Source organism: Octopus sinensis, linkage group LG8, assembly GCF_006345805.1.
Source record: "Octopus sinensis linkage group LG8, ASM634580v1, whole genome shotgun sequence".
NCBI lineage: Eukaryota > Metazoa > Mollusca > Cephalopoda > Octopoda > Octopodidae > Octopus > Octopus sinensis.
In genome coordinates, this window is record NC_043004.1 from 50,705,248 (window position 1) to 50,777,336 (window position 72,089).

Here is a 72,089-nt window from a genome sequence, read left to right on the forward strand (position 1 = left end):
TTAATTCCTTTAAATTCATTCATTTATGTGTTCTAAAATGATTGTAGAAACCCTTAAAAGAAAGTTGAAGGTATGAGATTTGGAGTACAGCTGCGTTCAGCGTTCATGAATCTTCGATATCAGTTTTCTTCTCTCCTTAGACATTTCCTTCTATCAGCTTCCTCTTTTGAAGTAATCGCATCCAGCGTGTTATTTGCTCTCCATGGGACGACAATCAGCTTCATCAGTGGGACACCAGAAAACATCGATATTAAAAACATTATAATTACGACATACTTTAACGTGTGTGTATGGCTGAAACTCCAGAAGCTGCGGTTTCGTCCGGAAAAATTCCTTTATAGACGTAATTGCATTAAAGAACACAACCTACTTCAGAGCTTGACGAAACGAAATCGCTGAAGTATAGTGTGTCCTTTAAAACTACGTTTATTGAGGAAATATCCCGGACGAAAACCGCAGCTGCTGGCGTTTGAACTACACAAAAATTTAAGTATGATGTACTGATAACACTGATAACACGATTCTTGTCCTTTGATAGCAACTGCATTTACTCTTTGCTTAGCTTACCCCTAGAAAGTTTCAAAAGTGGCTAATATTCCCTTAAATCTTTGCTTTTGTTACATTCTTTGTTACCCCCAAAGAATGCCTCTCAACACATGGCTATAATGTTCCCCCCACTATTCCTGGTCATGATCAGAGAAGCACATAATGTCAGCCGCTATGGGACATGCTCAAGTTGCTGAGGTCAAGTAGAGTTTTTGCTAAAACGATATTTCTGCTTCGGCTACTCAGCGCTGATTTTGTCTGAAATATAATGGAAAATAGGTCAGTTTCAAAACATTGCTGTCGAGGTCACAAAAGCATGGTTTGAAAAGAATAGTAGTAGTTTCCTTTGATTTCTAGATAAAAGAAAATAGGAAATAACACTTACTGGTCAAAGCGCCCCACCACTAACACCAAAAAAAGTTTTTGTTACACAGTGTAATGCTTTATTATAGATCAACTTCTATTGCATAATTTGAATTTATCAATATTAAAGACTTAGAATAATTACTTTGGTTAATCCTTGTATTGCTACCTCGGAGTATAAACTGGACGCGTCCCTTCGTGCCATTTCACCTACGCAGACATCTTCATCATCATTGTTCGACCGTGGTCGAGACAATGGAATTTACCATGCTACGCCAGACTTCACGGTCCATCATGGCATTACGGAGGTCCTGTAGCTGGATGCCTGTATCCCTGGAGATTACGTCAGGGTAGGAGAGTGTGCGTCCTCTGGTATTGCGAGTAGATGGCTTCCAGAGAAGAGTAGAAATTACCTCTTTTTCAGCTCTACAACAATGTCCTGCAAACTGGACTCTCCTACCTTTCACAAGAGATGACACAGGTGGTAGTTTCCCATATATTTGCATTTTGGTTGGATGGCGCTTTCACGAGAGATTTTGAGCTCTCATAAGGAAGCGAGTGTAGGTTCCATCCAACCGCCTCTCAACCGCAGACATCTTAGGCAATCGAAGATCTAGCGTTCATTGAAGCTGTTAATGTAAGATTTAAGTCTCAATGCTGTTGTGTTTGGTATAATCAAGAATTTTGTTATTCGTAAACATGGCCGGGAAATGTGCAAGAATGATTGTAGCTTTGTCTGTGGAACCGTTCCAAACTTACGTCTTTTTTGGTAACACTGTTAGGCTTCAACCACTATGTATGTACGTATGTACGTATGTATATATGTATGTATGTATTTATGTACACACATATACACGCACACACACATATACACACACATATATATACACACATACATGTATCTATATCTATATATATATATATATATATATATAATATATATATATATATATACATATATACATGCATACATACATACATACATACATACATACATATATACATAACTACATGCATACATACACATATGTATGTTTTTGTATGCATGTATTTACCGCACACATACACACGCACGTACGCAATATATATATATATATATATATATATATATATATATATATATATATGAATATATACATACACACACACACACACACACACATACTCTTTTACTCTTTTACTTGTTTCAGTCATTTGACTGCGGCCATGCTGGAGCACCGCCTTTAATCGAGCAACTCGACCCCGGGACTTATTCTTTTGTAAGCCCAGTACTTATTCTATCGGTCTCTTTTGCCGAACCGCTAAGTAACGGGGACGTAAACACACCAGCATCGGTTTTCAAGCAATGCTAGGGGGACAAACACAGACACACAAACATACACGCACACACATATATATATATACATATATGCGACGGGCTTCTTTCAGTTTCCGTCTACCAAATCCACTCACAAGGCATTGGTCGGCCCGGGGCTATAGTAGAAGACACTTGCCCAAGATGCCACGCAGTGGAACTAAACCCGGAACCATGTAGCTGATTAGCAAGCTACTTATCACACAGCCACTCCTGCGCCTATATATATATATATATATATATATGCGTATATCAATCCTAGTATATGACTGGTATTTATTTTACTAATACAGGAATAATAAAGTCAATGTCAGCGCCGTCAGGATTTAAACTCGGAATGTGAGGTGAAACTAAATAGCTATCAGTACGATTCCATTCAGTGCTCGACTAATTCTAAAGTTGGAACAGATCCAGAAGTTTGTCATTTGAACTGAATATAGCATATAACCGATATTTATAAATTTCTAAATCCTTGACGGGGTTAGTGGCAAAATGCATGTGAATGTTCCGTATGCTAGAAATGGCAGCTAGTGTCTTTCAAATTACAGCTAACTATTTTTTAATTTTGTTTTTCTAATTTTGGCTCAAAGCCTGCAATTTTTAGGTGGGTGAAGTCGATTACATCTAGTACTAATTTATCGGCCCCAAAAGTATGAAAGCGGCATTCGAAATCGAAACGCAAATAACAGAAAAAAATATTATCAATCATTTTGTCAGATGTGCTAAAATGTAATAATAGCTTCAAATTTTGGCACAAGGTCAGCACTTTTGCTGGAAAGAGGCTGGTTGATTACATCAACCCGAGTGCTCAACTGATAATTATTTTATCGAGCACGAAAAGATGAAAGGTAAAATTAACTTGGCGGAATTTGAACACAGAAGGTAAAGAACCGGAAGAAATATTGCTAATCTTTTTGTTCATCTTCATTAACGATTCTGCTACCCCGCCACCTGATTGCAGCCTATCATCCTGAAAACGAAAGAAAACGGCAGATAAGGGTTTGTTTTGTGTGTGTGTATATATATAGATATATATATATATATATTGTATATATATATATATATGTATATATATATATATATATATATATATATATATATATATATTATATATATATATATATATATGTATATATATTTATGTATATATATATATATATATATATAATATATATATATATATATATATATATATATATATATATATACACATATATATATATACACGTTTCGATTCCAAATGCCGCTTTCATACTTTTGGGGCCGATAAATTAGTACTAGCTGAGCACTGGAGTCGATGTAATCGACTTCACCCCACCTAAAATTTTGTTTATTTTTAGTAGTTTTGACCGCATTGGTCCCTCTTAGCGTGTTGGTATCTACGAATAGTAGTACCCTCAATATAATATAAATGAATATTTTCAAAGAGGAAGAATTTACGGATTTTTTCTCTTACGAGGTTTTTCACGCTGACTACTGATAATTTCTTTTAAAGATTTTATCCTCAATTGTTAAAAAAAAAAAATATATATATATATATATATATATATATATATATATATATATAATATATATATATATATATACACAGATGCAGCACGAAGTTTTGTCAGTGAACAGGTCGCAGTCTCAAAGCGACGAAAATATTTTGACAAATTAAATTTAAATGTTGAAGTGAATCTAACGGTTTTTGTGTGTTTCTTAAATGGCTTATAAACACCTTCCATGCTGCAATTGTTTTCGTTTCAGCACACGATTTCAGATCAAGTCACTCGCTATGCAAGTACATCTCCGTAATATATATATATATAATATATATATATATATATATATATATATATCTATATATATATTATATATATAGTTAATCCAAACATGAAACCACAAAGAGAAAACACAACAACGCGAGGACGTGGAACAAGTATAGTGTTATTGGACGCTCAAGAAAGGAAAGAAAGAAGGGGGATTTAACGTGTCGAGCGGAGCTCTTCGTCAGAAACATAGGAAAAAGAAAGATCCAAGGAAGGGAAGACGGGGGAAAAAATCACCAACGATACACACGCGGTCAAATATATATATATATATATATATATATATATATATATATCACTTCTAACTTTATTGAATTTTGTGCATTTAAACAAGATGATCCACATTTTTTATATTATTGAATGTTATGAATATTTAAATTATATTTGATATTATTGAAACTTGTAAACATTGAAACTTTTAAACATGTTTTCCTAATTCATAATTTAAAATGTTTACCATTGACAAACAAAAAATAGCGTTGAAACTAGTTTGGTATGTGTGTAAATATATTTATTTAAAAACAATTACAAGTTCTTCAAATTTAGGTGTATTTTCAACAACAAATTTTCCTAAATTTTTTCCTGCGTGGAAATACACCTCCTGTTTTGTTACACACACACACACACACACACACACACACACACGAGGGGATGCTGAAAAGTTCCAGGCTCTAGGGTGTCGCGAAAGGACTGGCTGGAGGCTCAACCTTCCGAGATCTCGTACAGGGCCTAGAAAAGCTGAAGGACTGTTAACAATAAGTGTGTGAATCTGAGAGAGGGATACATTGTATAAAATCATAACCAACTGATCCTTCTGTATTTCCTTTTACTCAAAGCCAGGAACTTTTCAGCAACCCCTCGTATATAAGGCAAAAATTCACCTTTTAGATGGGAAAGTGTTTTATTGGGATTTCGTACCAGACAAGCGATGTGAACAATAAGCAATGTTCTGTTAAATTTCGTTTAGCTATTATGAGTGGACATGGTTATAGTCATAGGAGACGGCTGACATTGAAATTTCTCACCGTCCAACAAACATATAAGCAGGAAGTTGACATTACGTACACGTTTACGGTCGGCCCCCAGATACAAGGACATAAACGCCAGATAAGGGTTCTGAGATTCTGAAGTCATAAACGCCGCCATTCGAGCAATAGTTCAGGGAAGATTTAACACTGAGCGAATGCTGTTGTTGTTGCTGCTGCTGCTGCTGTTGCTGATGTTGATGTTGTTGTTGTTGTTGTTGTTGTTTTCTATGTTGTTATTGATTAACTCCAAGGCCAAGCTTAGCTGCGGAAACGTTTGACAACAACAACATCAAAATAGGATTTCAGCCATGACCGGCGGTGAGGGTGTTGTTATTCTTATGGTTGTTGTTGGTGGTAGCAGCGGCGGTGGTGGTGGTGATGGTAGTGCTAACGGTGGTGTTGGAGTTGGTAATGGTGACGGCGGCTGTGATTTGAGATAGATTTGGTTGCTATTTCTAGCAGGTCAAACGAATACCCACAGGATCCAAGCTCGCACGTTTATGTCGATCAAATCCTATTAATTGTTATTATTTTTACGAATATATATGTACGTATATTCTTTTAAGCTTTTCGTTGTTTTACTATTTGAATTGCGGCCATGCTGGGGCATCGCCTTCAAAGATTTTAGGCAATCTAATCAGCTCTTGTACTTATATTAAGCCTCATATTCCACCAGTTCTGTTTTGCCGAACTGCTAAGTTACGGTGTCGTAAACAAATCTACACCGATTGTCAAGCAGTGACAAACATATATAAAACACGCACGCACTCACACATAAACGCGCGAACACACACACACACACACACACACACACACACATACACTCTCTCTCTCGCTCTCGCTCTCTCGCTCTCTCCCCCTCTCTCTCTTTCTCTCTCCCCCTCTCTCTCTCTGCTGACACGCTAAATTACAGAACGTAAACAAAACGTTCCAACCGCGGCCACAGCGTCAGGACATGGCTGCTATTTCTGTTTGACTGTAGAAACTAACACGTTCAACAAATATTATTATAGTTGCTTGTAATCTCACAAATGATAAATAAAAATATGATAAAAACCAAATTAGTTTGATGAAGAAATGATGACGTCAGTAGTTTTTGCATTTATATATCTTTAGATAAGGTAATATCTAAGACTCGACCTGGAGAAAAGTTAGCACGCCGGGCGAAATGCGTAGCCGTATTTCGTCTGCCGTTACGTTCTGAGTTCAAATTCCGACGAGGTCCACTTTGCCTTTCATCTTTTCGGAGTCGGTTAAATAAGTACCAGTTACGCACTGCGGTCGATATAATTGACTTAATCCGTTTGTCTGTCCTTGTTTGTCCTCTCTGTGTTTAGTCCCATGTGAGTAGTAAAGAAATAGGTATTTCGTCTGCCGCTACGTTCTGAGTTCAAATTCCGCCGAGGTCAACTTTGTCTTTCAACATTTCGGGGTCGATAAATTAAGTAGCAGTTGCGTACTGGGGTCGATCTAATCAACTGGACCTCTCCTAAAAAAAACTTTTGGGGCATTCTGCTGAAAATAGAAAAGGATATTTAAGACTTAACGATATTATGCTGCTCAACGAAACGAAAACTTGTTGCTCTACAAGTATTAAAGAAAACAGTTGTGTGTGTTTGGGTGGGTGTGTGTGTGTGTGTGTGTGTGTAGGGGTGTGGGTATGTTCAAGGAAAAAGCGGAGCACTTCCGACTCATTGTCTTCTTGTCATACAAAGCTACTGTAATTTGACATAGTTTTGGCACTATTTTATCTACACACACACACACACACACACACACACAACACTGTTGATTTGAGCGCAAATATGAATCTTTCTCTCTCTCCCACTCTCTCTGTATATATATATATCTATATATATATACATACATACATATATATATATATATATATATATATATAATATATATATATATATATATACATGTGTGCGTTGTGTATGTATACATACACATGCACACACATACATACACACATACGCCCCCCCCCCAAGAAAAGAAGTGCACCCTTCTAAATAATGTTATTACGCCCTTTTCTCCTAGAATTATATTCCTTTCTGACCTTGTGCCCTTCCCTCGAAAAATTCCTGGGACCGCGCCTGTACATACATACATACATACATACATACATACATACATACATACATACATATTCATGTACAATATATATATATAAATATACGCATACGTGTATGTATATATGTATATATGTATATATATAAGTTTGTGGTGTTGAATGTTACGGTTGGTTGAACAGGATGTTCTCTGCTATTGCTGATAAGAAAGGAAACACTGGATTTTGTAGGGATTTACGTTTAATCTACTTTTATGGAGACACTTTTAGGATGCCTTAAGTTGAGGTCGGGTATATTTTGTAATACTGTCGCGTGAATGATTGGAGGATAGGGGTGTGACGTCATTGCTGAATGAAGCAGCTTGTCTAACTCTGAAGATCTAAGAAGGTCAGGTCCTGTAGGCAGAGTTTGATAAGAGTGGGAGAGAGTACGGTTCCCTGTGATGCTCCTTTCGGGAAATTACAAAATATGGAAGTCTTCTTGTACGCTACATCGACTTAGCAGCCCAACTGGTAATTTTCCAAGCCATTATTTTGTCTTGTGTCTCAAAGTGGTGTTGAATATTTTGTACAAATGGATAATGGCGAACAGAGTCGAAAGCTTTCCTGATAATGGTTCTAAATTTTGGAACAAGGCTATCAGTTTCGAGGAAGGGGCAAGCCGATTATATGGATCCCAGTGTTCTATGGGTACTTATTTAATCGATCGCGAAAGGATGAAAGACAAAGTCGACATCGGCGGATTTTGAACTCAACGTACTGACGGACGAAATACCTATTTCTTTACTACCCACAAGAGGCTAAACACAGATGGGGACAAACAAGGACAAACAAACGGATTAAGTCGATTACATCGACCCCAGTGCGTAACTGCTACTTAATTTATCGACCCCGAAAGGATGAAAGGCAAAGTGGACCTCGGCGGTATTTGAACTCAGAACGTAACAGCAGACGAAATACGGCTACGCATTGCCAACTCACCGCCTTAAGTTTACTCATATTAATGTTACGTATAGGATATTTCTATATTTTCTTCTTTTATCAATTACTTGATCCAATCATTGGGCTGCGGTCATGCAGGGGCACCGCCTTGGAGGGTTTAGTCGAACAAATCAACACTAGTATTTTTGTATCAGGTTCTTATTGTATCGGTCTCTTTTGTCGAGCCTCTAAGGTACGGTGTCTGTCTTTTGTGGCTTCAACTATCTTGTTGAACCAAGCACCAATTGTAATACCCATCATTGTTTCATTCTACCTTCCCTGATATTGATTATCCAAGAACTGTATGTCCTAATGGAATCATTCACCATGCTCGTCTAACACGGCTAGAAGAGTCGGTAGGAAGAGTGGACTTAGAGCCGCTCAAGTGACGTTTGTATCCCAGACTTCTTTAACCTTCCAGACATTCTTCGATAGGAACTTTGTAATTCTCAGTTTTGTTGTTATCCATAAACCAAAGATGTAACCTCTATTTGTTGATTCAAAAGTTGGACGAGTTGGAATCAGAAGTTGTTTGTCGTGTACAGGGCCAGATTTATGAATGACTCAATATGGGCCCGGGGACCCCAAACTCGGGATTCCTAAACTCAAAGATTGGAGTTAAAAATTAAAAAATCGCAACAGTCAAATGAATAATCTGTAACTTATTTATTTGTTTAATTTTTTTAATCCAATAGAATTCTTTTTAAATTATTGAACCTTCTTTTAGGCTTAAAAAACTATTTATTTTAACTGAATCCCTCTGAATCTACCAGGGTCGTTTTAAGTTTTGGGGCCTCTTCAAACTATTTGGGATCCCTAGATTTAATGGGTCCCTCTTTAGTATTATAGTTTTGTATCAGCAAATTCATAGGTGTTTACCGAAACTTATTGGCATAAGAACCTCGTCTAAATCCAGCCTTGTTCATGTGGCACTGGTACAACTGAAGATGGGATCTTTAGATAAATAAGTTTCTTCGCATTTTCGTATCTTGTGATCCTTTTATAAGTAGACACGTCCGCCATACAGAAATAGCTGTTGTTTAAATAGTTTGTTGGTTCATAGGTTTCTTCTGTACATTATTAACAAAAGATACTCAGGGGAGAAACAGCGTGTCTGCCTATGCCGACGACGTCACCGTGTTGGTGTCGAGCCACAAGCACATTGACCTGATTGGCGAGACGCTAAACGAGTACGAAGCGGTGACATGAGCAAAGATTAACGCGGAAAAGTCTGTGGGCTTGCAACTGGGCACCTGGAGAGGCAAGCCCATGCCGTCCAACAGCGTCGTAGGGCGCTGGACAGACGGACCCGTTAAACTGTTCGGGGTCTGGTTCGGTCCGGACCTCCAGGTGGATAAAAGCTGGGAAGAAGTGACGAGCAGGGTGGCCAAACTCACCCAGAAATGGGCCGAGGGGAAGCTGTCCCTGAAAGGTCGAGCGAAGGTGGTAAATGCATACATCGCATCCATCATCTATTACCGCATGACCGTCGTCCCTTGTCCCGACCGCTGGTCGGCCAAGCTGGTACGTCTGCTCTTCGACTTTTTGTGGAAGGGTCAGGTACCACTGGTCAGGCGATCCATCTGCTGTCAACGGCCGCTGAACGGAGGCCTTGGCATGCCGTGGTTACTGATGCGCAGACATGCGCTCAGGCTGCGACATCTCAAGCGTTTTCCTAGACGGTGAACAGGTGTGGTCGTCGTTTGTCAGACGCGAATTACCGCAGCTCGTCTCTTTGACAGAGCTGCAAACCTGGATCAAACGTAGACCGAGAAAGGGCGCTTGGCACCTCGAGTGCCGTCAAGCTCTCTCCGCCCTCCGCCAAGCGAGCAATGCGATCGGTAGTAGTTCAACTCTAGCGTTCTATAGAAGGTTAGTAGAAGAAAAGTGCTACAACGTTCTCGGGGAAACTCTAGGCGTTGATGATAACGAACTGAGCGGTCTGTTTGGAAGAACTTTCGGGCCGGGGCCAATGGATAATTTCCAAAGGTCCCTCACCTGGCAGTGCTACCGAGGAGCTCTGTCTGTTCGAGATAAACTCTACCGACACGGAAGTGCCGTCAGCCGGGCCTGTCCGAGGTGTTGCCAGGACGACGAAACCGTTCTGCACGCACTCGTCCAGTGCCCGAGTATTGCTGAACTATGGGCTTATGTCGAACAGCTACTGTCACGTATAGGACGGATCCGGCTATCAGCTGAATCTATACTGAAGATTGCCCCGCCGACCGCCTTCAACAAGGAGGGCAAGGCCGTTTTCCTGTGCCTAGTGGCTGTGGCGAAAGAGGTTGTATGGTGGACCCGTTTGAAAGGGCTAAAGTCAGACACTTTCCTCTTTGGTCAAGGCCTCATCAACTTTTTCAAGTTTCACTTGAAAGGAAGATGAGAGGAGAGTGCTGTCTGATAACAAGTTTTCTGAAAGGTGGGTGAATTGTGCAAGAATGGCCAGTATAAATGGACCAATTATGAGGTTTCACCTGTAACTGAAAAAGGTATTATAAAAGGAGAAAGGGGCTCTCTACCCACCTTTTTTTGACCAGGCTCCCGTGGCTTTATGGGTTTTCCACCAGGAACCTTTTGTAACGCCTCCCTCTATTGGGAGTTTTTCGTTGTTATATTATTTGATTGTTACACTGTTTTTACACGATTTTTTCACAAACGGACAAAACCCTGTTTTGTCCCTTTATGTTTTCTAATCATATTTGTCAGCCCTTGTGGCCAAAAAAAAGAATTAATTATTATTATTATTATTATTATTATTATTATTATTATTATTATTATTATTATTATTGTGGTTGTTGATGCTGTTGTTTACGTACTCTTTTTACATTAGTAGAACTGGTGTCCCCATCTTGATCGTTGCGGCCGTTGTACGGTGGGAAGTGTACAGAATAAATTCCTCATACCCAAAATATAGAATTGTGTTGTTGTTATTGTTGTTAATAATAATAATAATAATAATAAATAATAATAATAATAATATAATAATAATAATAATAATATAATAATAATAATAATAATAATAAATAATAATAATATAATATAATAATAATAATAATAATAATATAATAATAATAATAATAATAATATAATAATAATAATAATAATAATAATAACAACAATAATAATAATAATAATAACAATAATAAAGATTTCAAATTTTTGCCACAAGGGCATCTTGAGGGAGGGGATTAAGTTGATTACATCGACCCCAGTGCGTAACTGGTACTTAATTTATCGACTGTGCAGTGGGAACTCTCTCAAATAGCGTATTTTTAATCATTTGTCCTTCAGAGTCCCGGAAAGGCGATACGTGGCATCGCTGGCCAGCCATATCTAGCAATTACGAGACGAAGAGATTCCATACTCGATATCATGGAACATACTCGAGAAACCAGGCCCTTGTATAAACATGGCGAAATGGTTCAAGTTATGCATTGCCGTACGCACGAGGTTTCTTAAAGACTCGCTCGTGCCAGGAGACATCTTGAACACCTGGACGGAGATTTTTGGACCATGCTTGCATTTTAGAAAATTGCAGCTAAAAATTGATAGCCAAAAACGAAGGGAAACAATCGTTTACCTTCGCGGCCCTTTGGTGACCGCAAGATGGTAGAGCAGGCGGAGATCGATGGACAATGGCAAAAGGAGATAATCACCTAGGGTCTTATCCTTAAAAACGAGGCTTTTCCCCTCCATATTTTAAAGAGGTCTCAGACCAGCAGTGTTTGGGGCGTGAAGGTACGCCGTAGGGCTAAACCCCTTATGAGCGAGAAACCCAGGGTAAGCCCATAAACCGACCTACCTCACTACAATATATATATATATAATGTCTAAAAGTTCATGAACCATCTATTGATCCCCTCCATTTTCTTATTGCTATATATATATATATATATATATATATTAAGGTATGTAGAAAAATACAACATGGACAAGAACGTATAACTCATAGAAGACGATACAATAACATGGACAGGACATTCGAACCCCTCAGTCTTCAGTCAAGAACCGGATCATCGTAGTAATTTCGGCTGATTAATCTTGAGATTACTAGATCACGGCCAGCCTCAAGAAAACTAAGCTGGAAATATATATATATATATAATATATATATATATATATAATATATATATATATGATTCATAATTAAGGTGCAGAAATGGCCTATTCCGAATGAACAAGGTAATGTAATCCGATGGTTGAAAGAATTCCGCAAATTAGGTACTCCAAAGTCAGCCCGGCAGTTCGTGTGAGCGTGTGATAAATCGTAAATTCCCCCCACCCCACCCCAAAAAACGAAGAACAAACAACAACTCGAGGATGTGATACAAGCAAAGTATTAGCAGACGCTCATGGAAGGAAAGAAATCTGGTTTTACGTTTCGTGCAAAGCTCTTCGTCAGAAACAGGAAACGGAGGAAAGTCCAGGAGAAAAGGAAGACGGAGGAAAAAAATCGTGAACGGTCCTCGTGGATCGTTCGTGATTTTTTTCCCTCGGTCTCCTGTTTCTGACGAAGAGCTTTGCTCGAAACGTAAAACCAGCTTTCTTTCCTTCCCTGAGCGTCTGCTAATACTTTGCATGTACCACGTCCTCGTGTTGTTGTTTTTCTTGTTGCGCTTGTTCTTAGGTTTTTATTACTATATATGCATGTGTGTGTGTGTATCAAAAGGATGTGTTATAATACAATTCCACAGCCATACCAACAATTCAACATACCTCCATCATCAGCTGTCCCACGGATATCATTATGGTTTTGACACCTTAGCAGTACCATTCAATCCGTTTGTGTCAACAGCACTAAAATAACTGTTGTTTGGGAACAAACCAAAGAAACCACAACTTTCAAACATATTTACCCAATGTACAACTGTATCAATAAATAAATTCAATAAGTAAATTACAACCACTCCTAAATACGTAACTAAACAGAGACAACTCTATTAAGTCATAAAACATTATAATCCCTACCGTCTTCCGTAGTGTAATATAAATGTAAAGCTTTATAACCACATTATTTTAATCAATCAATATATAGGCAGGATTAATCATTATACTAAACCTACAGCAAGAGACATTTAAACCAATGTACATTGTATCGGTATTAATAGTAAACTGCAATAACTAAATTATAGGCTAAATTGCGATCCATCGTGAGCTCCATATAGATAATAATCCCACCGGTCTTCCATAGATACTACTGTAATGACACTTCAGACCTTATAGAATGATTTCCGAAACAAAACACTACAGAAATTATTCTAATATTTTTATGAGTGAAATACATTATTTCCTCATTCAAGAGTTAATAATAAAACACTACATACTCATGAATACAAGTTATAATATTAAATTACCAGTGACTAATATACACTTACATTTCATTAAATAGGAACTAATAAAAGTATTTGTAATACACTGATATTATAAACCTTGCTATGTTTAAAGTTAATTAAACTGTTTAAAAGACAATAAGGAAAGACTTCCGCCTGTCCTCCTCCCATTTTCTCCCAAATTTGTTTATTTAAAAAATTCTTTTGACAAAAATCCCCCTTTTTGGATACGGAGGTTCCGGAAAATTGCCAAAAGTCGGCATTTTGAAATTTCTCCCCTTTCCTTCCCCCACCCCTACTTCAATTTTGACTTTTTCCTCAACACTAATCCTAAAACACTAACCCTAAAACCCTAACCCTAAAACACTAAAACCCTAACCCTAACCCTAAAACGGTAACCCTAATCCTAAAACCCTAACTCTAATCCTAACCCTAACCCTAAAACACTAACCCTAATCCTAACCCTAATCCTAACCCTAACCCTAAGACCGTAACCGTAAGCAGAGAAATGTTTTGAAATTTTTGTCCGAATCATAATGTCCGTATTTTTCCGTATATTTAGAAAAAAAGTTCTTTAAAAAAATTTTGCAAAATGTATGTATGTATGTATGTATGTATGTGCATGAGTGTCTCTGTGTTTGTCCCCATCCCCATCACCGCTTGACAACTGGTGTTGATGCGCTTACGTCCCCATAACCTAGCGGTTCGGCAAAACAGAGCGATGAATAAATTCTAGGCTTACGAAATAAGTCCTGAGTATCGAGATGGGGATCTTTGTGGTTTTCGTCACTGTTTACAATTACCTTTAAAAAAATTTTTATTGATGTAATTTTTGAGGCTGAATCCGAATTTGTTATTCATTTATTCCAGAAAAATCTTTCAAAAATATTACAGGTGTTCAAAATTTGATATTTTTCAGAATTTTCAACCAATCAAAAAATAGCGCGTTCGCTGCCTCTTCTATAATCAAGGGTGGGAGCATCGGCATGTCAAAACATGGTTACTTCCCTTGTACATACATATACTCACGGAGAGTTGAAACGCTGGGGTTTTTTTTTCAGCGTTGAATGTTCCTCATCCCACTTTCATTGCACACACACAACACACACACACACGCACACATTTATATACCTCCCTTTTACATACACACACATATACTCACACGCAGTTGAAACGCTCCCACTACCAGTTTGCCATTACCCCTTCCTTTCTCATTCATATGTTGTGACGGAGAAAAACACGAGTATTATTTATAGTAAGATTATCTTTCTCGTATCTCCTTCTCCTCCTTGTCAGCATGCGCAGCATCTTTGGTCACAATGGAAACAGATCTTTTTGCCAGCGTGATGAGTAAAATACTCGTTTATGATCGGCTAAAATACTCAAACTTTGCAAATTTTAATGGCTAATAATTTTTCAATTATAGATTTATAAGAATAATAAATTTCATTTTCATAATTAGTATACAACACTTAACCTATATACCAAACTTGAAAACAATTGGAAGAAAATTGTAAACAGTGACGAAAACCACAAAGATCCGAGACGGTGCTCCAGTATGGCCGCAGTCAAATGACTGAAACAAGTAAAAGAATAAAGGAATGATTGAATATTAAAACAGGATGATATAAACCTCTGCGGAAGAAGTTTTTATATAGTGTTTCGTGTTCCGTGTATTTTGTGTGTAAGTAAATAGGAAGCTGCTTGTTTGTTGGTTTGTTTGTTTCTTTCTTTCTTTTCGTTTTTCTTTTCTTCTTTCTTTCTTCCTTTCTTTCTTTCTTTCTTTCTTTATTTCTTTCTAGCTTTCTTTTTTTTCTTTTATATCTATATACATAAATGTGTAATGGTGTCTGTCTGTGTGTGTGTTTGGGGTTACTCAAACTCCTCCCACACCATCCAACCGATTTTAATGATTTTTGGCATATAGGTAGATCACATGCCCTGAAGTTCAAATAAGGCCGAAATTTTTCGAAAACTCGATAATACTCAGTTGGCATCGATTTTTGTGAGTTCAATCGGGTGTTTGAATGGAAATTCCCATAACGATATTATTTTTCCGCCATCTTTTGCGTTTTTTGTCCGATTTTGATGAAAATCGATGAGTGAGCGAGGCTCATGGCAGTGAGTTAGTGTCATTATATGGCGTTGACAAAAAAAATCGATAATTGCGCCTGAGCAGTGGTTTTATAAAGTCAATAGGGTTTTTGCGTACAAATACCTAAAGGGATTTTATTTTTGGCCGTAACTTTAATATTTTTCATCCGTGGGTATAGAGTTTGAATAGTGTATTCACATTCGGCTCTGTAAATTTTGGAAGTGTTTGTTGGATATCTGCTACATGATGACGATCGATTGTGTGCATATTCAGTCATAGCAGTTTTAAATTTAATAAAAATTGGAAATATTATACTGAAGAGAGAAGTAAGTAAAATTTAAATTACTTTAATCTCGAAACGCGTATATAATTAATCCTGGTCCTGTTGATTCATTGTTTTTCTCTTTGCCTACATAAAAAAGTATGTTTACCGTCATGGAGATTGTTATAGTAGCAGAAAAGGAATTTTTAACTCCTATTTCTAATTTCGGTATGTGGTGAAGCAGTTATCTGAACCCTAACTATAATTATATATATATATATATATATATATATATATATATATAATATATATATATATATATATATATATATATATATATATATATATATATATAATATATATATATATGCATGTATGTATGTATGTATATATACATACACGCATACACACACACATATGTATATGAGACTATATCAATTGTGTTTTTGTGCATGTATGCATGTATATTTGTGTAACGCATATACACACACACACTAGCTTTAATCAATAAGTATCCGGACTGGTGATATTAAAAACAAGACTACAACACTTACCAATTTGGCATTTAATCTCCTTCAAAGTAGTTCCCCGCGGAAGCCACACACTTAATCCAGCACCGTTTCCATTGATGGAAGCATTCCTGGAACTCGTTTCCTGGGATAATCACTGCTACCTCGTCGCAATCGCTTTCTCGACGTCCCGAAATCTTCCTTTCAAGCGGGATTTGATTTTTGGAATGAAGAAAACATCGCAAGGGGCGAGATCTGGGGAATACGGTGACTGTTGGACCTAGGGAATGCAATGCCTAGTCAAAAACTGCTGCGCTGAAGGGGCAGGTATGTTGTCATGATGCAACTGCCACTCACTGGACGCATGCAATTGTGGTCTTTCCCGACGAATAGCATCGCGCAAACGCCGCAAAATGTCACGGTCGTACTCCGGATACTTATTGATCAGAATAATTATATATATAAAAGAGAAGTTGTGTGTCTGTCTCCTACGATTTAGATTCCTAACTACTCCCACATTTTGCGGTGCAGTTTAACCAAAACCGGGTATCTTATAGTCGTGATTTATATCGAGCCCTTCTGGGTATTAGCGCGCGTCTACGATGAGTCTACGATTTAAAAAAAAATTTACCATAATTTTTTTCCATTTTAATGCATTTTTTCGCTATTATATAAGGGGAAGTAACTCTCTAAAAATGTCTACGATGAGTCAACGATTTAAAAAAAAATTACCATCATTTGTTTTCCATTTTTAATGCATTTTTTGCTATTTTTTGGCTATAACTCTCTAAAAATGCTTATATAGTTATTTCCCTTACAAACCCGAGCAACGCCGGGCGATACTGCTAGTTATATATATATATATATACAGTTAGAATTTACAGAAAACGAAAGAGGAAGACAGGTGAAGGAACAACAAGCAGGTGCATTAGTTTAACGCTCAGGAAGAATGGAAAAGTCTTTGACGTTTCGAGCCTTCGCTCTTCGACAGAAAGGATTGACAAGGAGAAAAAGAGAGAACGAAACAAAATGTGTAGGGTTTAACAGTTCAATAATTGTGTGCGTGTGTATGTATGTATGTATGTATGTATGTATGTATGTATGTATGTATGTATGTATGTAGGCATCCACCGCGTTACGTTTACCTCAGGTTACAGCATTTCGATCTTATGGAAACTCGTATTACATAATTTTAAATTGTTAATTTAAAAATACCAGTTTCTTCTTAGCTCAGTATCCACTGCGTTTTAGTTAAGACCAAAGTATATAGTTAAAGATTTGAAAAACTATGATGGTACACACATACCTGCATACCCATACACATATGTATATATAATGCATGTATGTATGTATGTATGCATGTATGTATGTATGCATGTATGTTTGTATGTATGTATGTATGCATGCATGTATGTATGTATGCATGTATGTATGTATGTATGTTTGTATGTATGTATGTATGTATGTATTTATGTATGTATGTATGTATGTAAGTATGTTTGTATGCATGTATGTATGCATGCATGTATGTATGTATGTATGTATGTATGTATGTATGTATGTATGTATGTATGTATGTATGTATGTATGTATGTATGTATGTATGCATGCATGTATGTATGTATGTATGTGTTTGTGTGTTGCTATCGTCAATACGAACACAACCACCAACAGCAACAGTAATATGTAATATGAAGTCGAAAAAGCAAATCCATTTCAATAAAAACAAATAATGCGCTGTCCGAGTGTATTTTAAGAGTTGAATGAAATGTATTTGATCTTAGGTCTATGAGTATTGAATTGAGATTGAACAGCCACAACAATACAATTAGCAAAAACAACATAACCACCACACCACCAACAATACGCACCATCACAAACATCTAAACCAATACAACCCACATCATCGCTACTATCGACCACCAACTTTTGAATCCAACTGGGTAAACATGTCAGCATGTACACCAACGCGCGCGCCTGTGTGTGTATGCATGAGCGTTCGCGTTTCAGCATGTGTGTGCGCGCGCCATTATTTTTATTGGTACTCTTCTATCCGCTAATTGTACTTTCTGTCCCTGAGCCCTCCACCTTTTCTTCTCATTTTCATTATTGTATGAATAGGAGGAACAAGGCAATTTTCCGCTCTCACAAAGCAAGTCTTTCCTGGGGGAACTGTTTTTGCTACATATTTGTCGCCTCCTTATGAGAGCTCAAAATCTCTCGTGGAAGCGCCATCCAACCAAAATGCAAATAATGGGAAACTACCACCTGTGTCATCTCTTGTGAAAGGTAGGAGAGTCTAGTTTGCTGGACATTGTTGTAGAGCTGAAAAAGAGGTAATTTCTACTCTCCTCCTCTGGAAGCCATCTACTCGCAATGCCAGAGGGTGCACACTCTCCTACCCTGATGTAATCTCCAGGGATACAGGCATCCAGCAACAGGACCTCCGTAATGTCATGATGGACCGTGAAGTCTGGCGCAGCATGGTAAATTCCATTGTCTCGACCACGGTCGAACAATGATGAATGATGTTGATGATGTTGTGGATAATTAATCGCTGCTGCTATTGGGTTTGCCTTCAATTTAAAATGTCTGGAAAGACGCTATCAAGTAGATCTGAAGGCAGTTGTGAAAAGCAACCATAAAGAAATTACACTGGAATCAAACTTGACGTTTTAAAAACTCTTGATGCAGAAGTAAAACTTTGTTATATTGCCAAAATATTAAATCTTGCAATGTCTTCAGTGAGAACAAATCGTAACAATAGGGCAAAAATTATGTTAAGTGCTCAAAAATCTATTCTGTAAACTGTCCCGATCTTATTTTCCCACAGATTTAAAGTGATGCTTAAAATGGAACGACTTTTGAGTGTATGGATCGAGGTTTAGAATCGGTGTAATGTGCCGATAAGCACGATGGTATTTCAAAAAGAGTCAAAAGTTTATACGACAATTTGCAGCAAAATGGTGAAACTTCTAATGAAAAAAAAACAACTTTTTTAGCTAGTAAAGGTTGGTTTGAAAGGCTTAAGAAGCACGTTAAGTTGCACAACATAAAAATGACTGGCGAAACTGCGAGCGCTGATACAAAGGCTGCTGCTAATTGTTCTGGGTAGCCGAGGAAAATGATTGCTGGAAAGACGCTATCAAGTAGAGCAGATATACAATGGTGATGAGACTGCAATTTTCTGGAAGTGCATGCCTGCTAGAAATTATATTTCTCGAGAAGAAAAATCAACACCAGGATTTAAAGCTTCTAAAAATCGTCTGGCACTTTGAGAAAGAAATGCCGCTGGTGATTTGAAATTAAAACCCGTACACGCGAAACATTCCGAAAATCTAAGGGCTTTCAAAAGTTATACTAAGTTTAATCTACCTCCGATTTGGAATGAAGTGAGACCTTCAACTTTGAATAGTGCTTGGAAACGTATACGGCCAGACTGTATCCGTGGTATTGCAAGTTTTCCGCAAGCAGAAAATTTACTTCAAATTTGGAAAGGCATTGTGACACTTACAAAGGATGCAGGATTTGAAGAAGTTATAGAGAATGAGATGAGTGAGTTGCTAGTGTCCTAGAGAGAAAGTTTATCTTACGAGGAGCTGGTGCTGTGAGAAAAAAAAAACAGGTTGAAAATACAGATAAGACAACGGAAGTTCCACGTACCCCACTTAAATTGACTTGAAAAAAACTATTGTTAAAGGGTTGGCACTTACAGATGAAGGTCTGCAGGTTTTTGTTGATAATGACTCTAATCGTGACGGCCACATAAGAATTATAAGAGGAGTTTACAATGAGCTCAGTTCCGATACTGAGCTGTACAAAGAGATCATGCGTTATAATCAACAAACTTTGCATAAGATTTTCAACTCTCAAGACATAAGATAGTAAATATCATCCCCCCTGCCTCCTCGTAATTCTCATTCCATCACCACACCTCACAAACTTGTCAACATCTTTTGTGCTAAGAACGTACTCTCACGATATTATGATTCTTATTAACTCCTTAACTTATTCCTCTTAGAATATTCTTGTGTCTTATGTATCTACGGGATGGTATCAAAACATTTCCGGACTAGTTCTGTAGCGTGCCAACAGATGACAGCACACGGTTGCAAGCACATTGAGAACCAGCAGGGACCTTCATGAGGCAGTGTGCCGAATGTCATCGTTGTGTTTATTTTGCAAGTTGTGAGATTTGTGTTTTTGTGACTAAGTGTATGCTGTAATCTGCGATGTTGCCATGGACAAGAACAAAAAGCCAACGTGAAATTATGCGTTAAATTTTGGAAGTCTACTACGGAGACATCGAGCATGCTTCGGCAAGTCGAGTGTTCTACTGTGACGTTTTGAAGCGTTTGAAGGAGGCCATTCGGCGAAAGCGATTGGATCTGTGGTGCGCAAAGAATTGGATTCTTCACAACAACAATTCACCCTGTCACTGAGCCCTCCGAGCCCCCATCCCACCCCAAAAAACATGGTATCGCTTCCGCACCAGCCGTATTCGCCAGATTTAGCACCTAGGGACTTTCATCTCTTCCCCAAATGGACACGCAGCTCAAAGGTCGCCCCTTTTAACACCATTATCGAGATCCAGAGCGCAACGCAGAAGGTCTTCGACTCGCTTGTAGAAAACGGGCTGGATTCCAAAAGTGACAGGAACACTGGGACCAGTGTATTCCTGTGCGTCGTGACTATTTCGAAGGAGATGATGTTAAAACTTAGGTAAATAAGTTATTTTTCATTAAACGTAACTAGTTCGAGAACCTTTTGATACTACCTCGTATATTGTACTTTGTATGTTTAAGAAATAGTTATTTTCGTGTGTAAAGATGATCACGTTGTTTGTTCTGTTTTCTTGTGCTTCTTTTTTTTTTTTGTTCTCTTTGAAAATGTCCGTAGAAACGCAATCTAGCTTGATTATATGAAAATCAATGAGAAAATTAATTTTGCATTTCGAAATTTCGCGTTACGGCCAGATTTTCAGGAACGTATTAACTTCCGCAAAGCAAGGGATTCCTCTGAGTGTGTGTGTGTGTGTGTGTGTGGTGTGTGTGTGTGTGGTGTGTGTGTGTGTGTGTGTACGTACATACAAGTATAAATATATGTATGTATGCAAGCATGGATAGATAGATAGATAGATAGATAGATAGATAGAGAGAGAGAGAGAGAGACGGATAGGCACATAGACAGAAAGACAGACAGACAGATAGATAGATAGATAGATAGATAGATAGATAGATAGATAGATAGATAGATAGATAGATAGATAGATAGATACATGCCATAAAATAGGCACATGCGAACTTGAATTATACGAGTTACAAATCAGAGAGCTGTACGCTGATCAACAGCAGTTTAAAGGTGAGAGAGAAAAAAGAGAGGGAAAGAAAAGAAGATTAACTGAAGTGTTAGAATGAGTGAAGGGAAAATGAAAGGGAGGATTGGAAGTGTATGAGAGAGAGAGAGAGAGAGAGAGAGAGCAATATACGTATGTTAAAGAGTTCCAGTAAGAGTGTGTGTGTGACGGGCAGAAGGTAGCTTGAGAGAAAGGATATGAAAGTTAGAGAGAGGGAAACAGAAATAGCAGACGGTAGTTTGATAGTGATAGAATTAGAGAAGAAATAGAAGATATTTTGTAGGAGATATATAGTTAATGAGAGACCTTGATGGTTGATGGTATTTTAAGTGATGTATTGCAAATAGTGAGATAGTGAGACAGTATGATAGTAACAGGGATAGATAGGTAGAGAGAGAGAGTGAGTGAGATAGTAAAGCTTGTAGACGATAGTTTAGGAGAGAGAGGAAGAGGGATGAGGTGAAGTGAGAGAATAAAGCTAATGAGAGATAGGGGGAATTAGAGAGTAAGGCTAGCAGACGATAGTTTAGGGAGGGAGAGAGAGCGTGAGTGAGTGAGAGAGAGAATGAGAGAAAGTGAGAGTAAAGCTTGTAGATGATTGTTTGAGAGATTAAGGGATACAAAGAAGGAAAGTGAGAGAATGAAGCTTGTAAACGATAATTTGAGAAAGCGAGAGAGTAAAGCTTGTTGGCGATAGTTTGAGTGAGAGAAAGAAAATGAGTGAGAGAGATGGAACTAGAAAGTAAGAGAGAAATGGGGGCGCTTGAATGTCTAAATGTCATAGAAAATGATGATAGAATAAGAAAAGGAAGAGAGAATAGCAAGAAAAGAAAGAGAGACTGGGAGGGGAAATGGTGAGAGGAAGGCCAAATGTGTATGAGAGAGAGGGGTGAGAGAACAATAAAAGAGAGGAACGGTTAGAGCAGTAGTGGGAGGCAAAAGGACAGGGAGTGATATCATGAGAGAGAATGTTAGAGAGTGTAGAAGGTGGAGTAAAAGATATAGAGGAAAAGAGAGAGAGAGTGAGGAGGACAGATAGAGTAAGAGAGGAGGCGATATGAGAGGGAGAGAATAGAAAGAAAAAGGAAGAGGAATAAGCTGACAATGAGAAAAGAGAGAGAGAGAAAAAATGAAAGAAAGAAAGTTGAAAAGAGAGATATCAAGAATTAAAAGATAGCGATAGCAAAAGAAGAATGAGAGAAAGAAAGTGAAAGAGTGTATATATATATATATATATATATATATGCGTATTTCTACGAAAAGTGGGTAAACTTCAATTTAATGTTTGTCAGTCTGTATCTTTCTAACAAGTTTGTCGACATGTTTATCTGTTTACGTCTGTTTATATCTCTGAACCTACCTATCAGTTTATTTGTCTGGCAAGCTACCTACATACACACACACACGTGTGTGTTGTGCATTTATCTACTTATTTACATATTTTAATATCTTCTTTGTTATCACTCGAGTTGTACAAACCTTTATATCATTCATATCTATCTATCTATCTGTCTATCAATCTGTCTATCTATCTATCTATCAATCTGTCTATCTATCTATCTATCTATCTATCTATCTATCTATCTGTCTATCTATCTATCTATCTGTCTATCTATCTGTCTATCTATCTATCTGTTTGTCTGTCTATCTTCCTGTCAACATTATTTATCTATTCCTGTACCTAGTTATCTGTCTTTCTAACTGTCTAAACAATCTGTCAGTCAATCTATATTTATCTCTTCTCCGTCTAGCTATACACATCTACATATCTCTTAGTTTTTATCTATTTATCTATCTATCTATCTATATCATTATCCTTAAGCCACACCTACCTCTTCTCCCACCTCATTTCTTTCTCTACAGGTTGGTTCTGACAATTGACTCTCAGTTGCATGTCCACACACACACACACATACATACATACATATATACATATATATATATATACACGAAAATTTGTTGTAGTTTTGTCTTTATTCCTTTGTTCACCGTACGTCGCTAAACTAAGTATACACACCTAAGTTTTAAGAAATAAATTTATCTCATACACACACACACATGTGTGCGCGCGCGTGTACTGGCGCCGAGAATATTACACGAACAAGTCCAAAGACGCAGTATTCGGTGGCACGTATTGCTAATATTTAAGACCTCTGTCTTTGTTTTTAACCTTACCTCTATTTATCTCACGACCTACCTACCTACCTCATACATATTTTGTATGTACACACACACATATATAACATATATATTTATATATGTGTGTGTGTGTATATATATATATATATTTGCGTGTGTATATATATATATATATATACCTTCCTATTGTCTTTGTAGCTATCTTCTTCTTCCTCCCGCTCTTTATCTGTCTGTCATCAATTTAAATTGGGCGGAGCTTATAAGTCACACTCCACCTTTCACTCCACGTGCGTTTCACTCACAAACATCCTTTTCTTTCTTTCTTTTTTTCATTTCTCATCGTTATACTTTCACTCAATCTTGAGCAGTATGACTGACCTGTCAGACGTTTGAGTTGAGTTAAGTTTATGGCTTTCCAGCCGTGACCATCTGGGCTTTTATACAAAAAGGACTACAAGATTCAAATACAATTTTTTTAAAGTAGTAAAGTAATAAGGTAGCGTGTGGTATGGTGAAGTAGTTTTTTTTGGGGGCCCTGGGTCAATCTTAAATGAGTAGTCTCATAATGAAAGGCATCCGTGTCGTAAAATATCCCTTTTTATGGCGTTATGCAAGGACTATATTTGCTAATATGTTCTTCCCTTACTTAAGACATTAGGATTTCATTTATAGGAGATTTAGTTGATATTTCTAGCATATTCAGCGCCGCGAACTGGCTTCCCTTATTGCCTCGTGGTGTAGCGAAGTGTCATATAAGTGTTGTGAAATGTTCACTTCACCTCACCTCTCTCAATGTCAATCAGTTGAGTGAGTGGTGAGTGAGTGAGTGAAGAAGTTGGCAACAACAATAATAACAGTAGCAGGAGACACTCTAACTATCACCACCGCAGCTACCCCCACCATCACCATCTCTACTTATCGCCGTTACCTCAAACACCGCTACTACTACCACCATCATCATCATTACCATTATCATTGGCATTGCTGCTATCATCACTACCTCCAACACCAACAACAACAACACCACCATCGTCACCACACCACTACCAGCATCACCACCACCTCTAACACCATTATCTTTGTTACTACTACTACTACTACTACTACTACCAACAACAACAACTTTCCAAACAACGACAGACTTGACATACTAATGATAATAAGAAGCAAATAGAAGGAAAACATACATTTATACACACACACACACACATATATATATATATATATATATAGAGAGAGAGAGAGAGAAGGAAAACAGACCGATACATACAGGATACACACGCACGCACACACATATATCTATATATGTGTGTGGTGTGTTTGTGTGTATCTATATGTCTATACACTCACACACAGAGAGGGAGAGAGAGGAAGACGAGAAACCCAAACTACTAAACAACAAGGCAGGCCCAGTGATCTCATGCTTATTTGAACTCGGAACAGTCAGCCAAGCTGGTTTGGCAGTTTAATGCTCGCTCACCGTGGCGTTGTTTCATTCTTCTGTCAATCTCCTCTCACTCATTCTCCTCTCACTCACTCACTCGCTCACTCACTCATTCTCCCCCCCCGCTATATCAGTTTGACTCTCTCTTTCTCCTTCCCCCTCCCTCTTCCCATGAATTCGACATCGTTCTTTTGACAACTGTTCCTCTTGCCACAATAACAAAATGGATAAAGACGAGCAAAGCGCTATTTTAGCTTTGCTATCACTTCAATACCAAATTCCTTGTCAAGGTAAGAAGAAAAAAACAAAAATTATCTAGCTATATTTTCCGTATATATATATATATATACATATACATACATACACACACACACACAACACGTGCGTATATATATATATATATATATACTTACATATGTTTCATGTTGTATGAGATGGTTAATTTTTTTTTTGTTCCATGTGTGTTTAGATGAAGCTATATATTATGGACACATGTATAAACATCTATTTTAATTTAATACAATTTTCTTTAGCTACACGCACACCTACATACGTTCCCCCCGCCAAGTAGAAAAAAAATCTCTATATTATACACACGTGTGTCAAATTTTGTGTGGTCTTTGATCGGAAATTACATGTATTTCCTATATATATATACACTCTATACACGTGTGTATGTATATATATAAAGACATGTCTCTGATAATGTGTAGATTTGTCATTCTTCGCTACCACATGTCAGAAGTGAAAGAAAAGTTTAAAATTTTAAATATGGTGCGTGTATATAATATATATTTTTGGAGGGAGTTTTAAAATTTAGTCATATATTATATTTGTTTACTTAAAATCATAGATAATTACTTATGTAAAAGTTATATATATTCGCATAAATATATAATTTGTCATATGTGTTTGTAGTTTGTATTATGTAAGGGAATAATTCCTCCTTTGTGATGAGATAAACGTGATTATTATATACACGTGTTATGTTTATACATATGATATATGTGTATATATAAATTTATTCTTGATATTTATTTTTTCATAAAAAGAGTTTTTAGTAGATTCTTAATATCCCCCGTCCTAAGTCTTACACACGTATATACATCCATCCACATGCGTATATAGTTTCATACGCACGTGTGTATTTGATATATTGCATTAATGTTAACAATGTGTATGAAAATTTGTAATTGACAAGGAAAGCCTTTGTTTCTTTTTTCTCCCGTCTGTGCCACTTCGATTTGAACACCCGCATGCGTTTATTCATGCATATGTGTCTAATAGCTATCTATCTATCAATCATATATATATATATATACACTGTATGAAGTGGTGTATATACGATTGTTTTTATGTTAGAGCTGGCGAAGAAAAGAGTAAAGCAAATGAACGTGTGTGAAATGTCTACACTGCGAGCACGTGGTTTAGCTCAAGGCAGATTGCAACATGTGTATAGACAGTTCTGGTTTCGTGATGGTAATTGTCATAGCTAAGGCTTTCTACTTGGCACTTAGATGTACACAAACACCGCTATATATATATATATATATATATATATATATATATATATACTATATGTGTGTGTTCGCACACATGTATATAACACATGCTGGTATTTTTCTCTTATATTTTTTCGTTATCATTTGAAATTTTACATCCGTATTTTGTTCTTCAACTGTAAGGCTCTGACGAGTGTATAAACGTGCTTGTTGTTTTATATGAATATTCAGTGTTTTATAATACATATGTAGATAGATATAAAATCTGAATTAATGTGCTGATTATTGTAAGAGCTTTTGCGTGTCGATGCTGTAAGTGTGTGTGTGTATGTGCATATATATATATATATATAAAAATACACGCATGTGTGTTTATGTGTGGTGTTGTGTATGTATGAATAAGTATATGTGAATAACAGCAAGTTCTAATTTTGTGTGGCTTTGTTTATCGCCTGTGCCTTTATATAATGCATGTGTGTATACATGCTTCTTAAGTTGGAATTTTGACATTTTGTTGATAGATTTGAAGACATCCTCTTCGTACACAAACACACATGTAGCTATTTCTGCTCACATATACACACACACGCACTAAGGTTATATAAACGTGTACGCACATACATGACCTTGTGTCATGTATAGACTTACACGTGTATGTGCTGATAGGGGGCGAACAATAGTGTGTGATAGGATATATATTTAACAGGTATTTCTTTGTCTTTAATGTTGATAATCATATCATACGCTTACACACACACACACACACATGTATAGATATGTAGAGGGAGGGGGGGAGAACGTTTAACAATAAAAACCTCATCCGGGATATATATATATACTATGTATATATATCGATAATAAACTGAAGACCACATGGATATATAGTGTATGTTTTAATGGACCTCGCTGTTAGTAATAACACGTCTTGACTTTAGCTTGTGTGTATATATATATATATATATATATAATATATATATATATATACATATGTGTGTGTGCGCGCGCGCCCTTGAATCTCTTAAATTTAACGTTAATCACCAACCACAGACTGACGTTCACGTGTGTGTATATATAATATATATATATATATATATTATATATATATATATATTATATATATATATAGATATATTCGTGTGTGATTAGTCAGTTAAACAATGACACATTATTTGTTGTTCATGTTGATGCTTAATAGTTATGGTTGTCCTTGGGTAACCCCCCACCCAATCACACTTTCTCTCTCTCTCTCTCTCTCTGTTTTTCACAGCTGTCATTCTTGGGTGATCCCCACCCCCCATTCTCTCTCTTTCTAATACAGCTGTTGTCATTGGGTAAACCTATAGTGCACCAGCTTGGGCAACCTTCCATTGCCTTTGTTTATCTCACCTTCTTCATTAACTTACAACGAGTTACCCCACCTCCTCACTTAGTATTCTGTTCTACTTGTCTCTCTATCGGCACATTTAATAACCACCACACGACTGCCGCCAACGCTGATACCATTACGGCCATGACCATCACTGCTGATTCGGTATAACCCCCTCCCCCACTCTCCTTTAGTACTTATCTCTAGTATCAGAATGATATAGTGTTTATTCGTCTTTTGCTCATTGTTATGGTGTTTTGTGCTGAAGGCTAATAGTGAGTAGATCTTTGATCAAAGGCTTTCCGGCCGTGACCCTCCACAACTTTATTTTCTAGGACTATTATTTATTGCTTCTTCAAGCAAGACATTAAAGGTGGTATTTGGGAGTGATGGTATTATGGCTGCTATTTCTAGCTGGTTGAGCGACAGCCTTACCGACTGCTTCTGTTGGTTCGTAGTGGAGAGAGAGAGAGAGAGAGAGACTAGCATCAATGGACTTGACATTTCGCGGTGTTGTAACTTGATCTTGGTTTCAATGTCGATGCGTGTGTGTAGTTTTTACCTGTGTAATATTTGCCTCTCCATCCATCCATCCATCCATCTAAGCACACAGACACACACATTCGAGCGCGCGCGTGTGTTTATTTAAAATTTCATTAACAATATAGGTTAATATAAAACGGTTTATGTGTAAATATTAAAAAAAATTTTTTTGAAATTCATTAATTTAGGTTAACATCAATGATGCGTGTGTGAGCGCGTGGTCAAATTTCCTAACCCTGATTCATAAGTCTTGAATGTGTGTGTATGTATAATATATGTGCACATTTATGTAATGCGTGTATGCATGCAATATATAATTATATACAAATGTATATATATACGCACACATTACGTGAATACAGTCTTATTCGAATTTTCTTTGTCTTCGCGCATACACAGTTTACACACATACAGCTAGCTGAATATAATCTATATTTTACACACATATTCTTCTGTACATTGATTGCCTTTAAATGCATTAATATACGCACTCACACGCGCAGTGTACTGCTCCTCTCTCTCTCTCTCACTCTCTACTCTCTCCCTCGCAAACTAAATATAACTCCCGTCTCCTTCACCGCCATGCGATAACAAAATATCAACAATAAACAACATCAGCACTATCACAATCCGCCGCCGCCACTACCACCCTCACCATAACAACACCAACTCCAACGTCAGCAGCAGCAGTCAACACATCTCTCATCGTCAGCAGTCATCACCGAAAACCTTTGTCTAGGCCGAACATATTTAGCAATTGTTGCTTCTGACGTTATTGTTACACAGTTCCAGCTGTGGTTTGAACGCGTGTACCTTGACTTCGGGCACGAATTCCACCTATTCTTTCTTTAATTCACCCGTTGCACTTGTTTCCTAAAAACAAAGAAAAAACGGAAATTTAAAACAAAAGAAATAATAAAAATAAAAAAACAGGACCTGCTTTGTCTCCTGTATGAATGTGTATATATGTAAGCGACTGGCTTTGTCTTACCGGTTGGCCACATATATATATATACATACATACACACTCGAAAGTATTCAGTACTGTCGAGGTTGATAAATACATTACTCCAGTAATTAAAATAATAGTAATAAATTTCCTACCACCTCCTGGGTTTCTTTATGATGACAGAATGTTTGTTTGACAAGGCTAAATATACACAAGCGCGTAGTGCCGTCTGAAGACGGGGGCAAACTGGACAGTTGCTTCACTGGTCTTGTGGCTTGCTGTCAATAAGTAAACGGGCGCAGAGCATTGATTAGCCCTGTGGCCTATAATGCTTGCTAAGACGCACCAAGGGTAGAGAAAAGTAGTTTTTTTTTTTTTTTTACTTCCATGAGTGAGTTTCGGCCACTTTACTGTGACCTTGATATGGTTACCAGCATTAGAATAAGAGGAAGGTTCAATGTCTCTGACTTCGTGTGTTGCTTGCGGTGGTGTAAAGTTTACCTGGGATTTTTTACAACAGTATGATGAAGTCCATATGACGTTTAAACATGTTGACATCAACTCAGCGTGGATCGATCTTTTATACTTATTGCGGTGTCTACTCCTCCTTGATGGTGTGGGTGAATGAGGAAGACCTTTGACTCTATGAGGTCTATTGAAATTCGCATTGCTGTCAATGTCAAAAATAAGTTTACCAGTGACTATTCGTCCCTTACTCTTGATTGTATATAGAGAAAACGTGAATTTTAAAACAAAGCCATCAGTTAATCCTCTTTCATCCCGTTTTATGAACGTGTAGGACTAGTCGCCAAACGTGACATTTTTCTGGCCGGTGGCGAAATCATTAGAAGCTCCTTAGATAATTTTCAATGGTTTAAATTAGAGGAATAAGGCATATAACATGTAAATCTGTGTACATACATATGTAATTATATTAAACACTATAAAAATAACCGTATTATGATTAAAGTAAATAACCTATTTAGTTTCTCCATGTTCTTCCGTTGACAACCTCCATCCACCCAGAATATTTTCAGTTGTATGTATTTGAAGTCCTCAGCTTTAAATCTAGAGCCAGTCAGACTCAAAGTTAGTGTCAATATATATGGAACCTTCTGACAGCGAGCTGCCAGAATCGTTAGCATGCCGGGCAAAAACTGCTCAGCGGCATTTCGTTTTTACGTTATGAGTTCAAATTCATTCGAGGTCGACTTTGCCATTCTCCCTTTCGAGGTCGATAAAATAAGTACCAGTTCATCACTGGGGTCGATGTAATTGACTTAATTCCTTTCCCAAATTTGCTGGCCTTGTGCTAAAATTTGACACGAATATATATGGATCATAAGGCGGATCATAAGTTGGCAGAATCGTTAGCACGTCGGACGAAATGCCGCTAAGCATTTTGTCCATCTTTACGTTCTGAGTTCAGATTCTGCCGTGGTCGACTTTGATTTTTCATCCTTTCAGGATCGATAAACTAAGTTGAGCACTGGGGTCGATATAACCAACTTACTCCGCTCCCGAAATTGCTGGCCTTGTACCAAAATTTGAAGCCAATGTAATGGAACATTTAAATGCTGGGGAGGAGGAAACTGCACAATTCAATATGTTTTTTTTTTTTTTTTTTTTTTGGTCTTTCTGACCTCGTCAGCAAATCATAATCTAACCATACCGTGTTTGGCGAAGTAACTATTATTGCAACGTCACAAATGGACACGATTGACGAGATACGGAGTATCAAGTTAATATTAGGTCATGCGTGAATCTCCGGAAATCCCTTCAAAATGAAAACTGGTTTACCATGTAAATGGTTTGGCAGTCGTCTTCCTTTCACCTTGTTCTTCACCATTTTATGTGCATAAAACGAAAGATCTTCAAATGCAAGTCATATGATGTCTCTAGACTGAGTGTCAAAATTTCGGTTTAAATTGTTTTTAAATTTATAATATAAGCGCAGGAGTGGCTGTGTGGTAAGTAGCTTGCTAACCAACCACATGGTTCCGGGTTCAGTCCCACTGCGTGGCATCTTGGGCAAATGTCTTCTGCTATAGCCCCGGGCCGACCAATGCCTTTGTGAGTGGATTTGGTAGACGGAAACTGAAAGAAGCCTGTCGTATATATGTATGTGTGTGTGTCTGTGTTTACTTGACAACCGATGCTGGTGTGTTTATGTCCCCGTTACTTAGCGGTTCGGCAAAAGGAGACCGATAGAATAAGTACTGGGCTTACAAAAAGAATAAGTCCCGGGGTCGAGTTGCTCGACTAAAGGCATTGCTCCAGCATGGCCGCAGTCAAATGACTGAAACAAGTAAAAGAGTAAAGAGAATATAGTGTGTGCTAAAGTGTCTTTCTTTTTGTGTGTCAAACAACACGTAAAATACTAAGTTTCATTTCAGAAAGTTCAATGACCAATGAAAAGAGAATCCAATACACATGTACTCTCACACAAACCAAGCTTCGGTGTGTTTGTGTGTTAGCTTCCTCTATGTCTCGTCTCATTACGTATGGCAGCAAGCGTTTTTGTTACTTGTGTTCGCATATCGTAATATCTATGTCGCTGGGTGTATCAAACTACCAAGTATTTATATACAATCGCTATAAACTGCTCATTTCCATATTTATTTTAAAATCCGATTTAAATGTTGATTTCAACGATTTGAATATATCAGTTTTTATATTTGTATTTATTTTTATTATTATTATTATTTGCATAAATTGAAAATATTTGTGTTCTTGATCTGGTCAAACTGAAGGGTTTGAGCCGAGCAAAAGAAGATAGTGAAATAGGTGTTTGACACTTGATATTTCGTCTGTTCTTGTTTTGTATCTGGTTTGTATTGCAGCACATGTAAACATTTGATTCTCCTTTGCCTTTCCGGCGATGAACGTATCGCATCGCCCTTAAATGTTATGAAGTGTTGGCTCTCATCAGGACAATGTGTCCGAAGATAGACTATAACTATATGATATTAGTTTTCACTTATACAGCCTGATTTTGTTCAGAAGTGTTTCTTGCAGTTCGCCGAATATGTAATGTGAGCGTATGTCATGAATGTTTACGAAAACATGAGTGTTTTGATATGTGAACTGGTCTTAAATATGTGTACGGGCCTATCTGTATACGGCAGAAACGTTAGCACGCCGGGCGTATTTCGTCTGCCGTTACGTTCTGAGTTCAAATTCCGCCGAGGTCGACTTTGCCTTTCATCCTTTTGGGGTCGATAAATAAAGTACCAGTTACGCACTGGGGTCGATGTAATCGACTTCATCCGTTTGTTTGTCCTTGTTTGTCCCCTCTGTGTTTAGCCCCTTGTGGGTAGTAAAGAAATATATATATGCGTTCTAAGTTCTCCGTATTTTTTCCTATATATTCTTTTATACGTTTCAGTCGTAAGGCCGTGTGCGTTTGAATGTGTACATGTGTGTGTGTTCATGGTGTAAAAATCAGCGTTGTTTGTTTGTGCCGCATCCAGGCCTTGTTTCATGTCGGTTCGATAAGATTGAAAATCTAAGTACTAGCAGATCGATCTTACTGATCAAACCACTGGTGTCGCAGCATAGTCGTAGTCCAATGACTGAAACTAGTAAAAAAACACATTTTGTTTTTAATATATGTAATTGTCAGTTAAGTGTTTGCGGATTTAGTTTCATAAATTTGACGTCCCATGTATGTTCATACACACACGCACACACACACACACACACTCACACAGACACAATGTGTGTATATCTGTCACGTCTGTGGAGTAATACATCTGCTTTAACCTTTGTTAGCGTGTTGTGTATGTATGTGTTTATGCCTGACTATGCATATGTCAATCTACTGACCCGGTATGAATGTATCTACTGTGCGTGTGGACGCACAAGTGTATAATGGTATGGTTGTTTGTATGTGTCGTAATAGAGAGAGAGAGCTGTTATATATAATAATTTGTTTGCGTGTATTCTTATAATGAAGTCTATTAAATGAATGCATGTGTATATATTTATACACATAATCTACACACGTTCCTTTTTGTTTCAGTCATTTGACTGCGAACACATCAACCCCAGGACTTTTTTTTTTTAAGACTAGCACTTGTTCTATCAGTCTGCTTTTGCCGTTAAGTTACGAGGACATAAACACACCAACACTGGTTGTCGAACGGTGATGGGGGAGAAAAGGCGCGCGCACACACACACAGGACAGGACAGGCTTCTTTCAGTTTCCGTCTACCAAATCGGTCTTCCTGAGGCCATGGTGCCACGCAGTGGGACTGAACCCGGAACCATGTAGTTGAGAAGCAAACTTCTTACCACGCAGCCACGCCTGCGACTATATATATATTTTTTTTTTTTTTTTTTATCTAGTTTCAGCTCACGAGCTGTGACCATGCTGGGGCACCGCCATTTAGGGTTAGGGTTAATATATATATATAAAAAAATTGACTCGAGGGCCGAGATATTTGTACGCCACTTACAAAAATGTCATCTACAAAGCCCCCCCCCCCTTCCGACCCTTGCTTTATAACTTCTCTCGATTAAAATTATATTTATACACATAATCTATACACGTTTTTCTTTGTCTTGCCAGTATACTCCTCCTCCTCCGTGTTGCTGTATTGATCGTACACGCACAGACATGCACACAACCCGCTCTCTCTCTCTCTCTATCTGTGTATGTGTGTCCACATGCTTCAAATATGTGTTGCGTGCGGTGTGGCTGCCAGTATTGATTCGCGCCTGTCACTCACGTCTTAAGTGAGTACACGTGTGTAATAGTGCGTATGTGTGAAAGTACGCACGTGTGTGTGTGTGTGTGTGCTCGCGCGTGCGTGTTTCGATGGTAATGCCCGTCATTTCTTGCTATATATAATCATACTCTTTGTCATATTACGTTTTTTTTTTCTTGTTGTTGTTTTCTAAAGCATGCTTGGTTTATGTTATAAACATGTGATGTTGACTGTAAGAAGACCTCTGTTTGTGTGTGTGTGTTTAGATTTAAATATTCATTTGCTGTTTTTATCTTTTTATGCATAACTGTGTGTGTGTGTGTGTGTGTGTATACACATGCTCACACATCCGCTTCACAAAGACACGTGTAAAATGAGCATCGTTGAGTGCGTACTACTCATATCGTATGTGTGTGTGTGTGTGTAATATATATTTCACTCAGAAGACTTATATTTGCATACACACACACACACACATATATATATATATATATATATATATATATATGACAGATTAGTTATCTCGACTGTTTCCTGACGAAGCATATGTCTAATAAACTCTCTGACAAGCTTATATATATATGTCAGCGGTGTATATACAGATCGGATTTTCTTTCTTCTGTATCAATTTTATCCTCCACACAAGGTGCACTCAGACCTCCCCCCACCTTTCTCTATGTCTCATTGTGTTGTGTTGCATACTTGTGATATTTAGTTACGTCCCTTGGCATTCGGGTTTCAAATCTAACCAGTCTCGATCCAAACACGCACACACAATTTTTCTCCAGACTTCATTTAAATATGCCCCCCATTCTGGTTCTACTGTCGGTACGTAAAACAACGAACTAACATCGACTTGTTGTCTAGTATGTAGTTAGTTGCTTACTTCGACATTGTAATTTCAAATCACACCGTATCCGTCATTCGGTTTTTCTGTCCTTCTGGGTCCAGTTAAATGGAGCACTCGAGTAATGTGTCGAACAAAATGTCTTGCTGTATTTCTCGTTACAATCTAAGTTCAAATCCTTATTTAGTCAACCCAGTTTTGCTTTACTTCCGGGGTCGATAAACCAGGCACAAGTCATAGATTGGGATAATTTAAATCGATATTACCAGACACGATTTTCTGGCGTCGTGCTTATCATAATCACGGACTATTAAGACATATACCACCGAAGACTGAGTCTTTAAGTTCGTTTGTTCCTCGTTTGAAGCGGGTGGTAGCCTGTATTTTGAACCGCTCCTGTCTTGCCCTCCTTTAAAGTCACTACCTAGTCGGTTAAAGGAGGGTCTGAAAAGGAAGTGGAGTAGGTTGGTGAAAATTGATGGGCGCTCCTGTCAAAGTTATGATAAAGCTTAACACACATAAGTTGCCGCCGAAAACTGAGTGTTTGGATAAGCTTAAATCAAGTTTAATGTTTAATTGTTTTTATTATATCTTAATATAAACATACACGCACACACACATACATACATACATCTATGCACACACACACACACAGAGGTGGGGTTGGGAATTGTCCCTCGAAGTCCCATTACATCTTAAGAAAGCATTTCCGTTGTATGAAACACGGGAGGGATCTTTTCCTTTTGAACGGCACACAATTTCTAGTTAACTAAACACTTTAAAACTTCGTATACTGGTAGAATGTGTCAAAATAAAACATTTTTTTCTCTTGGCTTTCTTGATAAAATTGTAATTTTTTGAATTTTAACCAATGAATCGCCACTAATTGAGCTAAAATCATTTGCTGCGTCTTAAACTCAGACAACATCCTGTCACTAACCCTAACCCTAAATTTGTGTATAAAATTATAGAATTATTTTGTTTGTTAATTGTTTAAATTATTTTCCATTGCTTCCGTTTTTTTTTACACGCGTAACAATTAATTTAACAATTAAGAAAAAAAACCTTAGGGTTAGGTTTAAGGTTAGTGACAGGATGTGTCTCAGTTTTAGACGCAGCAAATGATTTTAGCTCAATGGAGGTAATCGATTGGTTAAAATTGCCGAAATGCTCGAAATTTCAGACGAAATATCTTACAAACTATAGAATTTTCTCAATAAAACCAAGAGAAAATGATGTTTTATAAACACATTCTACCAGTATACGAAGTTTAAAACTTATTAGTTACCTAGAAATTATGTTACAAAGTGCCGTTCAAAAGGAAAAGAACCCACTGGAGTACAAAAAGCAAAATGAACTGTGGGGCGATGGAAACTACTCTTTTCCATTACGTGATAATTGGGACATCTCTTTCAAAACCCTCTCCTGGCATAGGGTCCTAACTGTGTTGGGAACAGTAGTAATAACTGTAAAATTACTCGATATTTGACTAGTATGTATTTTATTGCCGGCCAGGATTTGATCCCGGATATACATTCACCCACGTGGTTGACAGGTTCACAGAGTGACGAGTTGGCTGGCTGGCTAAGCTGGTTTATTAATGTTGTATTTGACAAATATCTGTTAACTGGAGAGAACACATTCACGTACATACACTTATCTCTCTATCAGAAACAGTTATAACGAGACCATCTGTCAAGTATTTCTTTTTTTTTTTTAGGCGCACATGAACAAAGACATTTGAAAAGTTATTGATATACATGTATTTCATGTGTGTGTGTGCGCCTAATATTGTAACAACGGTTAAAAACAGTTTGAATTTTCCATACATTATATATATATATATATCACATATGCGTGTGTGTGTGTGTATATCCGCATATGCAAGTGTGTGTGTGCGCGTCCAGAAATATATAGCAGCCGTGAGTAAACAGCCTGAAAAGGACACAATCTGTTGCTAACAATGAAACTAGTGGCTAGCCTTGTCTTCTCTCAACCTCAACATAACACACACTCACCAGCTGTCACATTGTTATTTATATATATATATATATATATATATGAGAGAGAGAGAGAGAGATCCATATATAATGTAGGTATTTATATTCGTGTATATGAAAATATATCGTATATTTGAGTATGTTTTTGTGTGTGTATATATATATATAGAGTGTGTGCATACTGTTACGAAACAAGGGTTCTCGGCGCCTGAGGGTAAAGCCATTTTTCGTCCCCATTTTAATTAATTCAGGAGTGGCTGTGTGGTAAGTAGCTTGTTTACCATCCACATGGTTCCGGGTTCAGTCCCACTGCGTGGCATCTTGGGCAAGTGTCTTCTGCTATAGCCCCGGGCCGACCAATGCCTTGTGAGTGGATTTGGCAGACGGAAACTGAAAGAAGCCTGTCGTATGTATGTGTGTGTGTCTGTGTTTTTCCCCCTAGCATTGCTTGACAACCGATGCTGGTGTGTTTACGTCCCCGTCACTTAGCGGTTCGGCAAAAGAGACTGATAGAATAAGTACTGGGCTTACAAAGAATAAGTCCCGGGGTCGATTAGCTCGACTAAAGTCGGTGCTCCAGCATGGCCGCAGTCAAATGACTGAAACAAGAAAAATAGTAAATAGTAATAGTATAGTCCAATACGCGCGCATGTAGGTGATTCAAAGGAGTTAATGTGCTTCTTGTCTCCTCGCCCGGAAAACCCTGAGCTGTTGAACAGGGTCACCGTTATGTTGTGAAGATGTTCTGTTCGATGAACCAATAAAAGTTGTAGCTCACGCTACTTGTTGAGCAGTTGAGTACTTTGTGAATGCACAGCGCAAAGGTGACGAAAATACAATAGAAGAACGAGGTAAGAATTAAATACATAGTTTGTCTTGGCTTGACGCTGAGGAAACTGGATTAAAAAAAAAAAAGGAATGTTTAATGTTTCGATTAAACGCGCTTTCTTCTGAAAGATAGGATAAGTCTTGGAGAGAGAATTGGAAAAATAAAAACATACGTATATCCAATGGTGGTAATTTGGGGTTAGCAAAATTTGCATAAATATTTTCATAAAGCATAAAGAAAATAATTCAAGAGGGTGAATTGTATGAATTTAGATAAGTATGTAAAGGGAGTACTAAAAACAGAATGAAGGGTGAGGCGATGGAAACTACTCTTTTCCTTTGCGTGATATATGGGACACCTTACTTCTGCGGTCAAATTTGCCTTTGACCTTTTGGGAATCGATAAAATAAGTACCAGCCAGGTCCTGGGATTGATGATACCAACTAACCCCCCCTTCCCCACCCCCTCAAAAATGCTGGGATATAGAACTTGTGTCCAAATAAGAAGCACAGCTAACCGCAGGCTCGGCAGCTGTGAGTTGGTTGTTCACTTGCAATTTGGAGTTTGACTCGATGCTTCATTTGACTTAACTTCGTGGGCTCATAGGACGGACCCATCTTATCACCTATCAGAAGAGTGAGGGATTTATTAAAAATATATGAAACTCTTACCAACTTTGTCGAGTGAAACCTCCTTTCGTTTGTCCACTCACTCGGATATAATCAGGTGTTCCGATTTCCCCCCTTATTTTCATTCTTTTTCTTTCAGTTTAAAATAATGGAGTAATAAATAACAAAGTGCTGGGAGATTTGGTGTATGTGGTGGTGGGGTGGGACTTATGTTCAGTTTGAGCTATTTTGTAGGGCAACATGGGTTAAAAGTAAAAATTCCAGTGGGGCGCAATATGGAACGAACCGAATAGGTTGGGAGAGAATGATATTAAAACTGGCTTAGTTTTTATATCTTTCACGAGTCTAGCATTTGGATTAAACGAATATTTAGTAATCAATTAAGTTAATAACGCCATGTGCGCCGTTTACTACTCCTCACCAAATGTTACCTCGTTATTATATGTGTTTCTTTACTACCCACAAGGGGCTAAACACAGAGGGGACAAACAAGGACAGACAAACGGATTAAGTCGATTATATCTACCCCAGTGTGTAACTGGTACTTAATTTATCGACCCCGAAAGAATGAAAGGCAAAGTCGACCTCGGCGGAATTTGAACTCAGAACGTAACAGCAGCCGAAATACCTCTAGGCATCCCGGCCGGCGTGCTAACGATTCTGCCAGCTCGCCGCCTTCGTTATTATAAGTGATGGCAAATTGGCGAGCTGGCAGCATCATTAGAATTTGAACTCAGGACGTCTTCTGATTTTACGTCTTGAGTTCAAATTCCACTATGGTCGTCATCCTTTCGGGTTCGACGTAATCGACTAACTCCCTCTCCCAAAATTTCAACCCTCGTATCTGTAAGTTAAAACATATGGCTCTAACTTCGTTAGTTTTGTTTTGCTATCTTCAACTTCTTTAGAGAAAGACGTCGCTACACAAAGAACATTAGAACTCACTGCTCCTCTCCCAAAGCATTTGAAATAATTTTAATTTACTAATTTAATTAACTAATCTTTTACCGATACCGACCTCTCTGGTTTTCTCTGAATCCTCCCCTCACTTCCCGAGTCCGATTGTTTCGATATTAAATTTTTGATTTAATATGTGGTCCCTACAGATTCGCTTATACAGAAAGGCTTATCACACTAAAGAATTTTCAGAAGCATTCTTGACAGTCTTAGAATAATTCTTTTCAATGAATCGACATTTTTCACATAAGTTACTAAGCATTTTTCGAAATTTTTCACAAGACCATATATTTGCATGGCTGTGCGGTAATAAGCTTGCTTCCCAATCACATGGTACCTGGTTCATTCTCACAGTGCCACTTTGGGCAAGTGTTGGATCTTTTCGGTTTGAACGGCAGTTTTTTTTTTTTTTTTTCTAGCGGTGTCATATGATATTGTCACCCATAATTATGAACCTAGTATCGATCTATTGCATTTTAATCTGTTTTAGGGGTGGGGGAAGGGTACCTTTCTTTTTTTTTTCAGAAATGTAAATAAACCCAATCTGTTTCTTAAACGAGGAACAGAATGTTTTCACCTTCAATAGACGTCATTGATTGGTTGAAATTGAAGAAAAAAAGCCCCAAATATCTTACAAACTATAGAATTTTCTCAATAAAGCCAAGAGAAAAAGATGTTTTATAAACACATTCTACCAGTATACGAAGTTTAAAAGTGTTTAGTTACGTGGAAATTATTTTAAAAAACTGTCGTTCAAACCGAAAATATCTCAAGTGTCTTCTGCTATATCCTCGGGTTGGCCAAAGCCTTACAAATGGATTTGGTAGACGGAAACTAAATGAAGTTCTTCGTATATTTATGTGTGTGTGTGTGTATCTACGTTTCCGTAACGTAGCGGTTCGACCAAAGGGACTGACAGAATAAGTTCTAGGCTTTAAAAAAAATTCCTGGGGTCGATTTGTTCGACTAAAACCCTTCAAAGGCTGCAGTCAAATGACTGAAACAAATAAAAGATAAAATGTTGTTTTGGTTTGGCTGTGTGGTTGAGAAGTTCCTCTCTGCAACCACATGGTTTTGAATTCAGTTCCATTGCGCGATACCTTAAGCAAGTGTCTTCTGCCATGTAAGTCCCCGAGCCGAGCAACGCCTTGTGAGCGAATTTGGATGACAAAAACTAGGTGAAAGCTCGTCGAGTGTCTATGTATGTATATATATGCTTATGTTTGTCCTCCTCTGTTACCACCACCTCATCGCTCGACAACGGTGTTCGTTTGTTTACGTCTCCGTAACTTGGCGGTTCAACAGGAGAGACCGATAGTGTAACTAACAGATTTAAAAAGTACTGGGATGGCGATGTGTTCGACTTAGCCTTCAAGGCGGTGCTCCAGCATGGCCACAGTCCAGTGATTGCAACTAGTAAAGGGAGTACACACATTTATTTTAAAAACATCCTTCCTGCTATACGCACAAGGTCAGTAATGTTGAGTGGCAGGAGGCGAGTCAATTACATCGCCCCCAGAGCCGAACTGCTTTTTTTTTTTTTATCGACCCCTGAAAGGGAGAAAGGTGGAATTTGAACTCAGAACGTAAAGCCGGAAGAAATCGCACGCTTAGCATTTTATTCGGTGCTGTAACAATGCTGCCAGCTTTCATTTTATTCATTTATTTATTACTAGCAGTATCGCCCGGCGTTGCTCGGGTTTGTAAGGGAAATAACTATATAAGCATTTTTAGAGAGTTATAGCCAAAAAAGGCATTAAAAATGGGGGGAAAATGATGGTAAGTTTTTTTTTTATCGTTGACTCATCGTAGACATTTTTAGAGAGTTACTTCCCTTATATAATAGCGAAAAAATGCATTAAAATGGAAAAAAATGATGGTAAATTTTTTTTTAAATCGTAGACTCATCGTAGACGCGCGCTAATACCCAGAAGGGCTCGATATTAATCACGATTATAAGATACCCGGTTTTGGTTAAACTGCACCGCAAAATGTGGGAGTAGTTAGGAATCTAAATCGTAGGAGACAGACAGCACACAACCTCACTTTTATATATAAAGATTATCATTGTTGTTATTACTATTTTTTGTATACTTTTTTTCTTAACTTACCTTCTTCTCCAAAAGTACGTTTCTTATAAATAATATTTTCAACTAATGAGACAACCTGCGATTAGTAAGACTAATTAATTAACCTGACTTAATTACGGCTTTATACTGTTTTATAAACCATAAAACACCCAGGCTTCAGAGCTTCTGTAGGTATTAGCGAGGTTCAATATGTCGTTCTTGTACGATCCCTTCTGGTTCGAACTGGAGGTCCTTCTTTATGTCGCTATTCGGACACTGTACCTTCCTCTCTCTCTCTCTATATATATATATATATATAGGGAGAATTAACAGGTCTAACTCATGTTTTAAGTACACCATATCCAACGATCGTCACAAAGTTCAATATAGACTTTGTTGTGTACACACACACACGGAATTTGTGTGTGTATGAATGACGTCCGGCTGAGTGAGGAAGAGAGAACAGTAACAAATAGATATTATCTTCGCCATCACAAAGTCCAGCTATCTTCGTATCACATATGAAGTCTTTCTATAAGTTTCTGTCCAAATCTTTTAAATTCTTAATTGTATTCCGCGTCGTGATAAGACCTACTTAGTTTTGTGTGTGTGTGTGATTGAATATATCATTACATTTTATATTTATACACATTGTTTTAACCGACCTGCTGTAGGTTAGAACACTGTCTTATAGTCACGGTTTGTTTATAGTTAAACTTACAATGGGATTATATTGACTAATATATATATCTTTACTACCCACAATGGGCTAAACAAAGACGGACAAAGGGATTAAGTCGATTACATCGACCCCATTGCGAAACTGGTACTTAATTTATCGACCCCGAAAGGATGAAAGGCAAAGTCGACCTCGGCGGAATTTGAACTCAGAATGTAACGACAGACGAAATACGGCTACGCATTTCGCCCGGCGTGCTAACGTTTCTGCCAGCTCGCCGCCCTTTATATATACACACACACACACACACCTATATGGGGTTGGAGTTATAGAATTGGCTCCAGGGCTGAAAGCTTTGTGAGTCGTATTATGTGTATTTATGCGTGTGACATGCAAACGTACAAAAGACTAAGTGTAACTGCGTTCAAACGTAACACGATTTGGTAACCAAAGTAATCTCTCTCTCTCTCTCTCTCTCGCTGTAAATGTTATACACAAATTATATACAGAGGGAGAAAGAAGCAGGAGTGTGTGTGTGTAAAATATGTGCATTTGTCAGTTTTCAGTTGTTTAAAGCACGTGTTGCCGGTATCATGACCGCCATAACTGTCACTGTATGTGACTTTCTTTTGTTCATAACACAATTACACACACACGCGCGCACGCACATACATATACAGTGAACTACACGCTCTCTCCTTCTCCCCCTCTATTTCTCCCCCCCCCCTCTCTCTATTTCTTTGTTCAAATTTCTTCATAGAAATTTAATACTCACGCGCGCACACTAGTAATAATAATATGCACACACACACACACACATACGAAGCATTTTTAAATGTAGATATCTTGTTTAAATAATTTAGACTGCGGAAATGCTGGGGCACTTCCTTGGAAGGGTTAGTCGAACAAATCGACCCCAGCACTTATTTTTCTAAACCTAGTATTCTTCCTATAAGTTCCTTTTTGCCAAGCTTCTGAGTGACTGGTTTATAAACAAACCCACACCGGTTGTCAAGCGGTAGTGGGGTACAAACACACTAACGAGTATATGTATTTACACAAGCTACCAAATTCGCTCACAAGGCTTTGGTCGGCCCGGGGCTTTAACCGAAGACACTTCCTTAAGGTGTGTCACGAAGTTGGACCGAACCCAGAACCATGTGGTTTGCAAGTAGGCTTCTTACCACACAGCCACGCCTGCTTCTGTTTTACTAGTTGCTCTATGGCCATACTGGAGCTCTGTTATCGAAGATTTTTAGTTGATTTAAATTATTTTATATATGCCAGTAATTTTTTTTTAAATAGGTAATGCAGAGTCCTTCCATTCCATCAATCCACCCGTCGGCAGTCATACCCCCATCACACACACGCTCATGCACACAGACCCTGGTTGGAATCACTGTTTATGTGTGTGTGTGGATTTTTGAACTCTGGGTGTAACTAAATAGTTGAATATATTGTCTGGCACTCCAGCGGTTCTGACAACCCACCCCCACGTATAGAATAATAATGTTAATTATATAACCCAGTAGACAAACTGACGTGTTTTTTTTCCTTTAATTTTGGACGTGAAATACTAATTAAAGTGCATTATATAATTACGTAGTTATTTGCCGCCACCCGTGTGGAAGATAAAAGAAATAATTATTTTATTCATATTAATCACATTATTCATATTGGGCCAATAGTTGACTGTATTGGCAAAGTGGTAAACAAAAATGATTTGTAGTTTTGGGTTCAATTCTCGCCAAAGTCAGCAAGCATACCACTCCACCCGCATCACTGCCAGAAAATTATGGAATTGCACATTTTAGAAATCATCGTTAAGATGACAAGCTGGCAGAATCGTTAGCACGCCGGGTGAAATGCGTAGCTGTATTTCGTCTGCCATTGTGTTCTGAGTTCAAATTCCACCAAGCTTGACTAACCCCTTCCAGCCAAATTTCAGGCCTTGTGCCTATAGTAGAAAAGATTAAAGTGGTGAGCTGACAGAATTATTAGTGTTCTGGATGAAATGCTTAGCTGTATTTCATTTGCCATTATATTTCTGAGTTCAAATTCTGCCAAAGTCGACTTTCTTTCATCCTTTCAGGATCGATTAAATAAGTACCTGTTATGCCCTGGGGTCGATGTAATCAACTTAATGCCTTCCTCCAAATTTGAGGCTTTGTGCTTCCACTAGAAAAAATTATTTTTATTTTTATTATTAAGGCGGCAAAATTCTTAGCAATATTTCGTCCATTTTTACATTCTGAGTTCAAGTCTCGTCGAGGTTGACTTTGCTTTCATCCTTTTACCATCAATGAAATACCAGTTTATATACTTGACTATTCCCCTTACCTCCGTATTTCACACCTTGTGACTGTAGTAGAGAGGGTTATTTAAGGAATTGTGGCTGTGAGCGGCAGAATCATTAGTACTTTGAACAAAATACTCAGCAGCATTTCATCCATCATTGTGTTCTGCGTTCAAATTCTGCCACGGTTGACTTGGCCTTTCAGTCTTTGAGTTGATAGAAATAAGTGCCAGGATCAGTGTAATTGACCATTCCCTCCCACCAAGTTTCAGGCCTTGTGCCTATAATAGGTTGGTGTCGTGATTACTATTATTATGATAAGGAAGTTAGGTACCTGGTAGGTCTTCAGAAATTGTGCCTTACCAGTTTTACATTTTAAGTTCAAACTCCCTCAGGGTTGACTTTAGCTTTTATTCTTCTAAGAGGTGACTAGAATAATGACTAGTCTAAGAAATTGACTCCTCGGGCTTAATAAACTGTGTTAGAAATTATTTCTTTACTTGGAGCCTGAGCTGTTAGCTTTGTTGTTAAACCCCACTTACTCATTGTTAATGCTGAATGACCCATAGCATAGATGCAGGACAGGTCAACTAATTTACATATTTGCTTTGATTTGACAAGTGTATGTGACCTATACTTAGAGGTAGGCCAAGTCAGCTAATACATTGGTGTTGGTTTGACACTTGTGAATGACCCACAGCATAGATGTAGGTCAGGTCAAACTAATTTATATATTGGTATTGGTTTGACAATCCAAGTGTCCCACTTAGATTTAGGTCAGGTCAACTGATTTACATATTTGTTGATTTGACAACTGACTATTTTTACATCAACACAATGATGATTCAGCAGATTTTGTATATGTTGTATGTATGTATGTATATATATCATCATCATCGTTTAACGTCCATTTTCCGTGCTAGCACGGGTTGGACGGTTCGACCAGGGTCTGGGAAGCCAGGAGGCTGCACCAGGCTCCAGTCTGATCTGGCAGTGTTTCTACAGCTGGATGCTCTTCCTAACGCCAACCACTCCGTGAGTGTAGTGGGTGCTTTTTACGTGCCACCGGCACAGGTGCCAGGGGAGTCTGGCAGCGGCCACTATCGGTTGATGCATTTTACGTGCCACCGGCATGGGAGCCAGTCAAGGCGGCGCTGGCATATATATATATATATACACACACACACAGTTTTCTTTGATTCGACTCAGTTTTTTTTTTTTTTGTTTTTTTTTTATTGCAAAAGTGAAGCGCCTCCTCTACACTGTATCAGTATGTATTCTGCTACTGCTCTTTAGGCTGGATGCCTACTTTCTGATTGTCAGAGTTTGTCTTGCTTGCAAAGTGTTATCCTGAATCACTGCTTCCCAAGACAAGACTCCATGTCTGTGATGTGTGAAGTCTGTTTCCCAAAGAACTGTTGCAGTTGATCCTGATCTTGCAATCTGGGGCAGATTATTGCTAAGGGAGTAATTGAAGGTTGGGATTTGCTAGTACACTGTGGAAGGTATGAGGCGATATTTTTAACAATCATTCCTGTGCTGAATTGTGCTCACATGTTTTTCCAACAAAGCATATATATATATATGAAAGCGAAAGGTTCAAAAACTACCAATCCTACAATAAATACACACACGAGCAATGCAGTGACCACTTTAAAAAATAGGCTTACCTTCAGGATGGAATTTGAAGGTAGTTTACATACCCCAATATTAATTGATTTCATGCTGTTCATGAGAAAACATGCTTTGCAATCTTCAGTTGGAGATAGCAACTTCTATTTCCAAAATATTAACTATGTCAACTCGTGTGCGTTTTGAACTTTAAACATCCCACTCTGTTGTTCATTGCATTGCTCATATGTGTATTTAATCTTAGGATTGGTGGTTTTTGAAGTTTTCGCTTTCATCCTTGGCAAGCAGTATTTTTACCCTTTTATTCAAATATTTAATATTACACCTATTAAGGTAGAAGTCTTCCTAACTGCCTCATTATTGCTGTTTTTAACAGCAATAATGCTTTCATATATATATATATATATATATATATATATATGCATGCATTCATTCATTCACTAGATTCATATGTTATTTAGTGTAGAATTATTGAGTGGTCAGAGTTTTAATTCCTGGACCAGGCAGTGTATCATGTCCAGCATTATCCGTTTCTTCACTACCCACAAGGGGCTAAACACAGAGGGGACAAACAAGGACAGACTTATGAATTAAGTCGATTACATCGACCCCAGTGTGTAAATGGTACTTATTTAATCAACCCCGAAAGGATGAAAGGCAAAGTCGACCTCAGCGGAATTTGAACTCAGAACGTAACGGCAGATGAAATACGGCTACACATTTCGCCCGGCGTGCTAACGATTCTGCCAGCTCACCGCCTATCATTTAATGTTCACTTACCATACTGGCAAGGGTAGGATGGCTTGACAGATATTGGCGAACTGCAAGGCCATGTCAAGTTCCAATGACATCTTTGGCATTGTTTCTACAACTGGATATTCTTGTTAATGCCAACCACTTTACTGGGGGGATGCTGGTGCTAATCAGTCATGTGTGAAGTGATGGAGAGGCTGCTTTTTTCTTTTTATATGTTGAATCTGTTTACATGCAAAACCCTCACAGAAATACACACACACACACATTTTTTTTCCTTTCTTTTATTCTTTTACTTGTTTCAGTCATTTGACTGCGGCCATGCTGGAGCACCGCCTTTAGTCGAGCAAATCGACCCCGGGACTTATTCTTTTGTAAGCCCAGTACTTATTCTATCAGTCTCTTTTGCCGAACCACTAAGTGACGGGGATGTAAACACACCAGCATCGGTTGTCAAGCAATGCTGGGGGGACAAACACACACACATACATATATACGACAGGCTTCTTTCAGTTTCCGTCTACCAAATCCACTCACAAGGCATTGGTCGGCCCGGGGCTATAGCAGAAGACACTTGCCCAAGATGCCATGCAGTGGGACTGAACCCGGAACCATGTGGTGGGTTAGCAAGCTACTTACCACACAGCCACTCCTACACCTATGTTAACATCGTTCATTGAACTCATTGGACTGCAGCAGCTGTGTTGGGGTATTACCTTCAAGAGTTCAAACAGATCAATCGACCCAGTATTTATTACAATTTTTTTTTTTTTTTTCTGAGTCTGGTACTTGTTCTGCTGTCTTTTTTGCTGAACTGCTAAGTTACGGAGGGGGTGGTAGACAAGCAAACATTGTTCATGCCAAGTGGGTAGTTTAAAGACACTTGCTCAAAGTACCACATGAACCCAAACCCACATGGATGGAAAGCAAAGCTTCTCAACCACCCAATCATGCCTGTGCATATATATACTCTTACTCTCTTTTATTCTTTTACTTGTTTCAGTCATTTGACTGTGCCCATGCTGGAGCACCGCCTTTAATCGAGCAACTCGACCCTGGGACTTATTCTTTTGTAAGCCCAGTACTTATTCTATCGGTCTCTTTAGCCGAACTGCTAAGTTACGGGGACATAAACACACCAGCATCGGTTGTCAAGCAATGCTAGGGGGACAAACACAGACACACAAACATATACACACACATATATACGACGGGCTTCTTTCAGTTTCCGTCTACCAAATCCACTCACAAGGCTTTGGTCGGCCCGAGACTATAGTAGAAGACACTTGCCCAAGGTACCACGCAGTGGGACTGAACCCGGAACCATGTGGTTGGTAAACAAGCTACTTACCACAGAGCCACTCCTGCGCCTATATATATATACACACACACATATATATATATATCGTGATGGTGCATGACTTAGTCGTTACAGTGTTGCACTCACGATTGCAAGATGGTGGTTTTGATTCCAAGACCGGATGTTGCATTGTTTTCTTTGAGCACGTTGCTCTGTGATCGTTTCGCCATCCGACATGTGACACGTGGTGCACCTGTACAGGTAATGTTGATCTGATGGAGGGAGTGAGGTTATGTGAACACAAACATTTGATCACTGCAAACAAATGATCTGTGTGGTTTTTCAGCAAGAAATTGCCAAACCCTCATACGTCGTCTAATGACAAGAGAGTCCAATTATATATATATATATATTACATAGGCGCAGGAGTGGCTGTGTGGTAAGTAGCTTGCTAACCCACCACATGGTTCCGAGTTCAGTCCCACTGCGTGGCATCTTGGGCAAGTGTCTTCTGCTATAGCCCCGGGCCGACCAATGCCTTGTGAGTGGATTTGGTAGACGGAAACTGAAAGAAGCCTGTCGTATATATATATATATATATATATGTGTGTGTGTGTGTCTGTGTTTGTCCCCCTAGCATTGCTTGACAACCGATGCTGGTGTGTTTATGTCCCCGTCGATTTGCTCGACTAAAGGCGGTGCTCCAGCATGGCCGCAGTCAAATGACTGAAACAATTAAAAGAGTATATATATATAAAATAGTGATTGAAGATAGTGATTCACGCTAATGCTTACTTTACGACTTATTGCCAACTACAGCAGGGTAAACATTTTTCTAACTAAATTGACTAAGTGAATCTCCAACTTGAAACAAATATTGTGAGATTGGAGTGTAGTTACGTTTTCATTTTCTTCTGTATTAGTGCCATAATTCCAGAATCTGTGCTCGTTAGTCCTTTTGTTATATTTCTTTTGAAATTGGTAAAGAATTTTGTTAACCCTTTAAGCATTTAAATTAGCCATATCTGGCCCAATTATTCTACCTGTTTCTGTTCACACCAGTCAGATTTGATTTCTCATGCATACCCTACAATCTATATATATAAAGCTGAAGTTGTGTGTGTGTGTGGCAGGTTTGGTAGCCTTCAACTAACGTTATCTCCTCCAAGACCCTGTGGTGCAAGTTGACCAAACTTGAGAGTATGATAGAAGAAAAAGTTCAAATCGGACCATGTTAACACCAAAAATTATTTATATCAAAAAGGTGCTTTTTTTTCTATGTAATTCCCCTATTTTTTACGATTTTTTTTTTACTGCTGTGACGCCATTTTTCAGTGTATTTCAACCAGAAAAATGTTCACTTAAAGAGAATAACAAGCTGCATAATGCAAAATTTTTACTTTTCAAAAATTCCAATTCTAAAGGGTCGAAAAGAAAACAAACCCAAGCAATGCTGGGCTATACTGCTAGTGTCATTCTTTAACCCTTTAGTATTTAAACCGGCCATATCCGGCCAAAATAGCTAATCTGTTTTATGTTCAAACTAACCAGATCCAGGCTCTCACACCTACCCTACAATGTTATTCTACATTAAGTAATTACACCATCAAGATCTTGAAGATATGAGATAATGCATGATTAATTCAAATCAATGGGAATCAATAAGCATTATGTTTGATAGAATAATCTGAACACTAAAGGGTTAAATATAAAATCACATCATCAAAATCTCAAAGCTATGAGATTAATTCAAAACAATATGAATAAATAGATATTACATTTGGCAGAATAATCTGAAAACTAAAGAACTGAACAATTTTATTGTTATGAAAGCAAGTGTTTGGATCTTAATTTTGCATGAAAATTTGGAGTTTTAAAACAGGTTTATGTCAGAACCAAGGTTGGCTTAGTCACTCTTGATTCTGGTGAAAACTGTAAAAGCTAAGAAAATTAAAGATATTTTGCATTGGCAAAAAATTAAGGTGAATAGTTGCAGGAGTTGGGTATGTTTTATAGCATGAGTTATAGCTTGTTCTTTGGTGAAATAGAGAGAAAAATAAAGTTTTTATACCACTAGCATTCGAAATCATATGGATATACTTCCTTGTGCCACTGGCTAATGTCCATATGTCTTGCTCTTTACTTAATCCTTTTGACGCTGCCTTTTGTTTCAAAATTTCGAAAATAATGGACTTTTATCAAATGGCTTTGAAAAACTGATTGGCAGAATTTGATAGATCATCAGACAGAATGTCTTGCAGTATTTATAGGATTTTTTTTTTTTTTTTGTGAGTTTAAATTTTACCATGGTCAACTTTGTATTTTATCCTCCCAGGATCGATAAAGTACCAGTCAAGTACAAGTGTCAATTTAATCAGTCCACCTCCCCTCTAAATTCCTGGTCTTCAAAACCAATTATTATCAAGGTGGCAAAATGGCATACTTATTAGTGTCAGATAGCATATTTTATGGTATTGTTCTGGTTCTTTACATTCAGAGTTCAAATCCTACCAAGGTCAGTTTTGCCTTTAATCCCTTCAGTTCCTTTAGCAGAGTCCATTCTGTCACAAGTAAGCAAGGTTTCTGATCTGAAGGCAAATTCTCTTCCTCCTCACAGAAATTCCAAAAAGTATCATGCACTGCTTTTTTTCTCCTCTGACAGAGCCCTTCCTTTTGGGCGAGTGTCCTCTGCTACAAGCTCGCACATGTACGGTTGTGTATGTTTGTGCTTCCTTGTCTTGACATGTGATAGTTTGAATTAAGCATCATTTCATACAAGCAGTGTCTTTTGTTTTTAGTCTTCTAGGAAAACATGCTTGTCCATTAAGGAAATATTAGCTTGGAAACAGATGAGGGTTGCAACGTAAAGTTCATAGAAATCTGCCTCAACAAATTCTGTTTCACCTGTTCAAGCATGCAAAATGGATGTTAAAATGGTGATGATGATAATAACTATTTGTTAGTTTCCTCTCCTTACATCTGTGGTCTTCTGCCTATGTTATAATTAATATAATTGTGGAAATGGCTGAATTTGTAGTCATCATCATTATCATTTAATGGTGGTGTGACTGGAACTGAGAAGCTTGATAGCTGCATCAGGTTCCAGTTTAACTTGGTATGATTTCTATGACTGGATGCTCTTCCTAATGCCAACCACTCCAAGAGTGTAATGGCTGCTTTTATATGACACCAGCATTGGCCATAACAATTTCGCTTGGCTTGATGAAAAAAAATGCCTTGGGTTTTGGGTTTAAATCTCACAGAAATCAACTTCAATTTTTATTCTTCTGGGGACAATAAAATGAGTACTAATCATATACCGGAATTAATTTAATCAAATGATATAATGCTGCTCTACAGCTTGGGCTTTGTAGATATCAAGCTTCCCAGCTGTGTGGTTTCAGGTTCAGTCCCACTGTGCAGTACTTGGGCAGGTCTCTTGGCCAACCAAAGCCTTCCGAGTTGATTTGGTAGTTGGAAACAGAAAGAAGCCCAATATATATGTATGTGCCCGTGTCTTGACATCACGTGGTGGTTGTGAGCATCACTGACATACAGGCAGTGTTATTTATTTCCATTCTCTTGTGAGACACATCTTGCTTGGAATCAAGTGAAGGTTAGTAACAGGATGGGCAGCCATCTGTAGAAAGTCAACAAATTCCATTTGACCCATGCACGCTTGGAAAAGAGGACATTGGGACGCTCATTCTGAAGGTACCCTAATGTTAATATCAGGAATTATTACTATGAAGTTGCATGGCTCAGTGGTTAGAGCATTCGACTCACAATCATGAGTTTGTGAGTTCGATTTCCGGTCTGGGTTGAATATGTTTTTGAGCCAGACACTCTATTTCACATTTCTCCAGTTCACTCATCTGTAGAAATGAGTTGTGATGTTACTGGTGCCAAGCTGTATCAGCCTTTGTCTTTCCCTTGGAGCACATCGGTGGCCCGGTGAATGGATGCTGGTCTTCCATAAACAACTTTGCCTAGACTTGTGCCTTGGAGGGGAACTTTCTAGGTACAATCTCATGGTCGTTCATGACCAAAAGGGGTTTTTACCTTTTACATTGTGTTGGGATGAAATTTGTCTTGCAAGTATTTAGTGTCAATTTAATCAGTCTACCTCCCCTCTAAATTCCTGGTCTTAAGTGTTGACTTAATCCTTTCATTACCATATTTCTATTGATATACACTGCATTCAGTTCAATTAATTTTGAAATTAATAAAGAATCTAGTTAGTTTTTAGAACATAAATTAATGTGAATTTTGATAAAACAGAAGGATAGTATTGCAGAACAAAGAGCTGTCTCAAGGAGGTTGGTAATAAAAGAAGTTAAGCTTTTCATCTTTCCTTATTTGATAAAGTATTACTTAAATTTATTTTCTTTGTATTGATCCTCATTAATATTTTTTTTTTCTTTTTTCTTTTTCAGTAACCAAGATCAAAGCAGAGCCCAGTGTAGATCCATTAACAACATATTCCACATATAACAGCCATCATCATCACCACCACCATCATCACCAACATCACCACCACCACCATTTGAACTTACCACTGAAGTCTGTTGCTATAAAAGAGGAGACCTTGCTACTGCCAGATCAGATCTGTAGCACTCCAATAGACCCTCCATTTTCTCGGCAGGTCAAGCCCTTTGCCAAGCTCTCACCGCTTCAACCTGTTGTTGAAAATCCCACGAATTCTGTCATTGCCTCCCGTGTAGTGCCTTCTGCAAAATCTACAGCAGCAGTAGCAGCAACACCCCGAGAAAAAAATGTGATTGCCTCTGAGGACAGGTGCAAACGACGGCGTCGAGGAAACCTGCCAAAAGAGGCAGTTCGTGTAATGACTGATTGGCTCAAGTCGAACCGCTACAATGCGTATCCCAGTGAGGATGATAAACTGAAGATGGCGACTAGTCTGAACATAAAGCACAAACAGGTGTCAAACTGGTTCATCAACGCACGTCGTCGAAAGCTAACTCAGATCCTGCACAAGGAAGGGAAAGATTCAAAAGACTACCGGATAACCCGCAAGAAGAAAAACACAAGCCTTGACGAAGGTCGGGCAACAAGTTCAGAAACAGAAGTGTCAACAACAAACTTGAGTACTAGCAGTTACCCTTCTCCTTCCTCTTCGACATCATCAGCATCTGACGGGTCACTGGGTACAGGTGCAGTAGTGTCGGCCAAACAGCGCCGTAGAAGTGGTGGGGCACGAAACAACAGCAGCAGTTGCAATGCCCGTCATCGTCGGCAAAGTCGACTCTCTGCCATGCCACCAACGCCATGTTCTCTCACATCGTTCGAAGGCAACACGTCGAGTGATGATGATGATGACGACGATGAGGAGGAGGAGGAGGGGGAAGAAGTGGAAAGGAGAGGTGGGGAGCAGGGCAGAGATTTTGTAACTTTCCAACAGAGAAACTTGGAGGCCGAAGTACGGACTCTGAACTTTGAGAATCTTTGAAGAAAAGATCTTAACACTAACATAAACACGTTGGGGGTGAGTGGGTCTATTGAACCATTTACCACACCACAACAACAATGACATTAACAAAAAAGCCTTAACATTGGTGGGTGTAATGTATTGCAGGGGTGGGAGCAGGATCAGATCTATGAGTATTAGTTCGATGGAACTGGATTTGGTGTAAAACTCTGGGTGAGAAAAAGCATTCTTCTAACTACACCTCTCTTGTCCAACTCCATTCTGTAATATGTGTGAGTGATTTTTCACTTTTTTTTTTTTTTTTTGGTCTAGTTGTAGAGAACTGTGAACTGAAATGAATATTTAAAAATATTTAAAAAAAAAAAAAATAAGAAAAGAAAAATGAATTACCCCACTCATTCCCGTTTCCCTTCCCCTCTTTTATATGCATACATATATATTTTGTAAAAAAAAATGAAATGGTTGTATAACAAAATAGAAGGAATCCCCACCCATCCCCTCAAAAAACTTATCAGTCTTCATCCTTCATCCCCTCTCCTCAGTCCTAATGGAAAGGACCCCAAGGTGGTATTATGATTATTATTATTACCACCACCCAAAAAATTATACACCCTTCATATAAACTCTTACCTACAGACATTTCTTAGACTCTCTCCAACATTCAATTTATTTTTTTTTTTTTAATTTTGTAAATTTTTAAAAAAATGTATACACATCTCTAAAAAAATTATTTAAAAAAAAAAACAAATTTTGGGTGAAGAAAAGCTATTGAGTCAGAAGCAAAGTTTTGTAGTGAGGTGAAAGGTCACCTTATTTTTTACACACTCCTCTCCTCAACATGTCATTTTAGTCATCTTGGCCCAATCATTCTACCACCTGCTAGTCTACCTCTCACATCATTTATCACTGCAGGCTGAATACTATTCATTCTGATACTCTAAAAGACAAAAAAAAAAAAATTCTTATAAAACAGATTTATTTATAAAAACTTTATAACAGCAGCAAGGCAGTGAGCTGGCAGAACCATTTGTGTATGAGAGAAAAATGCTCAACAGCTCTTCTTTATATTCTGAGTTCAAATTCTGTCATGATCAACTTCCCCCTTTCATCCTTTCAGAGTCAATAAATTGAGTACTAACGTCAGTGTAATCGACTTTCCCCCCTCCCCTCAAAATTACTGGCATTGCAGCAAAATTAGAATGGGTTAGTAGTACTACTAAAGAGTGAAAAGGCTGCAGAATTGTTAGTGTTGGGGGCAAAAAAGATGCTTTGCAATATTTATTCCAGCTCTGCATTCTGAGTTCAAATCCTGCTGAAGTCGGCTTTCCTTTTTACTCCTCCAGGGTTGATGCATTGACTAACCCCTCTTCCCCAGACTTCAGGTGTTGTGCCTATGCTATGCTACAAACAAAAGGGCTGTGGGCTTTCAGATTTGTAATGATATCAGAAAAAAAAAATGCTTAGCATCATTCATTCTGGCTCTTTGCATTCTGAGTTCAAGTCTTGCTGGGGCTGATCTTGCCATTCATCCTTTCAGGGTTGATGAAATCAGCTAGCCCCCTCCCCCAAAATTTCAGGCTTTGTACCTATGGTAGAAAGTATTATTACTAGAACGTTTAGTAGTTATGTCCATTTACATTGACTGTGAGCTTCATTTTGCTGTTCATTCATCAGACTTTCATAAAATGTGCTGCCAAAGTATTGTAGGTTGATCTAATTCACTTTACCCAACCACTCACTCTGGGCCCGCTGCCAAATATGTGACCTAGTGCCTATATTAAAGATCATTTTATCATAATCAACATATTAGTGTTATGTCTGCATGTTTTCATTATTTTGACCTTTTAAAAAGCACAGACCTCAAGAAAGAAACAAGGGCCTTTCTTTTACTCAGACTTATATTTTAATCTCACCTGAAACTGATGAAATTCATTTTAAGCAAAAATAAAAAAAACATTTCAATTTTTTTTTTCCACCCCATCATACCCCAGATTTTATCTTTCACTTCTCCAAGAAATATTTACTATTCAGAATTTCCTAAACAACATTAATTTTAAGAATAATAATTTTTAATATTAATAAAAATAGACTTCTTTCTATTTATTTAAATTTGCTTTTCATTTATTATATTATTATATTTATACATTTTCTCTTATTGTTCGGCTTTTTTACTCTTTTAATATGTGTATGCATGTTATCGCTTTGTGATGCTCGGTGTTTAGCTCCAAGTACAAATGTTAAGGAGACAGGTGAGTCCTATCTCGTTTAAGGGTTCTTGTTATTGTTGGTCAGTCAAGGGTTATTGAAGATGTTCCTCAAACATTGATACAGTGAAGACACTGAGTCCTGTGGTTACCATATTTTCCAGCATACTAGTTGACGTGTGTGTATATAATATAAATATAGTAAACATGTGGTATCACTATTCAGGCAACATAACTATATTTCCAAATCCTGGAATTTTTGATCTTTAAGTCTTCTTGTATAAAACAACCTACCTTTTTGGGGGCTGTAAATTTTGGTAAATTCAGAGGATACAGTGACACAAATTTCAAAGGCAACAATAAATCTTGCCGCATCACAGTTGAAATTCCTGCAGTTTGTAAGTGAAGCCTTTTAGCTGTTTTGTTGCAAAATTTCTGTTGAAATATTGTTTTTGTTTCATTTAATTTTGAAAATAATTTAGTAAAATAACTCATTAAGTTTGAGGCAAGCTGGCAGAATAGTTTGCAACCCAGGCAAAGTGCTTCACAGCATTTTGTCCACCCTTATGTTCTGAATTCTTTTTCTGCCAGTCGACTTTGCCTTTCCTCCTTTAAGGGTCGATGTAATCAACTAGTCCTCTCCTCCAAAATTTCAGGCCTTGTGCCCTTAGTAGAACGGGATTAAGTTTAAGGAGATGAACTGGCAGAATTGTTTGCACACCATGCAAAATGCTTGGCAGCATTTTGTTCATCCTTTCTGATTTCAAATTCCGCCTAACGTCAACTTTGCCTTTCATCCTTTTCAGGGCAATAAAATGATATTACCAGTCAAGCACTGAGGTAGGTGTAATCAATGTAACCCCTCCAACAAATTGCTAGCCTTGTGCCAAAATTTGAAACCATTATCAAGGTGTTTGGAACAGGAATTAGCATGAAATATTTTGAAGGTTTTAATTCAGATCACTTTAAACAGGAAGTTTGGTCATGGAACCAGGAGCAGTCTCAGACAGTTTGATATGAAGAGTTAATTTTCTGTTACAAGGTTATCACCTTTATCCTCCATTGAGATTTATTGCTGCTGCCCTCACATTTCCCTACTATCAGTTCCCTGCACATCACAATGCAGTTATCTTGAGCCACCATCTCTCTGTACTTGTAACTCCACATACTGTCTTATTAAGTTGCTACAACCATAACTTTTTTTTCTAGATATTGGTCTTTCCCATTTAACATGGTATAGTGAAATGTGGATAGATTTGACTGATATTTCTACCACACAAAGTGGCAATTTTAGCTGCCTTTGTTAGCTCTAGGAATTGATTTTGTGGTGGCTGCAGTCACCAGTCAGACCTACAGAATCAAAATAATGACGGAGGCAACCAACTTGACATACAATCTGGTAAGTCACCAAATCTGCTACAGAAAGCTCAAACTTTTATTGTTCGCATATGTATGTATGTATATATATGAGATAACCGGCGTTGCTCGGGGTTAAAACGGCATAGCTTTTTGCTTTACTTGTTTTGGTCATGTGACTGCGGCTACGCTGGAACATCGCTTCTAGTCGAAGACATCAACCCTGGAATTTACTCTTTGTAAACCTAGAATTTATTCTATTGGTGTGTTTTGCCAAACGGCTTAGGGGACGTAAACACAGCAACATCGGTTGGCAAGCAATGGTGGGGGTACAGACACACGCACACACACATATATATATATATATATATATATGCGTTGAGGCGCAATGGTCCAGTGGTTAGGACAGCGGAGTTGTGGTACGGATTCCCAGGCCGGTTACGCCCTGGGGTTGATATAATCGACTTAATCCGTCTGTTTGTCCTCTCTGTGTTTAGCCCCTTGTGGGTAGAAAAGAAATATATATATATAGTGTGTGTGTCGCAAATACATAGAAGTATGGGTTCGATTCTCATGCGTACGGCAAACCCTACTTTTTTCATCGAGGGCTGATATGCCTCAATTATGTATCGGTAACCTAGCGGTTCAGCGAAAGAGACCGCTAGAATAAGTGCCCGACTTTAAACAAGTAGTAATATGGTTGATTCATTCGAATAAAGTTCTTCCAAGCGGTGTCGAATGATTACACTTTATACTACGTTGGCTTGTATGCCAAAATGTGAAGAGCGATGTTATCCACTTCAGGTTCAAATCCATTCAGAGGATCTGGACTCTGAGTTAAGTTAGGAAGAAAAATAATGACACTGCCGGTTACAACGACGAGGGTTCCTGTTGATCCTCCGACCAACGGAGCAGCCTGCTCGTGAAATTAACGAGCAAGTGGCTGAGCACTCCACAAATACGTGTTAACGCCATTCTGAGGGAGATTCAGCGGTAATAAGGTTGACCCTTTGAAATACAGGTACTACTCATTTTTGCCAGCTGAGTGGACTGGACCAACGTGAAATAGTATCTTGCTCAAGGATAACAGCACACCACTGGGAATCGAACTCACACCTTACGATCGTGAACCGAATACCTCAATCCACTAAGCCACGCGCCTTCACTATATGTTAAGAAATAAACTGTTGCCCTACAACATCTCTTTGTAATATGAGTGGTGAGCTGGCAGGATCGTTAGCACGCCGGGCAAAATGCTTTATGATCTGAGTTCAAATTCCGCCACGGTCGACTTTGCTTTTCATCCTTTCGGAGTCAATAAAAAAAAAACAGTTCCAGGTCGATGTAACCAATTTACCCCTTCTCTGAAATTGCTGGCCTAGCACAGAGTCTAAAATTTTGGGGGAAGGGGTTAGTCGGTCACATCGACCTCGAAAGGATGAAAGGCAAAGTCGACCACGGCGGAATTTGAACTCAGGACGTAAAGATAGACGAAATGCCGCTAAGCATTTTGCCCGGCGTGTTAACGAGTCTGCCAGCTCGCCGCTTTGATATAACAAAATATTATTGTGAGAAGCTAAACAAAAGAAAGAGTATAGTGAGATGTCGGCATGGGGAAAGAAAAGAGTGAAAGAGGGAGGAGATGGCAATGAGTGATAGGAAAAGTGGAGTAGGAGGCCAAAAATTGCAGAGATAAGATTGTGAAGAGATTGCTTCGTTAATAAATTAAATGGCGGGTGATTAGAACGCATCCATTAACTTCCAGGAAGATTAGCACATACCCAATCACTGTCTAATTGTCCCCTTAATCCCTTTATCTTAATACGAACCCCCTATTCACAAGGATTCGCAACGGACTGTTGAGATATTGTTGCTCTTAAGTAGTTTATCTTGCACCAACGTTACGACATGCACAGACATACCTGCTGGTTGATTGTGCATCGGTTGCATGTACTGACCTGCACATAGGCGCACCATGTATAGAGTGCCGTTGCGCGTGTGAGGAGGACACAGCATGGCCGAATTATTAAGAAGTTCGTTTCGCAATCACCAGTTTCGGGGTTCGCTTCTCACTGCGTGACATCATTTGGGTAAGTCTTTTATTATGGCTTCGAATAATTCCAGGCTTTGGGTATGGAATTAGGTAGACGACTGTAATCGACTATCTCCCTCCCCACAAATTTCAGGCTTTGTTTCCATAATAAAAAGGATAGATAGATCTCCGTCGGTTTCAGTTTTGGGGATTAAGTTGTTTAATCACCTAAATTACTTGCTCATTGAATCAGCATATAAGTGGTTGAATATTCCACAGATTTGCGTACCCTTAACGTAATTTTCAGGTAGAATCAGTGCGGCAATTTATGAAAAGGCCGTAGCTTTCGAATTACACGTACAATTCATCCGATAGGGCTCTGTATAGTTTCTGTTTCTCCAGTTATGGGGTTGACTCGAGGCTTTAGAAAGTAACACTTCTCCATGACACCGCGCAACGGAATCGAAACTGAGATGTGGCTACGAAGCGAACCTCTTAAACATTCGATTATACTGCCTTGTCAATGTATGTGTTATCCTTTTCGTCGCTGGAGCACTGCTTTGAAAAAAAATTAGTGGAACGAGTCGACCCCAGTACTTTTTTTTTTTTTTTTGTAAAACCTGGTACTTACTCTGTCGGTGTCTTTTGCCGAATCACTAAGTTAGTTATGGGAATGTAAACACACCAACAATGGTTGTCAAGCGGCGATAGACAAACATGCACAAAGACACACACACACATAGGTGTCTTTTGCCGAACTTCTAAGTGACGGGTATATAAACAAACCAACATGTCAAGAGGCGGTGGGGTGACAAACCGGCACCCCATCGGTTACGACAACGAGGGTTCCAGTTGATCTGATCAACGGAACAAGTTGCTCGTAAAATGAACGTGCAAGCGGTTAAGCACTCCACAGACACGCATACCCTTAATGTAGTTCTTCAGAGGGAATCAACATGACACAGAATGTGACAAGGTTGTCCCTTTGAATTATATGTACAATTCATTTTTGCCTGTTGAGTGAACTGGAACAACGTGAAATAAAGTGGACACAACGCGTCGCCGGAAATCGAACTCACGACCTTGTGATCGTGAGACGATTACCCTAACCACTAAGCCACGCGTCGTGTAATATATACGACGGGCTTTTTTCAGTTTCCGTCTACCAATTCCACTGACAAGGCTTTGTTCGACCCGAGGCTATAGCAGAAGACACTTGCCCCAGGTACCACGCAGTGGAACTGAACCCGGAACCATGTGGCTGGGAATCAAACTTCTTTCAACACAGCCTCACACACACATATGAAAATGGAGCATTTTGAACGATGTTATTCATTTTCATTAAATATGTCCCAGTGAGGCAAGTCAATGCTCTAAAAAACATTATTCCCACCAAGGACAGAAAAATTCTCATGTGACGACGACAGAAAGATCTCAAATCACTTAAATGTGGAGAATTTACTAACAGCGAAAAGGAAAAAAAAAGTACTCATTTAGGAATGTTATTCACTGAAACTAAATGTGAAGAAAATAATCTCATGATAATTTAAAGGATAAAAAGATAAGAACAGGACTGTAGAAAACAAAATTAATACCATCCCTAAATTTTATACAGGTCTACAAAGAGGGAGAAATCGTCTGTTCATGACAAAATGGAGTTCCTAGTTGAAGGAAATGACTCATGTAATGTAAAGGTAGTCAAGAGGTAAGTGAAATATTCAATAAATAAATGAATTGTCTTTCGTTACGACGTCGGTAAATACCCTACAAATACGTACATGTATAAAGACGAGATAATAAGGTGACACTACATAGTTGCTGGACTAGCTAGAAACAGCGGCAAACTTCCTTTGTATCTCACCTTGCCGTCTGATAAATTGACGAGATAACGAGTGAGACTCTTCATGGCTGTTGGATCAGCTAGAAATATCAGCAAAATCTCCCTCATGTTACACCTTACCGTCTGATAAACTGACGAGACGTGGGAGACTTATTTGGTAATAAGACTAGCTGCAAATATTAGCAAAATATCCCTCAAATGACAACTTACCGTCTGATAACTTGACGAGATGATGAGGAAGCACTAGCGTAGCTGTAGTGTGTGTCACCCGGGGCAGCTCTTCCATTTGCCGCTCCAGGACTCCACAAAAAAAAAACATATTGCCTGCAGTAGACCCAAAAGTGGTGCCCCTTTAAAAGTGCCGCCCGGGGTGGACCGCGCCCCCTCCCTAGCTACGCTAGTGTGAGGGAGATTCTAAGTGATTTTTGGATCAACTAGAAGCATCATCAAAATCTCCCTCAAATTACACATTACCGGCTGGTACATAGACGATCCGAGGGAAACTCTAAATCAGTAGTTTTCAACCATCTTTTTGCTTATGGACGCCTTTGATTGCCATTTTACTCTACTGGATCCCCATGGTCATTCAATGTTTTAAAAAAAGCCTGTTTTATATATATATAATTGTTAAAGAGGACAACAAACATCTCAAGCCATATACAATATTATTATTGGAAAAAAATTCAAAGTCTTACAGCTGTTTCTGGGATATTCCGTCATCAGAGACAAATAGGGAAAATGAGAATGATCTATATGAGAAAACGTCATAGATGAAGGGAGTAAAAGAATAAAAAGATGGAGAGAAATAAGAAAAAAAAGCATAAAAGTTCACAGTTTGACTTTACGATATTGTAGAAACAAGAGCATAGGTCCATAGGTGCAATCCTGCGTAGATCTATGGAGGTTAAAATCCTGATATTGTAAATATCCAGAGAAAAAAGACGCGAACATATCAACGTTCAATAACAGAATGGTTGTGGAGGTAGCTATTAAGAGGTACAAGGAAAGAATAGAAAGAGAGGTGGGTAGAGTGAAGGAGGGGGGATTTTAGGATTGGCTTTAGGATAAAGTAAGGTGCATAGGTGTATTGTGTACGGGGTAACTGAGAAAATAAGAGAGAGGATGAGGAGGTAGAGGAAGATTGGGTAAAAAAATAGAGCAAAATGAAAGGAATTTAAAGAGAGTAGTAGGTGTCTGTGATAGTCTTAAAGTGTATAGGTGATGGGGAGGAGATCTAGTAGTAAATGCTTGTGTCCGTTCTGGCTGTGGTCAGTAGTTGTAGAGTTATTTCTAGCAATGGGGTTATGGGTGTGTAGGTAGCCGAGAATGTAGGAGCTAGTTGAATGTTAAATTATTTATGAGTGGGAGTTAGAGTTAGATATTAGGGGATTTTATTGGGTTATGGTTTTAAAATAAATTAAGGATAAATTAAAGAATTAATATTTATCTCATAAAGTGATGAAGTATAATCTTGGAGCCCTAGTAATCCGTTGCAGCACTTACCTAGCATGCCTAATCATTTAGATCACCTGTGAACTAAACCGCCATACTTTGTATATATATATATATATATATATATGTGTGTATATATATATGTGTATATATATATATATATATATAATATATATATATATATATATATATATATATATATATATATATATATATATATATATATATTATCTCTTATGATAAAACGCAGATTTTCTCTGCCTCCCAAATCGTTCGTTTTTTATACAATTGTACAATATAGAATTTCTTCAATTGGAATTTACCTATGATTTTTCGAAGTAGATTCCATTGGGTCATGGCATGTAAAGTTTTTTCAATTTCACCCCCAATTAAGCAAAAATTCGAGAAAACTCAATATTTTACGATTTCCCTTTCTCATTTCAAGTGCTTCACTCCTTCTATTACCACCACACTTTCTCCTACTTTCTCTTTGCAAGTGTGCAACAATTAAAGTGAAAGTATTTATATAACAGGGACGAGCCATTAATACTGGTCATCCTTTTTGCTAGAGGAAGATCCGCTATGGTCTTATATGCTATATCACTGGTTTTCAATTCATATTAATCAAATTAATATTCAATTTTTCACCCTTATTATGTGTGTGTGTGTGTATTAGCAATTCGTATAAAATTGCATCAATGACTTGAACTTGAATAAGTGGTTTCACATAAATGGGGATAAATTAAAAAGGTTTGTTGTTATTATTATTACTGTTTGACTATTGTAATCACGTTTGTTGGTTCCTCGTCAGGGAAACGTTGTTATGTTGCATTTGTTAAATAATTGTAAACCGTAACCCTCCCCCTTTCGGAGAAGGGTCTTTGGTTATTGTTTAAAAATTGAATTGTGTCCCTGTTTGGGGAAACTGACAATATTTTTACCGTCTTTACGGAAGCATTTTTGTTAAAATGCTTTTGATAGAAGAAAGTCCAAAAATGAATTTCGCTGCAGCCGTACACTTCTATACAAGAGGGAGGACAAGATCCAATTGATCAAAATTGCAAGAGACGGGCCTACAATTCCAGTCTGTTATATATTTTGAGTATTGTTATCACTAGCGATATCAAGATATAACTTTGTATTTTGTATTTTATGTGTAGATGTATATATATAGATGTACATGTAATATGTACACATATATACATGCATAATATATCTACCCATACGCACACACACACATACATAGGGGCAGGTGTGGCTGTGTGGTAACAAACTACGTTTCAAACACATGGTCCTGGGTTCAGTCCCACTGTGTGGTGACTTGGCTTGTGTCTTCTGCTGAAGCTTCAGACCAACAAAAGCCTTCTCAGTGGATTTTGTACATATATACAGGCATACATACATATATATATACATGCATACGTACATATTCGGCATAAACACTCTACCACTACAACTAATAACTGTTGGGAACACTTTCAAACCTGCCTTACATTCGAACCGGAATCTCAAAAACATTGTCCTCCTCAGCGCCAAGCTCAACTGCTCTATCCTGACATGGAGGGTATCAGCAATGAAATCTATAACAAAACACTCATTGACGTTGAAGACAGAATTGCTAAACTGGGTGGAAATGAATTGTCGACGCAGGAAACACAACAAAAAACATTCAAACACACACACACACACGTGTGTATTTGTTACAGTTGTCAATTGTTGAAAGAAACAAATTGTAAGCTAAGAAGGTGTGCGTGCGTGTGTGTGTGTGTGTGTGTGTGAGTGTGAGTGTGTGTGTGTGTGTAGGAAGTGAAGGATAAAAATATAGACCTTTTATTTCCGTACAGACAACATAACACTATCAACCTCATACCACTACATAGGGCATCCATTCTCTTTTAACACAGCATGAAGTTTTGTAACAGCACATCCGCTGCCGTTCGTGGAAAACGAAGAGACCCTATTCACCTGCGAGCGTTTTACACCGCCTTCCACGACTGTCAAATTCTTACAATTATGAGAACAATAACATGGCTCTTTTCAAGGCAACCTCGCATTCAATTTTTACACCATTCTACGAGGGGGTAGGAACCTCTTTACACGGCTTTCTATACACTTACAAATACATTCATTCGCCGTAAACTTATATCAATATTTGCCTGAATAATCATCATAATTCAGTGCAATCATTAACAGTACTTTCAAGCAATTCTGCCCCGAGCATCGCCGGGCAATTCTGCTAGTACATATATAAAAGCAAGTTGTCTGTGTCAAGTTGCCGTCTACACCTGTTATCGAATTTTCGTGAAACTTTTTAAAGAAGCTAAAGTAGCGTCCAGTTTGTTACTAGGCTCATTGAAGTTTAATAATAATCTATAATTGGATGCCTTCGACCCCTAGAAGGGATCCACATATATAACCATTACCCGCCAAGGGAAATAACTCATTCATTTTCTTATATATATGAATGAAAAAAATGTATAATAAATACGTCTCGATTTATTAAACAAGTATTCTACATTACGTAGACTTTCTTACAAGAACTTGTCAGACAAGGTCAGTGATTTTATTGGGTATAAATCAAGTTGAGTAAGTTTATTTCTTAATATTTGAACTGTTTGAGTTATTTTCGCAATATACCCAGTACAGCCCTTAAACAAGTCAATAGTATTTTCCAAACCAATAATCCACTCATTTCAGTTTGTAACTTATTCACGAATATACTATGAATGACGATGCCTTTCATGTCACTTCACCCAATTGACAAGCGCTGCATGAAGAACTGTTCTGCTTTTAGACAAATGCTCTGTCATCACAAATGTCACACCTTGTTTAATTTATATTGATAGATGTGTTAATGTTTTGTAACGATGTACTCTGTGTAACAACCAACCATACAAGCAGAAAGAAATCGCCATTTATCTATCAACAAGCACTATGACCCGGTGTTGCCGGGTCATAGTGCTAGTGCATGCATATACAGCTGCGTGCGTGCGCACATACACGCGAGTATTGTCCAAATCTCCGACCAATCACATACAGCTAGCTGGCATTCAATTGGCGTATCAAATTTCGGGCATTTTGATTGGGTTTTGGATAGAAAATTCACAAAAAAATCACTTCTATTGATTTTTTAATGACTTTGCGGGGTGACGACTGGGGAAATGTAAAGATGTGCACGCCCATCCTTGGACGGTTTTGAATGACCATAGAAAGTGCGAGCCCTCTAACTGAAAAATTGTGGATTTGTATAAAGGACGGACACATAGATAGACATTTTGCCGTTTATATATAGAGAGATAACATTTCAGTCAGCACTGTATTCATACAGTTCACATGCTGGTTACATATAGGGAGATTTTCTTAATTCATTGATAGTTGTGTTGATGTTTTCGTAAGTGTTGTAAATATATTGATAATCTACATGTTATTTTATTTTTAAATCTCTCTCTTTTACTCTTTTACTTGTTTCAGTCATTTGACTGCGGCCATGCTCAAGCACCGCCTTTAGTCGAGCAAATCGACCCCGGGACTTATTCTTTGTAAGCCCAGTACTTATTCTATCGGTCTCCTTTTGCCGAACCGCTAGGTGACGGGGACGTAAACACACCAGCATCGGTTGTCAAGCAATGCTAGGGGGACAAACACAGACACACATATACACACATTCATATATATATACATATATACATATATATGACGGGCTTCTTTCAGTTTCCGTCTACCAAATCCACTCACAAGGCATTGGTCGGCCCGAGGCTATAGCAGAAGACACTTGCCCAAGATGCCACGCAGTGGGACTGAACCCGGAACCATGTGGTTGGTTAGCAAGCTACTTACCACACAGCCACTCCTGCGCCTATATATGCAAATTTATTTGTATGTCTACTGTAAAACTAAATGTCAGTCTTTTTCTATTCGGTTGGCAACTAAGCTCCCGCCGTTTTTTAAGTTTTGGAATTTATTGCGTTTTTAAATATTGGAATCTATTTTTTTTCGAGAATTCTATTTTTGAATCATTTTGGAATCTATTTCTTTTTTTTTTTTTTTTCAAGTTAATTTTAGTTAATTTTTGTATATTTTCAGATCATTAAAATGGAATGTCAAGTTAAGAAAAACGAGCATTTTCGACACCACCTTCTTTTTGCTTTTAATCAAGGTTCTAAGGCCGCAAACGCTGCTCGCGACATTTGTGCTGTGCATGGAGAGGGTGCCATAGCTGAAAGAACCGCTCGTGATTGGTATGCCGAGTTCAAAAATGGAAATTTTGGCCTCAAAAACGCATCTCGTTCTGGCCGTCCAGTTGAGTTCGATGAAGAGCGATTAAACCAACTTTTGCACGAAAAGTCTCGTCAAACGACAAGTGAACTGGCAGAGAAAATGGAATGCTCTCACACTGCTATAGAGAAGCATCTTCACTCTATGAGAAAGGTTCAGATGTATTGAGCATGGGCTCCGCATGCTTTAAGTGACAACAAACATCAAAGAGCCATAATCTCCGCTGGTTTGCTTGATCGTCACCGCTCAACTCAGTCTTTAACGTTTCGAACCTACGCTCTTACACAGAAAGGAACACAGAAAGAAACAGGGAGTGGTAAGGGCAAGTGCGGCAGCATGGGACAAGGGAACGAGCCGGGTTGGGAGGTTGGGTTAGAGAAGAAGCTATAGACCAAGGGGTCTCGTAGGTTGTGGGCTCGTTATATATATATATATATATATATATATATATATATATATATATATATATATATAGAGAGAGAGAGAGAGAGAGAGAGAGAGGGGGGGAGGGGGCGGACGGTATTTGAGGACACATGCAGTTTTAGTCATTATTTTATTTGACTAATTTTTACTGAACTTCTATTTCAGAAAATAACAATGACAGGCCCTATGCTTACTAATGAAATGAAAAGGTATGCTTTGATTGTAGCTTTGAAGGCTTAGCATGGTGATTCTTGTTTTCTGAAAGTTGGAAGATCTTTTGGCCACGAGATTCAGTGTGAGTCAGAGAAAGAAAATGGAAGTGTATCAAAACGTTAAAAAAATTCCAAACGCTCTGATTCTATCAGAAAACCTGAATTTATTCAGGAAGTTAAGTAAAACATTGAAGACAATCCAGGAAAATCAATGAAGGTCAATTGCAGAAAAACGTTCATGTTTCAGAAAAAACAATCAGAAATGTTGTGCATGAAGACATCAGATACAATTCATGTCAGAAAAAAACAAAAGAAAACCGTTTAATCAGATCCAAAAGACTTTTGAACAAACTTAAACATTCATCAGAAGGTGTGATTTTGTTTTTCTCAGATGAGAAAATCTTTGTCCAGGACCAAAAAACTAACAGAGGAAATGACAGATGGCTATGTGTAGACCCTTCTGCAAGTGTCATAGTTTTGGGAGATGTTAACAAAGTACATGTGATGCCTCCTCACTATTTTCCACAAGGCTTTAGGGTGAATGCCGCTGCGTATATTGAGGTTCTAGATAAAGTTGCCAAGCTTTGGATCGAGCATGCAATGGAAGGTCTTATGCTTTTCAACAAGATTCTGCATCACCACACAAGGCGCAACTGACACAAAAATCGATGGCCGACAATTTGCATGATCACATCGCCCCCAACATTTGGCCTCCTAATTCTCCATATCTCAATCCACTGGACTATCTATAGAGCATCGTTGAGAAAAATGTCAAAGAGCACTTCCTTTGAAAGCCGCCATAGTTCGAGTCATGTCCAATATAAAAAAGGACCACTTAATCCGAGCTTGTAAACGATTTCGACCACGCGTACAAGCAGTTATTATGGTGGTTTTCTTGAATGAAATTATTAAATCGATAATTTAGCTTTATGTGTTTTTTTTTTTTTTTTAATAAATTTTTGAAAACCATAAATCATTCCTCAAATACCGTCTGCACCCTCTGCACGCGCGCGTGTATATATATATATATATATATATATATATATATATATACACATATACACGACGGGCTCCTTTCAGTTTCCATCTACCAAATTCACTCACTAGATTTTGATCTGTACCATGTTTCTGCTAATTGTTTTAGCTGTCCATGTAGTCACTTGCAGGAATAGACACCTCACCCTCTAAGCTCTCTCACCATTACTCCAGCGGAGCATCCATGATGTGACGGTTGGTGGGAAAGAGGAATCCACCAGCATTCAGCCGGTATTCATTTCAGCTTAGTAGACTGGAGCAACGTGAAATAAAGTGCCTTGTTCAAGGATTCTACGCGCCGCTCGGTCCAGGAACCGAGCTTACAACCTTCTGCTCGTGAGCCTAACGTCCTTAGCCACAAGGCCAAGAGCCGCCACACATCGAATAGAGGGTGGCCATTAAGTATATCGATATAAAATATTCATTGGCTGGTGTAGACAGAGTCTCATAGAAGAAGACAGTAAGAGGTAATGTGGTGGTGCCAGCGGCGGGTTCCCGATTGTGATCTTAAGATGAGAAGAAAAAAGGGCATTCTCGATTGCAAGATCGGGGTTTCGATTCTCGAAGCGTGCAGTGCATTGGATTCCTGCGCAGAACACTTCATTTCACGTTGCTTCAGACCATTCAACTGCAAAATGAGTAGTAACCCTGCGACGGACGGTGTCCAGTTCGGGGGGGGGGTTGTGATCTTGGTCACTTATAATGCCATGGAAACCGGGAAACAGGATCCATGTATGTCCTAGAACCCAAGAAAGTAATGTCTAGGAAACTTACTCAACTTTTGAAAGTGATTATTGTTTGTTTTATTTTTACTTTTTGCTCGAGAAACTCTACAGTGTACATACGTGCGTACATACATACATACATACATACATACATACATACATACTGACATACATACATACATACATACATACATACATACATACATACATACATACGTACGTACGTACATACATACATACATACATACATACATACATACATACATACTGACATACATAAATACATACATATACACATACATAGACATATATATACACACATTCACAGACATACATGCATACATACTGACATACTGACATACCTGCATACATACACACACACGCATACATACATACATTCGTACATACATACTGACATACAAAAATTCTGATATACGTCTTCATCGTCTTAAATCAATATCGCTGATTATTGGTGAGTAAAAGTATATTTTGCTTTAATTTTTATCAAAATATTATTAAATGTTATATATATATATATACATATATATAAAATATGTAAATATATAATATTTAACGTTCTATTTTGCCATTTATTGGCATTTTTATGGACTACGTCCACATATTCGCGGTTTTTCAATATTCGCGGGTACTCTTGAAACATAACCCCCGCGAATACCGGGGGACTGTGTATACACACATACACACACACACACATATATATATATGTATATATATAAATAAATGTATATATATATATATACACGTAAAAGCACCATCCGTTCGTGGCCGTTTGCCAGCCCTGTCTGGCCCCCGTGTCGGTGGCATGTAAAAGCACCATCCGTTCGTGCCCGTTGCCAGCCTCGCCTGGCCCCCGTGCCGGTGACACGTAAAAGCACCATCCGTTCGTGGCCGTTTGCCAGCCCTGTCTGGCCCCCGTGTCGGTGGCATGTAAAAGCACCATCCGTTCGTGCCCGTTGCCAGCCTCGCCTGGCCCCCGTGCCGGTGACACGTAAAAGCACCATCCGTTCGTGGCTGTTTGCACGTAAAAAGCACCCACTACACTCACGGAGTGGTTGGCGTTAGGAAGGGCATCCAGCCGTAGAAACACTTCCAGATCTGACTGGGCCTGACGAAGCCTTCCAGCTTCACAGACCCCAGTTGAACCGTCCAACCCATGCTAGCATGGAGAACGGACGCTAAATGATGATGATGATGATGATGATACATATATATACATATATATACATACATATATATATACATACATATATATATATACATACATATATATATACATACATATATATATATATATATGTATACATACATATATATAAACATACATATATATATATACATATGTATACATACATATATATAAACATACATACAAATATATACATATGTATACATACATATATATAAACATACATATATATACATATATATATATATATATATACATATAATATATATATACATATATATTACATATATATATATACATATATATATATATACATATATAATGAATCTAGCAAAAGAACTGCTATAATGAATCTAGCAAAAGAACTGGAAAAAACATCCGAGCTATCACCCACCGCCATCCCCACTATTCCACCCCACTACACATGCATTAAAAAGCAATCAAATAAACAAATCACCAAAAACAATTAAAACCATCCACTCTCGCCTCAACATTTCTGCTTAATGCCCAAGGCATCAGCCCTTCCACCAATACACAAAAATGGAAGATAAGATCCTGGAGGACTGGGTCGAGGCCCATCCAAACCACATCCCTTTCTTCGTCCTCACTGAAACCCATCTTAGTGACCTCCACTTGGAAGCCGAGGTGAAAGTTAAAAATTTCAAAACCATTCGTGCTGATCGTGTTGGCAGAAGAAAGGGTGGGACTGCCATTTATGTCCATGATTCATTCTCAACAGAAGCCATGAACATATTTTCGAATGGATACTGCGAAGCAGTCGCTGTATTCAGTCAACCCAACAACTTAACAGTAGTTGGGCTCTACAGACCCCCAAACGCCCCTACCATGCTTCAAGGAATGCCTCAACAGCATAAAGTGTTTCATTCAGCAGTGTCAACCTGACAACATTTTAATGATGGGAGATTTCAACCTTCCCGGGGTTGACTGGTCTACAAACAGTCTGCCGCCAGGTTCTTCTCTCTCAACCCCTGACAGGGAGGCAGTGGAATCGCTTCTTGACTTCATGGATGACTTCTTCTTGTCCCACTGGTACTCGAACTCAACCAAATGTCACAAAAACGTCTTAGACTTAATTTTCAGCAATCACACTGATACTATCCACAATATTGCAGTGGAGAAAACCCTACTCTCCGACCATGACATGGTTCTCTGTGATCTGAGATTTCACTGGCCAAAATGCAAAACAAATGTCATTCCTCCTGTTCATCCATTTGACACTATGGATTTCCACAATGCAAACTGGGAAGCGATCAATAATGATCTTGCACAAGTCGATTGGTCCTTCACGCACACATACACACCCACTAACATCAAAAAGTCCTGGCAGTCACTTGTAGACACATCACGAACATATGTGCAAGACACACCCATTAAGATCTGCAAACAAATCTAAGTGTCGAATCCCTAGAAATAGAAAATCTCTCATAAGGAAAATTAAAAGAATCAACAAAAAGATCAACATGCTGAAATACTGTCAACAGCAACACACCAACCTCACTGCCATCT

The 72,089-nt window shown here is 38.2% G+C and overlaps 1 protein-coding gene across 1 annotated transcript; it reads left to right on the plus strand.

Moving 5' to 3' along the window:
- Nucleotides 1-25,134: 25,134 nt before the first annotated feature.
- Nucleotides 25,135-55,904, plus strand: LOC115215153 (homeobox protein PKNOX1). The gene is made up of 2 exons (XM_029784325.2): nucleotides 25,135-25,579; nucleotides 52,789-55,904. The coding sequence occupies exons 1-2, from the start codon at nucleotides 25,513-25,515 to the stop codon at nucleotides 53,820-53,822; spliced, it is 1,101 nt and encodes a 366-aa protein (XP_029640185.1). The 5' UTR covers nucleotides 25,135-25,512; the 3' UTR covers nucleotides 53,823-55,904.
- The last annotated feature ends 16,185 nt before the right edge of the window (nucleotides 55,905-72,089 follow it).

Coding starts and splice junctions, on each gene's coding strand:
- LOC115215153 (XM_029784325.2), top strand. CDS start 25,513: ATGGATAAAGACGAGCAAAGCGCTATTTTAGCTTTGCTATCACTTCAA. Junction 25,580..52,788: donor ATACCAAATTCCTTGTCAAG/GTAAGAAGAAAA, acceptor TTTCTTTTTCAG/TAACCAAGATCAAAGCAGAG.